Raw genomic sequence first — 58,738 nt, 5'->3', positions numbered from 1 at the left:
TGGCCTTGGCAGGATTCAGGAGTTTCATTTTCACACCTAAATACCTTTGAGAATGGAGGCTCTGAGTGGTGTTGAAAATGTGTTCTTTTTATATTTTAAGGCTCTGCTGGAAGCAAAGGGCTCAACTTTCCAAACAAGCCCTGCCAGGCATCGAGGTGCTGGCAGTGCCCTGACCCTGCTCTGGTGTGTTTGGGGCCAGTTCCTTGGGTCCTGTGCTGCTTTTAGCTGGGGCAGAGTGAATTTCCCTCTCAGTGGCTGCTCTGGGGCTGTGTTTGGGCTTGTGCTGATAAATCCCATGTGTTTTTGTTCTTGCTGAGCTCACTCAGAGCCAAGGCCTTTCCTGCCCCCATCCAGCCACGCTGGGGAGGGGCTGGGGCTGACCCAAACTGACCCCAGGGATGTTCCAGACCCAGGACATCGTGGTCAGGATGGAAATGGGGCCAAAGAAGGAACTGGGGGACATTGGGACCGAGGAGCAGAATAAACCATGACAGGAGCTCCAGCACCCCCAAACACTTGCACACCCAGGCCGTGGCAGCCTGGGCTGTATGGCAGGCTATGATTTGTTGTCACCTTTACAAACACAACAACAAAATCACTAGTCTTCCACACAGAGCCAGGCCAGGAGAGCAGCGCTTCCTCCGCAGGGACGTCCTCCCTTCTTCCAGCATCCTTCCTCCGTTCTTCCCATCCTGTAATCCTTGTTCCTGTCTCTCCTTCAGGGATGGCTGCTGCCCTTTGCAGCGTTCCTCCTGAGACCACATCAAATCTCCCTGTAATCATCTCTCCAATTTGTGCTGTTCCCGTGAGTTTCTGCTCCATTTTCTCACTGCGGAGACTCTACAGGGACATCAGGGCTCAGCAGGGGCTCCTCTTGCCTTACCCTGTGATAAACTTCTCCAGGAATGCTCTGTCAACCTGTCTGTCTCCCAGCTGCATTGGAGTCTGACTACAATAAGCAAATGCAATATGTGCTGGGGAACGCTGGAGAAAAGGACTCTGCAAAGAGAAAGATAATGATAGTGCTGAGTTTCCTGGAATCCCGCTGAGAGGCTGATTTAAGCAAGGAAAACAAACCCCTTTTGCTGTTCCCTTTCTCTGGATCTGTTGATGAGCAATCTTTGGTTCAGGTCCAGCTTTTCTTTCACTGCCCAGCTTTCTCTGTTAATCCCTGACGTGGATGAGGTGTGGAAGGTCAGTGCTGGCTCCCATGGCAGGGATCTGACTTTATTCCTTGTCCAGTAGAGCTTTACTCACCTCAGCCACTGAAATCAGGCAGGGAACAGCCTCTTCCCATCTTCACCCCACTGTGATGGGTACTTTTGTAAGCAGGTGGGGAAAGGGGGGAAAGAAATAAAACCCTTCCTCAGCAGCCTTGGCTGCTCCTTCCACGGCAGGATGAAGAGTGTGCAGCAACAGCAGAGGGTTTGGGTTTGCTGCTGCTGCCAGGGCTGTGCCCTGTGGGAGCTCATGGGGAGCAGTCCACCCTCCCTCCCTCTCCTTTTTTATGACAGATGTGCTTTCTATGGACACTTTATTCTAACTCCAGATGGGTGTTTCAGTCTGGGGATTGGTGCTGCTCCCAGATAACAGCCCTTTGTGCTGGCCTAGGTAGCAGGAGTGTTTGTGATAGCTGGGGCTGATACCAGGAGATGTCCAGGTGGTCTTATTTAACTGGGAGCATTAGTGATAGTGCCATTGTCCAGGAAATCAGATAAAACCGGGTCCAGGTGTTACCCAACACCGTGTTTGTGTAAGGACAGAGCCAACTGCTGAACGTGGGGGGATGTGTTCTTGTACAAAGCTGCTCTCACCCCAAACCTCCTGGGTAAAATTTAACCAAGAGTTGGACTTGGATAATCCTTCTGAGTCCCTTACAACTCAGGATATTCCATGATTTTAATCTGAATATCAAGTGGAACAGTAGAGAGTGTGCAGTGAAAAAATCTGGGGAGGGAGACAATATTTAGAAATAGAAATTTGGGACAATTCAGACTTCGGCCCAAAATAACTGGAAGAGAGGATGAATTGTAAAGAAGAATGAATTTGAGAGAGAAGACAATTTGGGAAGTGCTAAGCTGGACTGGAATTCCAGGTGACCAGGACACTTTTCAGTCCTTGTTCCGGGACACAGCTCCACGAGGGGATTTACCACAAATCATTGCTAGACGGGTAAAAATCAACACAGGAGATGTGTGAGCAAGAGCTCCTCTCTTGGTTTCACACCCAGACATTCCCTGTTCAGAGTGAGATGTTCAGTAGGAAACATAAATCACAGGCTGGGAGGCATGTGAGGTTTTTGTCTAGACTGCCTCTGTGGGGTCGTATTTCTCCCTGTGACATTTGTCAGGTAGGGATCTGCCATTTCTGGTTTGTCCCAGAGATTGCAGGGACTTGCGTCCTTTTACTGGTGGCAGCTGCACCTCGCCCCTCTCCCCAGCACTGGGAGGCTCCTCGGTAATTGTTTCTATGGATGGGAGCTAAACTTAGCTCGAGAACGGGGAAAAAGCCTGTGTGGAGAGAGTGGGGACTCTTGGCCTCCAGCTATCTCCAAGCAGGCTCATCACAGAGATCCCCAGCTGCCCTTCCAGGCTGTAAATTAAACAAACAGTATTTCCTCTACACCAGAGCACAGGGAGGGCACAGAGAACAATGTGGCCTTATTGCTGTTATTTCCTCTGGTTTCAATCTCTGTCCTCTGCCCCCCACCTCCTCCCCAGGCCCGTGTCTCCCACTTTACCCGATTTGTCATTTATTACCCTGCTTTAAAGAGAGGCAGGGGGAAAAATGCTCAGTGCAAATTATATTTTGAGCTGTTGTGCTTTGCCTCTTTGGCGGATAATAAATCTCTCTGGCAATGCTCCTCTGTATAGGATTTGTCATTAAATGCAATTAAACAAACCCTGCAGGTGTCCATGATCAGGCCTGCAGCAGCCCATTCACAACTGCAATGTTATTATCAGCCTGACAACAAAACACCAGATATTTCCTGAGCTCCTCTGATCGATGAGCTTGCCTGATTTGGAACTGGAGGGAGGAGAGAAGGGGGACCAGAGCGGTTCAAATGCTCTTTAGACTTATTGATGGAAAAGTCAAAAAGCTGCTCAGCAATCAGAGGGAAGGTGGAGAGAGAAGGGCCAAGGGACCGGAGGGCTAAAAGGGGAAAATGAGAGAGGAGTGTTTGGGAGTCAAAAGGCAGAAACAAGGCAAGTTATCACATGGAGCCCTTCCACCCAATTAATTGGTTAATGCACAAGAATGGAGTTTAAGAGGCAAGGAGGGTATTTTAGGGATGATTCTGTGGCAGTTGGGCTGTCAGTGTTGTCACATAGCCTCCCTGCCCAGTCAGCACAACAATTCCTCTCACCCTGGGACAGGACTTGACTGGCAGCTTATCCTGTTGTCCAGGGATGTCTGTCTGTCTGTCTCCACAAACTGCAGCCAAATCGTTGGATCAGACACCCAATTAATTTCAAATCCCACCAGGAACAGTCAATGGAATTGGACAGGGCTTGGAGCAGCCTGGGACAGTGGAAGGTGTCCCCACCTCTGGCAGCAGTGGCACTGGATGAGCTTTATGGTCCTTCCAGCCCAAACCATTTGGGATTCTGTGACTCTCTGACTGCAAGTTCTTCCCTATCCTTATTCACACCGAAGCATGTCCTGGCACAGCTTTGGGAAGCTGCAGAGGTGCTGCTGACAGGACTTGTCCAAAGCAGATTCAACAACATTCACACCAGAATTGTTGTGTGCTCTGACAATCAGGAACAGGAAAAAACCTCCTGTGGTTCCTGTGAGCCATCCCAGGCAGCCTGTGGAGTGTGAAGGTCAGGGATTCACGGGGGACTGGCTGCCATCAGGTCCAGTGAGAGAGAAAAATTTGCCAACAGAGGTGGAATTCTTCTGCCTGACTCGTTGGCTCAGCTCAGCCTCGAGGTGCTCTGGGGATGAACCCCTGTCCCCTCCTGTTCCCACCCCAGGAATCCTGGCCCAGCCCAGCTCATTCTGGGGCACAGAATTGCAGTGACAACAGACAAAGCTCACATCACTGTTCTAGTGTCACCTAAAACAATGGAGTTTTGGCTTGGACTGGGGGAGTCAAAGGTATCTATCTTTGATAGATAGATATCTTTCTATCTTGTGCGTGTGTAGAGTGTAAGGGGTGATTATTTACTCCTACAATCAAAAGGTTTTGCCAGGATCTTTGCCTGAGGTTTTAGAGCCTCATGTGTAGGGCAGATAGCCTGGGACCCTGATGTTTGCTGCCATCCGAGGTCACACTGGGATTGTGACAGAAAAGAGCAGGAACTGTCATCAAGCCATGGGCCTCACAATGAAAATTCCCCTGGAGCCTGCACCTAGATCACTCTGCAGCACTGGTCTCTGGCTCTCTGGGCCTTGTCAAAATCCATGAATAAAATTGATGAGTAAGTGCATTTTGCATGACCTCTCCTACAGACCGTAGGGACATCTAAGGTGACACTGGCTCAGAACACCTGGGAGCCACGGATGTAGGCAAACCCAGCATCTTTACTGGAGCAGGCATTGCCCCACTCCAGTCCCTTCCACCTCCCTCTGCTGCTGCCTGGATTCTGCTCTCATCTGCCAGAGCACACAAACGCCCGGGACCCTCCGGCGGCGCTGCGAGCTTTGCCAGGGGCTGAGGCTGTCACAAGGGACCTGCCCTGTCCTGGGGCAGAGGGACAAGAGCCCGCACGGCCCAGGAGCCCGAGGAGCCGCAAGGACCGTGCGGGAACCGCGGATCTCCCCCGGGAGCCCCGGGGCCGGGGAACCCCCCGGAGTTTCCCTCCGTGCCTGCGGGAGCGAACCTAAGGCAGGATGGAAATGCGCAACTGATTGGATCGACTTCAACAAACCAACACTTTTTCCTCCCCCTTCTCTCCACTTCTCTTCCTCCCCGGCTCCAGCAGCTCCTCTCTCGGCGCTGCTCATCTCCCTTTGTGCACCTCTTACCCGCACTCTCCTCTCTAAACAGGTGCAGTTGCCACTCAATAGACTTTAATTACCACTTCAAGGGCTCTCACCGGGGTCTGCGGGAGGGTGGAGATGAATTTTCCCGAGGATTATGCGTGTGGCTGAGTTCTCTTCAGTCAGATGGTGATATTGCTGCCAGCCAGGATCCTTCGAGAGATCGGTTCTTCGGCTCTCTCTGTTCGTGTTAACAAAAAGGAAAACTGCTGCTGAAGGGAAAAAAACAACCCAGCCATTACCTGGATTAATTAGCAGGACAGCAAATGGGTCTGGAGAAAAACATTACAGAAAATTTACAGCCCGGGAGTCTCAGCTGGGCTTCCAAACTATTATTCCTTGCAAAGCAGAAGTGGAGAGCTCAGCATCTCAGAAGATTTCTGTGGGAGACTGGGCTCTAAAAATACAAGTTGTTTTTAACCACTTTACCTTTTTTTTTGGTCCATGCTTTTCCCATCACGGCTCACTGGAGAGACGTGCTGTTAATGCATCCTGCTGGGACCCTGGGGACTCCTCCCAGGGAACTGTGGGTTCATCCCCGGCTTCTGCACGGTTTGCCTGTGATGGAGGAATTATCCCCAGTGTTTAACTAGTAACATAACGTTATTTTTATTATTAAGATCCTCTTCAAAAGGCACTCCTGGAGAATGCAGAGCAGCTTATGCCTGTCAGAGCTGCCTGGAATCGTTTGCCCAGGATGTGAGTGCACACTTGTGGGGATGCACACAGAAATTTGGACTTGTGCTCCCCTGTGCTGATACACGCAGAGAGGAGCTGGGGGTATAACAGGATCTTTTGGGACGAGGGAGATTTCCAAACATTTAAAAAATCATTTCTTTCACTCAACATTAACATTTCTAATTTTTTCATGAAACGAAATGTAGGAAAGAGATTTTTATAGCAAATTAAGCAACATTTTGTTCTGCTGCAATTAAGTTTGTTTTCCTAAACAAGAAATTCAGCAAACTGGGGAAACAGTGCAGCCAAATGTGCTTTTGCAGATGTGTTTTCCATGAAACATTTTGCCTAGCTTCGAAACAGCTGGGTACGTGCAACATCTGAGCTTCTCCTTGGCTGCTGTCCTGGTCTGGTCCGTGTGGGCTCTGCTCTCCCAACCCACCCGGGACAGCCGGGCCCAGCTCATCCCCCTGAGCCAGCCAGAGCTCCTGGGAGCGGCTCCAGGCTCCTCTCAGCCCTCAGGCATCATCCCAAGCAATGAGACCCTGGCTCAGGTTCCCACCCGAAGCTCTGCCTTGCCCCCCTCGTGCCCCTCCAGCCCCCTCTGCCCCAAACCCGACCCTGGGGCTGCGCTGGGAGGGAGGAAAGGAGGGAGATCTGATGGGATGGTTCATGGCTGGACTCACTCCAGGGCTCTGTGCAATACTCTGGAGAAAGAGCAGCGACCACAACACACGTCAGCCCTGAGGCACCACCTCAGCCCCTGGGAATGTTCTGGTCCTCTCTCCTCGGGCTCGGGATGGAGCTGTGCCCTGGTAAGTGAGGAGGCAGAAGACACAAGGCCTGAGATAGGAAGAGTCACAGGTTCCCACAAACATTTCTCAGGTTCTCTCCTTCTCATGTAACTCATTCTTTCAGCCTCTATGATTTGAAATCCTTCTGCCTTCATCACCTCTTCCTCCCACCCTTCTTTCCCTTGTGCATTTTGATTTCCAGGCCCATCTACCACGTTTCCCTGCCATTTCTGCAGGACTAGGAGGAACATTGATCACAGCCATCTCAAGCCCATCTCTCCTTTTTCCCAAAGAGCAGATGAAAATGTCACCCATGAGATAATCATCATGTTGCTTACATCCCTTAATTGCTCTCAAAGTACACGTCGAGGCTTCAGAGCCTCTTTGAAAGGCAGGTTCTGGCCTTTGGCACATTATTGACAGGCTGTTGATAGGCCCTTTTGTTGAGAAGCAATTTTGTCCTTTTTCCTGTACAATTTTTTGGTTTTTTTAAAGACAGCCCTTTCAAAGAGAGTAGATTTTTAAAATAGAGCTGAGCTTTGAATGAACAGGCATCAGAGTTATTCCTGAGGAGTGGTGGCACACGTGGGAGAGGAGAGCTACTGGCACACTTTGTGCAGGACTCTGTAGAGAAAATAAAAATGAGATGACAAATGGCTTCATCCTTGTTGCTTTTTAGTCCTTCCCCTCTCAGACCTGATAATTAAATGTTTATTTGCAGTGTATTACTAAAGCATTGGACATCTTGTGTGTTCTAGTGGATTGTTCATGGTAAACAGGAGAAAGTCGACACTTCAGCTGTGCAGTGACTCACTGGTATCTAATAATGAAAATTTTTAGGGGTTTTTAATACCTGCTGATAAAAGTGGACTGAGATTTCCTCATCACAACCCCCCCCCTCCTGGTCTCAAAAGCTTTGTGGGTCTGGGGCAGGGACAGAGCAGAACCAGGCACACAGACAGAGCCTCCACCAGCAGTGCAGAGCCTGTGGCAATTCCCACCTCAGCTGCTGATTCCCAGAGGGCACACAGCCTTTAACGTCACCTCTTTAATGCAAATTTATTTTAATGTGCCCCTCTGGGGCCGATGCTGTGGGTGCCTCTCAAGGTGACCCCACCTCAACCAAGCTCCACGCTCCAACACAACCCTGAGCAAAACCCCCAGGCTCTTTGCAACTGAACCCCAGCCCTGAGAGAAATGAAATCCTTTCCTTTCTGAAACAACGTCCCTTGGAATGATTTTGCCCCTAATGAGCCCTGACTGGGCTGCTGTGCTCTGGAGCCACTGGTGTGCATGTTAAAGAGGAGGTGTCTCCGTGTGGAGGTGTGGAGATGCTGCCCCTGTAATGGGATTCTGTTCAGCATCCTAAGTCCCGCATTAGGCTGTGCCTTAGGAGCCCTGGGATGTTCCACAGAGACTGCCTGCAGGTAATCATCCCTCCCAGCTCCTGGCTGTCCCTAACCAAGTGCTCAGCTTGCAGCTCCTGCAGGAACCGCTGCGGACGTGATAAAGTTTAGCCCCTAATGCATTCACCAGCAACAAGGTGGGGAAAGCGCCCATTGATTCGGGGGGAAAGGGAAATGGCAAAGGGCTGTGGTGTCCAGAGAAACCTCCACTCACTGGGATTTGGGTCCTGAACCCTGGGAGGGACTGGGACCCCTGGAATTTCAGTGTGTTCTCTGAGTGGGTTCAAATCATGAGCGATACTCAAACAACATCATTTGTCTCAAATTTATCTTTGAGTCCTCCTTGATTCAAATGATGCATCCCAGTGCTTCCCATCCCAGAAACCAATTTCATACATCACATCCACTTAAATACACATTGTACAACAGGTATAGATACACACACACATTTAAATTTGTGTGTTACATGGAATGAGTCCATTCTTTACAAATTCCAGAAAAGGAGTTCTTCCAAACCCCTTCCCTCACTGACAGACCAGCAGAAGGATATAAACCTTCTCTGCTAGAAAAATATACCAGCTCATTTATTTTTGAAAGTTGTGAACTCATTAGCTGGCACTTAATGTTCCACCCACCTGTGCAGCCCCTCGTGAGGTGACACAAAACCTGCCCAGAGCTCCAAGCCCACCTTCGTCAGCACAGGGTGAGAACTGCTGAGATAAAATGTTGTCTGAATTAGATGGGGAGGATTAGAAAGGTGATAAAAGCTAAGCCAGGAGAAAATCAGACGATAAATAGGTCTGGCAAGATAGATGGATAATCTTCCTCCCAGGCCAAACCTGACAGGATAATCACCTTTTTCTGTTCTCTGGTTCCATTTGCTCTCAGATCACCAGAGCTTCACAGATATCACCGAATTTGGTTTTCTGGTACCCTGGAAATGGGGATCACAAGATCTGTTTTTAAGGACAAGGGATCTGAGGTGTCTCATTTAGGAATGGCTTTAGGTTTCAGATTAGAATTGCAAAAATCATCTCTGAGCAGATTTAACAACCCACTGGAGCAACTGAAATCTCTTTAAACATTCCCAGCTCTTTCCCAGCTGGGAGAGGGTTTGTCTGAACTGCCCATTGCTCTCCTCACTCCTGAGAAATTCCCACTGCTCCTGATCCACACAAGGTCTGAGCCTGCAGAGCTCTGCCCTTGGCTGGAGCCTTTCCCCTCCAGATGGACACTCCTTGTCTGAGGGGAGGAGCTCAGGAAAGTTTTCCATCTCTTCGTGGCATTGATTTCTCCACGAACATTCGACTGGCAACACGGAGCAAGAGAATATTTGATTAGCCAGAATTACAGACCACAACATTAATAATTTTGTGAGCTGAACTGAAAAGGTTTGCACTTGTTCTCGCTGGGAATGGTGCAATTTTCTCCTTTCTGAGAGAAACTTTGCTCTAATGGCAGGGTGCATTGTCATCCCATGGCAGCAGGTACTGACTGTTTGCCTCTGATTTTGGGGGGCTTGAATCCATGCAATTTTCACCTGGGCTGGAATCTTGTAGGTGGACTGTTCATCATGGCTCTGGATTTTCAAAAGAAGTTAGCAATTTTGGACACCTTATATTTGTGTTTGAGACACTGAAAGGGACCGATTGCAAGAGGCAGGTGCTTAGAAGTCCCTTAAAATCAGGATTAATTGGAATATGTCATGCTGGGCACCTGAAAACACTAAAATGCTTTGGAAAATCACAGGGGAGGGAGTTGTGTTTCTGAACATGACTTGAGAAGAATGTACAGCCTTAAGTAACACAGGATAAAGAGAAGATCTTTGCATAACATTATGGAAACATCCTTTAATCCTCAGTGCAGCCAAGTGCTTGACTTTCGTTTGATTCCTGAGGGAGTTCAGTGCTGAAGTTTGTGTAAGTGCATTTGTATTCTCCTGAAGTGGGGCCTGATATTGTCTAAGCTACTGTAGGTTTATGAAAAATTCTGTGTCTTCAAATTAAAATAAATCAAAAGGCAAAGTTCTCTCCTGGAGGACACACAGGGTTTGCTGCAGGTCCATGTGTTCACCTGCAGAGCCACAGTCTGCGCCATGAAAGATCTTTTCTTTGACCTTCCCAAACCCCTGAGCCAGAGGCCCAGAGTTGAAATCTTTAAGTGCTGAACACACATGGAACAAAATTTCCACGTCCCCAGGAGCTTTGAGGTCCCTTCCAACCCAAACCATTCTGTGACTCTGTGATTTGGATGAGCACAAAACCCAAATCCTTTGCTCAGACGTCCCTGAGATCTCCCTGTGCCTGAACCCCGCAGGACTGGGCTGGGTGCAGGACCTGGGGCAGGTCCTTGTCCCCAGTGCCCGTGCAGGGCCCGGGTGTGTGTGCCCAGGGCAGTGTTTGAGAGAGGCTGAACCCGCTGCAGGTGCCCGGGGCAGAACAAATCCCTGCCAAAAGCACAACAACCTCGCCCTGTTTACCCAGGCTCAAAAGCTGTCGCAGATCTTGCGTCTGAAATCCACTCTCTTTTTTTCCTGCTGAGATTCCCAAGCACCTCCCAGTCTCCCAGCTACTACCAGATGCCACGATTGCAGTGGAGTGGCAGCGACACACAGACAAATATTTGTGCAAGGCACACAGAGCCAGGAGCCTGGAACGCTGTCTGTGTGGTGGGAGGGGGAGAGGGCAAGGAGGGTCCTGCCTTTAACAGGCTTTATTTCTACTGAATTTTAAACAACACAAGTCTGGATGTCTGTGTGGTGTTTATTTCCAGCAAAACTTCAAATATTTCCTTCCGGTGGCTGACATGAAACCCTCCTGCCAGACTGATTTCCAGTTTACCCGTTTTGAAGAATACTTAAAGGGTCAGGAATTCAACTGAATTAAGTTTAGACCTTACCCCGAGTCCTCTGTTCTTCAGAGACCTCTGGGTTGGATCCATCTATGAGATCTACAGAAAATTGCCAGTAAAAACAAAAAAGTGACAAAATACGCCCTGAACAAATGGAAATGAAACTTTGATTAAGCAAGACTGCACAATACAAAATTTAGTTAGCTTTGAGGATATGATATCATCTGTCCTACTATTTTTTATAGGAAATATGAAATCTGATTAGGCAATTTCCCAGAATGCAGAGATAAACCCATAAAAGCAGGAATAGGTATTTGGTGCAATATCATTTTCTGGCTTCTTCTGCATGGCCTTTTGGGGCAGGAGATGAAGAATATGGGGTATTTTCCCTTATTTTACAGCTGAACTTCAAGGGGAAAAGCCTGATATTGGTGCTGGCAGAGACAAGGCAGTGCCCAGACTGAACCTCAGCAGTTGTTGCGTTCAGGACAGATCAGTCACTGTGTGACAGAACTGATGGGAGATACTAAAAGATTTACAGAGAGATAACAAAGATACCTTTCCACTCCAGTCCCACAGGGAAACATCACTACCTTTACTTTGTTCAATGCCTATAAAATATTTCTAAAGGCTGTGTGGATATTCAAGGCCTGAAAGGAAATAACTTTCTTTTCAAGTGGTTCTCTCTCTCTCTCTCTTTTTTTTTTTTTTTTTTTTTTTTTTTTTTTTTACACAATGTTTAATTCTGAAATAACAAATAGGAATTTCCTTAAAATGGAGAACAGCTTATTTCCTTTTCCTCTCAGAGACCAACATCACTCAGGAAAAATAAAAGTGTATTTTAAAAATACAAGGACAGGAGATGTGGAGTGGACTGGACCAAATTACCTTGAGCCTCTGTTCAGCAAAGAGTTTAAACACACATTTAGCAGAGCTGGGGGAGAATTTCCAGTGAACAGGGATCCATTCAGGGAATATCCCAGCTTTCAAAAATGGAGATTAAAAAAACGCAGCAAATCACTTCAGCTGGCAATAGCTCTGTGAAATGCTCAATTTCCAAAGTGCTCAAACACTTGAACATTTTATATTTTTTTATTTTCTATATTAGAGCCTTGGTTTGATAACCTAAAGAGAAAAAAATGTTTTATTTTATCTTGAGCCAGAGATAAATATGTTGTTGTTTTAGTTTTGTCAAAATTAAAAACAAAACCCAACTACTTTGTTTAATTCGATCACACTCAATTTTTAATTTTTTTTTCTCTGGAGGGGAGCATTTTGGGGAAAAAAAATCCACTCTGATTTAGCCATCGAGCACTTCAACATAACACAATCTGTCAATGGACCCAAAGCGTGCCACTACTGCAAGGCAGGTTTTTAGTAGCCAGATAGAATCAGCCACAGACAAAAATTCATTTCAAATAACTGCTCATGAAGCATCACCTCCCAACAGAACCTTGGTGAAATGTCCTGTTTCTCCTACAGACTAGCGAATTTTAAGAGCAACTTTTCACATGAACTACCAGTCAGGCACATTTTCAAAACAAGAGTGTTGGGTTTTCCAGCATAAAGCCTTGATGTTGAGTAGATGGGAAGTGCAGGTTACATTTGGATTCACGCAATCATTCCGTGCTTCCCAAATGTTTTTATTCCCTGCCCTACCCGAGGCTGTGAGCGTCTTACCTGAGGCTGGCAGGGATGTTTGGAAAACGCGTCCACCCCAATGTCCCTTCCCGCCTCACCCAGCCTTGGCTCTCAGCCAGACCCCGAGTACCTCCCGAGTGCCGTGGGACGGCTCCCGGCCCCCGGGTGTCCGTGTCGGGCACCGGGAACCTGCGGGCACCGGGGACCTGGGGCAGGTGACCGGGCCGTGCCACTCCCCCGTGCCTCCCGAATCCCGCAGAGACCCCTCCGGGCCGGACTCACCGTGGCCCCGGCGAGCAGTCCAGCGCCGCCTCGGTGGCTCTGGGTGCCGGCGGTGTCCCGGGAGAGTCCCGCCGGCGGTGCGCGGTGCCGGTTCCCGGGGCCGGTTCCCGGGGCCGGGTCCCGGTCCCGCTCCAGCCCCGCCCGGGAGCCGCCGCCGGGCGCTGTCCGTGGTGCTGATCCGCGGCCCCGCCGCCGGGACGCGCTCGGGATGTCCCCGGGATCGCCTCGGCTGCCCCCGGGGCCGAGCCGCCCCTGCCCCCGAGCGCTCCCCGCAGCCGCGGCACCGGCTCCACAGGTGGCCGGGGAGCCCCGAGCCGCCTCCGCACCCGCGGGGCTCACCTGTCCCTGGCTCACCTGAGCGGCGGAGGGCTCGGGAGGCTGCCCTGCCTCTGCCTCGGGGCTTTTATGGGCCGCCGGGGGGGCGGCGGGCGGAGCGCCCGGGCGGGGACTCCGCGCCTCGGCCAACGGCAGCGGCCGCTCCGGGCAGCTGCGGCAGCATTACATCATGGGACCGCCCGCTTCAGTGTAAGAGTCTCGGCGGCGCTCGGCAGCGGGGGCACACGGCAACAGGTCCGTCCGGGGAGCGGCCAGCCCTGGGAACGGGGCTCTCCCCGGGCCGGGGAACGGCGGGGACAGCCCGCGGGGACAGCCCGCCTGGCTCCGGCCGGAGCACGGACGCTCTCCTTTGTGGCGGTCACTCGCTCCGGATTCCCCAGCACCGAACGCCAGCAGCCTGTCCTCTCCATCCCGCCGCAGTGTCCCTCGGCCCGGGTACCCTCTGGTCTTCCCACTCCAATGGGCAGCCGAGCTTCACCCCTTACCATCCTTTTTTCACAAACCCCAGCCCTCCATTTCTTCCCAGACACACCGAACTGAAAGACAGCCCAGATCTGAGTACCTGGGATCCTCTGGACCTCTCCTGTTTCCAGAGCAAGGAGGTCAGACAGCTATTCCCTCAAGTGTGCCAAGGAGCACAGCTCTGAGCACGGAGAACAGATTTATTTCCTAACCCTCACCTCCAGAAACACTCGTGTTCCTGGGTTTGATGGAGTGTCAGCAGGGATGGGTTTGAGTTGCACCTCTAAGATGGAAAATACACGGCTTGCAGATAGCAATTTTTCAAGATTGCCCTAAGCTACCCCAGATGGTCAGTCTGTTGAGTAAAGCTTTGTCTTCTGGTATGTCCTGTGCATAGGATGTGATAACAAAGAAATGATACCAAAGGAAAAATAATAATTGGTGTCAACATTAATTAAATAGAAATCAAAACAGTCCAGAGTGGAAGGCTTGGTCTGGGTAATACTTGAGATCTCTGGGTAATACTTGAGACCCACATCCAGGTCTGATTTGGGAAATTTCTGCTACAAATGGACCTCTGTGGGTAAATATGGGGCTCTTAAGACCTGTAAGTAAGAGCAGATGACATGAAGGAGCCCATTTTCGAGTGCCCTGGATGCTATTCAAATTACAGAGTGATTACAATAAAGCCAGGTGCTCTGTTTCCAACTCTTTTTGTTTGTTTGTTTCCCCCACTATCATGGATGAGGGGCCAAATCCTTCGCCTGATTTACGCCAGCCCAGACCCGGCCCAGCCACTGCGGCAGCGTTGTTTTGCCTGAGATAAAAGCTGGTTTGGGGCAGGGTGTACCTGTGTGTGACACAAATCAGTGAGCAGCCTGGCAGGCTCAAACCCTGCAGCAGGGCACGAGCCTGGCAGCACCTGGTGACCTTGCCATGGATTAGTCACAGCACAAAGAACGTAGATTGGCATTGGGTAAGAGAAGATGCTACAGCCTTGCTGGTGCCTGACCTTGGACGTGTGTCTGAGAGAAATTTTCCTTCAGGAGACAAATCTGGGAGACATTGCCCTCACTTTGTTCAGGCAAAGCAGAAATTTGGGGGAAATATGAAAAGAATGAGAGCTGAAGCCGTAAACACCTTACAGAAAATACTGAGGAGTGTGTGAGTCCTTGGATACCTAATTCCCTTAGAAGATCCCACTCAAAAGGAAACCCAGAGTAAGGGAACAGCCCCGATTCTCCCAGGCTGGCTCCAGAGCAGAGGGGCTCCAGTTCTCTGTCTCTACAAAGAACAGCCATTTCACAGCCATTCACAAGGGATGAGATGTGCACAGGCACTGCCTGTTTTCCTGAGAGCTGCAGCCTCTTCTTTTAGGGCTGTTGGGCAGGACTTTGGACTCAAGTCCTTTTCCTGCGTTCTGACTGGTGGTGCTGGGCAGCAAATTCAGTTGAGGCTTCAGAAATATGATTTTCAAAGGGATCCAAGTGATGAACAGAAGCTCTAACTGTCCAGCCCAAAGTGCCTCATGCCTGATCTACTTATTCCAAAGATTCATTTCAAATGTTGGGCTTATTTCGAGTAGAGAGCTGGGAACTCTCTGTGTCCATGGAGCTTTAATTCTCCCTGGGTTTTCCACCTTGAGAGACTTCCCTGCCTCACTCATTTGCATTCAAGATTTGTTTTGGTGGAAGACGGGATCGGACAGATTTTTTTTCATGGAGAAAGTCTGGGATGAACTTAGAATCCACAACAAGAAAGGTCACTGTTTGATTTAATTATTTTGAGTTGTTTTCCACCCCGTCCTCGGAGCAGCCCTCGCGGCTCAGTAATTAGCAGAGGAGCCGAGGGGGAGCACGCTGGACTTTGGCCCCATCTGACCTGATTCATACAACATTTCTGATTAATGCACCTGGTCACATGGCAGCTGTCAGCGACTTGTTGCTGGGCATCCAGAGGTTTCCAAGGGAACCGCTCCCTCTCCTGCCGATGCTCCTCAACAAGTGCGGGAGAGCCGCGGTTTGGTCCCGAGGGCCTGACGCAAGCCGGACACAAGACGGGAGCAAAGGTGTGCGGAGAAACGCCCGAAATAGAAAGCACTCAGGTGGAATTGGGTGCTGATCCTGGCAGAGCGGCTCGGGCAGGGCCCCACGGTGTGTGCTCGGCTCCCCGAGCCCTGAGCTGCCTTTGGCTCAGCCCACCCGGCCCACGCACCCCACACACGCCCATCCGAGCAAAACCACACTGCAGACTGAACAGGAGCTCCAGAGCAGAGAGCTCCCTGGAGTTCTGCTCAGAGGAGATCGAGGACACGTTTAGACCCCTTTCCTGACGTGTGTTTAAAAAGTCTCTCACAATCCCAGAGGCCTCGACGGGAGCCTTCCACCGCTGCACGCGCAGATCCAGCCTACCTGGATCCTTTGCAGGCTGCCACAGAGTTCCCACGTCGGCCAGTCTCCTCTGCCTCCCCCAAACCCCTTTCCCTGCACATGCAGCTGGAGTTCTGCCCACAGAAAGGCGTGGCAGCCTCCACGAGCAGCAGCTCCTCGCACCTCCCTCCACAGTCCCTCCTGTGCGCTCGGTGCTACCTGCAGGCAGCTCGCTCTGAGCACGGCACAGCCCTGGTGTCCCCCCTGCCTGTCACCCCTGCCTGTCCCCCCTGCCTGTCACCCCTGCCTGTCCCCCCTGCCTGCAATCCCTGCCTGTCCCCCCTGCCTGTCCCCCCTGCCTGCAATCCCTGCCTGCAATCCCTGCCTGTCACCCCTGCCTGTCCCCCCTGCCTGTCCCCCCTGCCTGTCACCCCTGCCTGTCACCCCTGCCTGTCACCCCTGCCTCTCATCCCTGCTTTTCACACACAGACCAGAGAACCACATGCAAGTTTAAGTTGGAAAAGATCTCTAATGTCACTGAGTCCCAGTGTTAACTCAGTACTGCTAAATCTGCCTGCAAACCTTCCAGTGCAAAGGGAAACTGAGGCACGGGCAGTCTTTGCAAAGCTCCCTGCAGTGCAGAGGGAACCCAGAACCACAGCTTTGAGCACAGCAGGAGGAGGCTGCAGGACAGAGGATCACAGAATGGTTTGGACTGCAAAGGACCTTTAGGATCACCCAGTTCCATCCCCTGCCACGGGCAGGGACACCTTCCACTGAACCATTGACATGATGGGAAGGGAAGGATTCAGAGTCTGGTTCCTCTACTTGCTAACTTAGTTATACATCAGAACGTTTCATGCAGGAGGGGCATCCGACTGAGGAGAAATGTTATTTGGACTAAGACCAAAGGATTTGCAAGAGGAGTGTCCTGGGTTTGGTTTGGGTAATGCTAATTTTCATTCTAGTAGCTGGAGGCATGATCAAAACTGCTTGTGAGACAGTGCAAGCTAAGGATGCACCAGGGAAGTACAACTCCAGGAAGGGCAGAGAAGGCTACAAATGAACAGCAGCTCGTTAGAGTCAAGGTCTGGGCAGACTCAGACACCCCGGTGTGGGGCTGAGCTCTCCCTCCACGCTCAGATTACGCCTGCGAAAGGACAAGGGGGTGTTTGTGTGGAATAACCCACTTTTAATGAGGCGTCTGCCAAAGGCACAATCAAGGAGCGGCAGAGTCGCTCACGCCTCGGGGGAGTGGGGATGTCTCTCCTGCCTTTATCTCGGCGCTGAATTGAACCCCGTGTGCCTGTGCTTGAACTGGTGACATTGAGACCATCACAAACATAATGAGGAGGAAGAGGTCGCTCCGAGGCATGTGCCTGTCCTTGGTGGGGTTTGTGCTCACAGCTCCCGCAAGAGACTCTCGCCTGCTGCAGCACTTAAAAGGAGAATAACGTCAAAAATAAAGCCCATGCAAACAGAGTAAACAAGGAGCTTGAGAACTGGATCTGTCAGGGACTAGGGCAGCTTGTAAAGAGAGGTTAAGGGAAAAATTAAATAAATAAAAACAAGCTGGAGAGCAAACAAGAGCACTGGAGGCAATATTTCCATAAGCATTAAAAGTAGAACCTATGCTCCATTTTCAGAAGTGCTTTTAACACATAGAAGTCATAATCACATGCCCTTCCAATAAAATCTGGGATTCTGCTTCCCTCAGGTATTTTGGATGCTGTTTCTCACAACACGAGGAGTCAGTGCCCCAGTGAAATTACCAGCCCAGTTTAAAACAAACAAAAAGAATTGCTTTTTCTCACAGCACATAATTAAATTTTGGAGCTCGTTTGCCACAGGATATCTTGTAGCCTGAAAATATAAATAGGTTCAAAAGGTTTTAGACAAGATTATGGAGGTTTGGTCTCTCAGTGATGATTAAACCTAATAGTTTGGATGCAACATCCAAGCAGACCCCACAGATTGCTGGAAGCTACAAAACCACAGGTAGGAGAAGCCTTATTCTTTATAGGCCCTTGTGACCTGTCCTGAGTATCTCCCTCTGGTTACATCCAGGGCCAGCACACTGGGATAAGGACTTGTCTCCTGTGGAGCAGTCAGACTGTGTTTATAGTCCTCCCTGCACTCCACTCCAACTCAAACACCCAAGCCTTGTTTTGGATGAAAATGATGAAAAATAAACCCCTTGTGAGGCACTGCAGCACGTGCTCTGCTAGAGAGCAGTCTTATTCATTAAGGGAATGGTCTTCTGTGCATTTGGGCCTGTTATCAGTAACACTCCAAAGGGAAATGGACTACTTAAACCTATTATATCACTGCTTTATTCACCGTGTGCTGCCATTTACCTCCTACATGACGCTGGGCTCTAATAGCACCAGTTCTGAGAAACCCTGCACATTAGCCACAAGCAGCTCATTAATCCACTGTTTTCATTCTTGCAAAAAAATGGGCTCCAGCCACATGAGAGCTCAGATGCCGAGTGCTCAGGCAGAACCAAAACAGCTCTGTTGTGCCAGCAGTTCTGAGCTAGCCCCAAACAGAACAGCACTTCCAGCTGATGGGGCACAAAGGGGGATCCTTGGGCCTGGAGGAACAAGGGCTGTGCAACCAGAGAATGGGAGAAAGCTGTGAGCCAGCAGCAGCTGCAGGGAGACTTGGAAAATCCAGTTCCTGGAGGCTCCAAGTCAGTTGGTGTGGTCTTCACAAGGATCAGGTCCCGGCTGTCGATGCAGCTCCATCCCAGGATATTGTCCCAGACAGAAGGAGAAATATGAAAGGCACGTCTTGAACTCCAGCACGGGGAGTCCATGAGCAGGCTGGGGACTGGCAGAATTAATTCCGAGCAGGTACAATGAGCTCTTCCTCGAGAGCCCTTGAGGAAAATGAAAGGCCCCATGTGCCAGCCCGAGGCACAGCCCGGGGAGTCCTTTGGCCGCTCGGCAAACACGCAGCGGTTGTGGCACAAAGCAGCTGCCACATCTGCTCCATCAGGGACAAGAGCCCTGTGAGGGCCCGGCCTTTCTCTCCCGAGCCTGCTCCTGTTCCCTGCTGAGGAGCTAAGCTGCTCCATCTCCTGGCTGCTGCAGGCCCTGACCCAGCTCCTCTCCATCCCAGGGCAGAGCTCGTGCGTGGGTGTCTCCAAACAGGATTACTGCTGCTGAAATCTCCGAGGCTAACAAAAGAACCCTTTAACTGGAAGGTGGACAGGAGCTCACATGAAAACAACTGCTCATCCACGTGGGAGTTATAGAACATCTGTGTTCACAAACGACGCACAAACCAGGAACAAGGGGCAATACTTTTTCATGAATGACACTTCAGGAATCTGAGCTCTGTTCTTCTGGTCACTTTTTCCTGTCTGATTTATCCTGCTAGTTCTGTCCCTGTCACGGAGCTCTCCCAAATCATCAGGGTGCACAGAATGTAGAATATCCTGAGTTGGAAGGGCTCCACATGGATCATCAAGTCCAATTCCTGAAAGTGTTGCTTTATTTGAGCTGGCTTAGTGAAAATGTAAGCGGGGAAATCAGGCTTAGAGGTGAGTAGCTGAGTTTAGTTCTGCTCTTGGGTGAGGACATGAGTGAAATAAGAGGCAAGGGGTAGAGGGGTACTGGCAGTGGCAGAATTCCTGGCTGGGCTTAGTCCTGCTCAGGAGAACTGACAGCCTCACCACGCACACTGGCCAGGGAGACTGAGGTAGATAAAATCCCCTTTGCCAAAAGGAAATGCGATTCCAGGATCCCGCGCCCTCCCTGCTCCAATGTGTCTGTGCAGAACAGCTCTCAATGAGCAGGGAGCTGAGAGGCACTTACAGAGGCATTCAGCCTCACACAAAACATTCTCCTGGGGCACGAGGGGGATGGAGCAAGGCTGGGCAGACTCCTCTCATCGAGCTCAGCTCCACTGAAATCAATACACGATTAGGCAGTGACTCCAGTGCTTAATATTCCACCTCTGGACAGTACCACGTTTGTGTTGAACAAGGAAGATTTAGGCTAGACATGGGGGAAAATTCTTTGCAGTGATAGGGATAATATATCTCACAACAACCACTTTACCCAGCTGCACAACCTCCAGAGCTCTGAGCAGTGTGGGCGACAGGCCCCAGCCCCAGGCTGCCTCTGCCCCTCTTTCCTCTCCAGCTGAAGGTGCCGCGCCAAGTGCCATGACCAACAGGCTGCAAACCCCTCTCCCCACCTCCCGCATCTCCCTGCCCCACCTGAGGCCCCGTTTTCTCTCGTGATGCTTCTAATGAAACTAAGTGGCTGCAAGCAGAAAGTTTCCACTTCCCGCCTCAGGGCTGATTAGCGCGGAGCTGCCGGCGGCAGCTCCCGGCTGGAGCCTCAGCGGACGGGAACCCTCGGGGGAGGGAGAAAGTGCTGCTCCGTGCCCTCTGCTCAGCGAGCGCCATTAGAGCGCTGAGTGCCTAACCCGGCAGCCTGGGGGAGCAGGACCTCGCTGCTCCGGCTGCTGGGGCCGAGGTCTCTGGAAAACACGGGCTGGTGCAGGGATGGATGATATCCTCCAGTCCTCGACACGGAGCTGCAGCAGCAGAACCCAGAGAAGAAGAAGTAAAGTTCTTTTATCAGGCGTGCTGCAGCAATCGTGGCTGGTGCTGCTAAAGGAGAGCTGGTCTCACCTGCTATTTTTGTGCATGTAAAATGCTGTCAGGAGACACTTCCCTGCATCGCTGGTGGATGGAGACTCTCGTGTCCTGAGGGGGGAAAAGGGGCAGCTGCCAGGCGCTGCTCCATCTCTCCACCGCTGAACAGTGACAGAGATCAGGGCTGGCCGATGCCATGTGCCCTCTCTTGCTCTCGGGTTACACTCCTGCACCTCAGTTTCTGGCTGTTCCTGGAAATCTGGGCTGGAACAGCAGGCCTGGGCTGCCCCGCGATCACCTTGGGGATGGGAGGGGAAAGTAAACAAGATTCTGCTCAGCACTGCAGAGACCAACTGCTCCAGCGTTGCCTGGCAGATGGGGCCCAAGAGGGAGACCATCTGTTTCTGAGTGAAGCCCTAAACTTCTCCCTGTAGATCCCGGGCTGAAGAGATCCAGCAGAGTTCAGTGGGCGCAGAGGCACAGGGGAGCAGCCGTGACCTGGAGGGCTCCTTCAGCCCTTGGTGGGCAACTTCCAGAGCTGAGCCAGGGCTTGGACCTTGAGTCTGGGGGCTGTTGGATTCCTGAGCGCTCCTATTCCCTACATTCACTTTTTCTCTCTCTCTCTCTCTCCACATCTCCACCCTCTTTTCCTCTTGGCAGTCCTCCTGTGTTCGTGCAGGGCTGTGGAGCAGTCTGTGCTCCCTGCTGCAGAGCTGGCTGTGTGGCTCACAGCTGTCACGGCTCTGCCCTCTGCCCACCCCACTCTCCCTGTCCCACAGACCCCACCTGGCTGTGCCAAGGCCACCTGCCCGTCCCTGGCTGCTGACACTTCCCCTGGCTCCTGCGGCACATCTCGGTGATGCCAGCAGGGGTTAAAAAGAGGAACACCGGGGAGGATGGAGAAATGCTGTTAGACCTTAGGGCAAGGGCTGGCATCTCAGAGAGAAGGGGAGGGCATCCAGGGAAAGCTGGAGAGGGAAAGAGCAATTTGCTGACAGTCAGCATGTCTGGGAAGCTGGGAGCATACTGCACCGAACCGATAATGACACCTTGAACAGCAGGGTGGTCGTTCCCACCCGGCCTCGTGCTGGGCTCCTCATCTCCTCCCCCTGCAGCCGGGGAATGTGAGGCGCCGGGATGGCACAGCTCACCCAGCCGGGCTGCAGCTGGAGACGGGAGAGCTGCCACAGCACCTTGGCTCTCCTCTTGCCCCGACTCCGTCCTCCTTCGGCTGGGGAGTGGGAAGCACTGGAGCTCTTCGCTTAATTAGAAGTAACAGCTGAAGCACTTGAGAAACAAAAGCTCCTTTCTTTCTCTGCCCCACTTTTACTTGGGAGCCAGGGGTGGGGAGCAAATTGCTTGGAAGCCAGAAAGCGCCCTGGATCTTGTCACCATGGCTGCACAGGCACAGCCTCCTGTTATCTCCAGAGGAACAAAACCCTCCTCCCACCCTCCCCTGTCTCAGCTGGAGCTGATAAAAGGAGAAGAAATAAACAAAACAAATAATAGTAATAACAAGAATAGAAAAATACCCCAGCCCAAACCAGCAAATAAATATTCAAGGAATGAACCAATCTTCTGCAGAACATATTATTTTCTGCAGTGGATTTTGGGTTGTTGGAGAGCTGGAGGACTCCAATGAGCATTTCAGGTTATAGAGGCCGTCTCAGGAATGCTGGGATTTACACAGTCACAACTCAGGAGCATCCCAGATGATGCCATTTGCTGGAGAATAACAATCTCTACCTACTTACACATAATTGTATCCCTCTGATTCATTTATATGTACGGATGTGTGCACTAATAACATGATCAGATATAACTTTTATGTCTTCTTCTTTGGAGCCCACAACGATCACACCCCTAAGCTGCCAACAAGAGCTGGACTCCTGCCTCTTCTGCCTCTGGGTCACCCCGTGTGCAGGGACAGAGCAGTGTCCAAACGTTCCTGGAGCTGTGGCAGCCTTGGGGCTGTGACCATTCCCTGGGGAGCCTGGGCACCTCTGGGGAAGAACCCGTTCCTAATATCCCACCTAACCCTCCCCTGACAGACAACGCGTTTTTGTGCTACCACAGTTAAACTGCTTTTGGTGCCTGGGCACCTCCAGTCCCCACTGCAGTGTGGGCTTTGGAAAGTAAGTCAGAATGCAAATCACAGTGGGCTGTTGCTGTTTTTGTTGTGTTCTCACAACTAAACTGCCAAAAATACACCAAATAGTATAGCTGTAAAGCAGCGAAAACTAGCAACCATATATTTGTATTTTGAGAGAAATTAGGGCTCTTATGGCTGCTCCAGACGGGCTTCCTACAGGAACTGGGTGGATAATTTCACTGGGTGCTTCATGCATCAGAGCTCTGACCATCTGCTGAAGGGAACATACCTTTTAACAACATGTCTCATTTTGGCTCCGTGCCTCCGGGGCCACCTCCCTACAACAGGCACTATTTCAGTGCTTAATTACACTCACTGTTAAAAAAGGACAACTTATTTTTAGTGCCTGTCTTTCCAGTATCAGCTGGTGGCCACCGAATATTCGGCTGCCTGTGTGTGCCTGTGGGAAGCAGTGTGTTTCAATCAGCCTGGGAATTATGTAGGCCATTGTAGCTGGAGGGAATTATGATGGCCCAGAGTAGTTCTAAGCTATCTTGTATTAAAAAAAAAAAAAAAAAATTATTCATGTGTGAACAAACAAATGAAGGGGAATAGGAACAACTGATACTTCAGCTTAACCTAGTTTCCTCCTTTTGGCACTGGCTGGCACATTCAGTGCTTTGGCTCACCTACTTTTTTACAACTAGTAGTGGAAATGATTACACTTGCAATTTAAGCATGCAAATTATGACTTTGTAATACAATTAACATTTTTCTTAAGTACTGTTTTTTGTTTACAGCTTTTTCTTGCAACGGAAAAATAATATCAACTGTCCTTCCAAAAAAGACTGAATTAAATGGCTGATTATGTCTTTCCACTTTTCCACACTCACAATTTCCCCCACTGGTTTTTGGCCCAACTGTAGCGAAGTGGCACCTGTAAAAGTCCAATCTGGAGCACAAAAGATCATTCATTTATTCCTGGGAGACTTGAAAGGGTGGACTCTTATTTTTAAACTTACCTGCCCTTCCTTTGCATATGGATTTACCTGGATAAATTCATTTCGACCATGACAACAGCTTGCTGGAAAGATCAGGCTCTTGCTGATAGCTCTGAGCACACTGCTCTCTTGTCCTCACATGGCCAGAAAAACATGAACATCTGCATTGCCACTGTAAAAACAGCAATAAGGATATTAATGAAACTGGGAGGAGAACTGGGACCAGGCTCCAGTGCTCACACCCTCGTGGAAAACCCTCCCCAGGACCCTTCTCTGAAGGCAGACACGGATGGCTTTGAGAACCTGAGTTGAGACTATTTTGAGGGAGTTGCTGATATTTCCCCAAACACACCCCTCCCTAAAGAGGCCAGTGTAGGATTTCACAGCACACCAGGCGTTCAGGACGGGCATGGACTTTTGGGGAACTCATGAGGAAAAAGAAATTGGGCAACACTAGGAATTGCTCAGGTCATGGAATCACGGAATACCCTGAGTTGGAAGGGTCCAAGGATCATCAGTCCAACTCCAGGCCCTGCACAGAACATCCCAAGAATTGGGAAGGTCCCCCTGAGCCTCCTTTTCTCCAGGCTGAGCCCCCTCAGCTCCTTCAGCTGCTCCTGGTGCTCCAGACCCTTCCCCAGCTCTGCTCCCTTCCCTGGACACACTCCAGCCCCTCAATATCCTTCTTGTCCTGAGGGGTCCAAAACTTGTCACCCCTCTGTCTCATAAGCAGTTATGGTTAAAGACCAGTTCCCCAGGGGCACGTGGCTGTGGTGTGGCAGAGCTCGTTTCTGCCCAGGCAGTGTGTGACCTCTCTGTCCCCTGCTGACCACGCTGCCCCTTTTATGCCCCAGCATCACGTGCCGGTTGAGTGTCTGCTCCTCCACTGTCCCCACACACACACCCCGATGTCCCAGCACCCACCAACTCCCAGCATCTGTGCCACTTGCTTGGCCTCTTTTCCTTTATGCCGCTCCCCTCCACCGTCGTGTGACAGCCATTGTGTGGTCCCCGCCGCACAAAAGGCAGCCTGACCTAATTTAAATCAGTGCTATTGAAGCCGCGCTTGTTTTATCTCCCAGCACAAGGGCTGCGCTCCCCGTTTCAGAGGCAGAAGAAATGAATGGCTAATTGGGGGGGGTATTGTGCACGGCGGCGTTGTCTCCCGGCCCTGATTGTCAGCTCTCCTGCTCACGGTGCTTCCAGCTCCCCTCTCGGAACGGGCTTTGGGAGTGGAGGGAGGAAAAGGGCTGAATGGGACTGTGCAGCCAGCGCAGCGTGTCAGGGAAACAAAGCCGAGCATGGCCGCTGGTGAGAGCTGGGGGAGGGCTCCTCGCTCAGAAAGGGCAGATGCGGGTGATCATACAAGAGACTCTCCAGCCTTCACGTCCAAACGAGCCCCCGGGTTCTTATTTCCCTGCCACGGTCCTTTCTCCTGCTCGGGGGAGCGTCCGCGGGGAGCGGGCGAGGCACGGGGGGCTCCCACAGCCGGCAGCGCCACACGGGTGGGAGCGGAGCGACAGGGACAGCTCAGGGGCTGGAATCTTTGTCCTGCGGGCAAAGTTTGAGCCGCCCCTGACAATGGATCTTTGTCAGAAAAGCCAGAACATCCCCGGGAGCCATTCCCAAGCAGGAACCAGCGGGGAGAGGGGGCTTTGTCTGCGCCCCCAAAGCCAGCGCTGCCAGGAGCATCCAGAGCCCGGCACTCGGCGTGTCCCGGCGCGGCCAGAACCAGGCAGCCCCGCGGGATGCGGGTGGGTTTGGGAGTTCACACCGACAGCACGACGTCTTCCTTGGAATTCGTGCCTCTGCCTCCCGCAGGTACCTTCCAAAGCCTCCTCCCTGGGCTGGCTGTTCTGCGGCTCCTCTCTCCACCCCTCGCCAGGCTGATAGAGGGCTGCAGAAGAAAACAAAACCCAAAGCGTTTGAATCTTTCCCTGGATGGTCTTGGGTCGCTCACAGATCCACTTCCCCTGCTCGAGGGAGGGGACCTTGCCCCCAGCTATTGATCAGCGCTGCCCCGGCACACTCAGCTGATGCTCGGTGCAAAGGTTGTAACCAGTCCTCTCTGCAGCTCTGCCAGCTGCAGCCAAAAACGATTTCATTCCAGGATGTTGAACAACAACATGAAGCACACAAATCCCGAGACATCGGGTTTGTCAGGGACTGGGATGTAACATTATAATCCTTATCATAAATCAGATCAGAATAAAGCAAGCCCCGAAGTTAAAGGATATATGGCAACCTCTCCTCTACCCCTTTTGGCCTCAAATAAAAGATCAGCTACAAAATTGTAAAATGAAACTGTAAAATTAAAATTTTATTAAGAGCAAATGTTATTAGAAGTGAGGTTCTTTTTGCTTTCATTTGGGTTTATGATTCATTCCTCCCTTCTAAGCTTCTCTCTGCAGCCAGCAGAGCATAAAATACACTTCAACAAAGAAAACAAAACAGGAAAACATAATTCTCATGTTACCACCTGATTCCAAGGGCTGAGGTTTTACCAAAAAGAGAAGGATTGCCATTAAGTAAGTTGTTGATATTGCAGTAGGGTAAGAGGAACAAACTTAGAACGATGTGGGATTGACTGAGAGTGTGGGAGCCCTGGAATGGGATTCCCAGGCTGAGATGGGGCACAGGATGCTCCATCCCGTCCCTGGATCCCCGGCAGTGTCCAAGGCCACGTTGGACAGGGTTTGGAGCATCCTGGGACAGTGGAAGATGTCCATGCCCATGGCAGGGGGTGGAATGAGATGAGATTTTAAGTCCTTCCAGTTCAAACCAGTCCGGCATTGTGTAAATCTGTGATAGTCAGCAGCTCTGTCCTTGGGGCCCGTTCCCCCTCCAGCCCCTGTCCCTTGGCCCAGGCGGCTTCTGTCCCTCCCGGCGGCTCTCCCGAGAGCTCCGCTCCCTGTCACCACTATTCTACCGACATCTGCTGGCAGCTGCCTTAGGGAAAAGAGACATTTCTCCAGCAGCCCTGCGCCCCCTCAGCGGGAACCTCCCTGTGGGGCCGTGTCGGTCTGAGGGGACCCCGAAACAGCGCCCAGGACACGCACCTCAGCCGCCTCCTGAGGCCAGCGGGTCCCTGGGAACCCAAATAAGTCATTGATGATAATCTCTGGGAATCCTGCGCGGCGCTTCTGGGGGTTTGCGGGGGTTTATTCGGAGGTCGCCGTGAGGGAGATCCGCGCCCCCTCAGCCGCCATGGCGGGAACATGGCCCAGCACCCGGCCACTGCCACCATGGCGGGTTTCCGTAGTGTAGCGGTTATCACGTTCGCCTCACACGCGAAAGGTCCCCGGTTCGATCCCGGGCGGAAACACCTGTTTTTCTTTCCCCTTGTGGTGGCTTATTTAAATCTTTGTTTTGGAAGGTAGGTTTTTGTTTTGTTTTGTTTTTGGAGGGGCTGAAGTATTTGGGTTGTTTTTTTTTTTTATTATTCGGCGTTATTTATTTATTTATTTCCCGCCGTGTCCTGACAGCTCGGGACCTCCACCGCGGGTTGCGGCACCATCCCTGAGCAGCGGCCGCCTCCCGCCGGGGCTCAAGGGGGCAAAGCGCAGCCGGGCGGGCGCTCCGCGTGCGGTGCATCTCAATTGGGTTCGGTGAGAAACGGGGAAGAAATACATGGTAACGAAAAAAAAAAAAAAAAAAACGAAGCTGCGTTGGCCGGGAATCGAACCCGGGTCAACTGCTTGGAAGGCAGCTATGCTAACCACTATACCACCAACGCCCGCTGACACAGCTGATCCCCGCTTCCCTCAGCAACATCACCCAGCGGGACCCAACCATTCCGCCAGAGCGGGGATAAACCACAATGAACGATGAGAATGGCTCCACAGCCGCCCCAAACGGCAATAAATGCTGAATTAAGGGCCCATTTCTGAGGGCGAGGAAGAATCTTCCCTCCGTGGTATTGTTTTTTTACCCTGCATCGGCCTCAATTGTCTCTGTGCCCACCCTCCCCATGAAGACATTGCAGCGGACTGCCCAGGGAGGCGGCACACTCACCGTCCCTGGAGGTGTTTAAGGACAGACTTAGCTCGATGGTGTGCATGACAAGGTGACTGTCGGTCACAGGCTGGACTCGATGACCTCAGAGCTCTTTTCCAACACCTAACCTATCCTGTGTGATTTTGTAACAGCTCCGTACTCCCGCGGCCATCTCCCCCCGCGGCCGGAGGCAGTGGTTCCTCCCGCGCGGCCCGGGCGCGCTCCCGCCGCGCGCGCGCTCCCGCCACTTCCGCCGCCGGGTGAGAGGTCACGCCGTGGCCGCCGCCGCCCCCGCGCCCCCGTTTCCGGGGCTGCCCCGCGCCCGGGACATGGAGCGGCACTGACGGAGCCGCCGCCGCCCCCTCCCTCCCCCGCCCTCCCTCCGGCGCAGGAGCCGCCCCCGCCCGGCCCGGGGAGGTCGCCGCGCCCCGCGGTGAGTGAGGAGGGGGGAATGGCGGCCCGGGGGCTCCGGGCGCGCTCCGGCCGGGCTGGGTGGGGCCCGCGCCTCTGAGGGCCGGCTGAGGCGGGCGGGGGCCGCATCCCCGCGGCGCTGGGCCGGGGGTGCCCTCGGGGCGGCGTTCGCCCCTTCCGTGGGCTGTTTCCCCCCTCGGGATGGGGGCGGCCGCTCCTCGCCCCGGGGGACGTTTGCTCGCCCCCAGGCCTGGCCCTCAGGGAATCGTTTGCAGGTCACTCCTGCCGTATGCTGCCCATGGAAGGGGTGATGGGGGACCCCTGCCCTCGGACGGGGGTCCCGGGTGCCGCCAGCAGCCCCGGCGGGTGAGGGAATCCCCGCTCCCCTCCCGTGGGAAGGAGCCGTCGGCAGCGGTGGGGGAGACGGGGGCAGAGGATGCTCCATCCCCGGGATTCCCCTCTCCTGCTGTCCCGAACGCCGGCCTTCCCTCTGCACCAAGGGCAGAGCTCCCGGCGGGAGCTGCCGAGGGACACGGGCTGCTGGCAGCCTTTGCCAGAGCTCGCCTCTCTCTGGATAAATCCCCACCGGTTTATCCAGCCCTCAGTTGCTTTAATATTTGGACATCTTAAAGCTCCCGGCCACGACGGGGACACATTGTAAGGGCTCCTGTAGGTGACTCTGTTCCTGTGTTCCATTGGCTCTTCCCGAATGATTCACGCTGGTTCCTGATCTCTTTGTCTATTTTGCTCAGCTTCTTTTCTTTTTTTTTTTTTCTTTTTTTTTTTCTTTTTTTTTTTTTTTTTTTCTTTTTTTTTTTTTTTTTTTTTTTCTTTTTTTTCCGGGTTCAAGATTTTACTGTTACTTCCCTGTGTGAAATGCCTGATCTGTGCTGGGTGTAATGAGAGTTGAGCTGTTCCTCAGGATCATTAAAATCACAGAGCAGCCGAGCCTGGCAGGACCTGGGGAAGCCTCTGGTCCAACCCCCTGCTCGAGGCAGGGTCAGCTGGGAGATCAGACCAGGTTACTCAGCATTCCTGGGCATCACTCCCGCTGCCCTTCATGCCTGCATCAAAAACTGCCCTTAAATTGCTGAATGCAGCTCCTTCCCTCCTCTCTGCTCTCCTCTGCAGCTGAGGAGTTTCTCTGTGGTGCTTTGTCTCTCCTGGTCCCCTGTGGGTGCGTTTTTGGTGGAGAAAGGGCTGTTTAGGGAGGGCAGGAGCCTCAACAAAAGGCAGTGGTGGGTCCTGAGTGTGTCTGTGATTCAGAGCTAAAGGCTTTTGTAGTTGGGGAGAGAGGAGGGCAGTGAAACACCTTCCTGTGCTCCTGGGCAGCAGATCGGTGTGGGGAGCCAGGGTTCCTCGTGGCAGCAGGCTGAGGCACAGGGAAGCAGTATTCAGGCTTGGAAGATAAATGTGATTTTTATATCCCAGGTGGGGCTGTGACCCTCTGGCTGGCTCCTTGTGGTGTGCCCTTTGTTTGACTCTTCCCTCTTAAGTGTATGGACCAGAGCTCTGTTTTATCAGTTTTTAGCACTTGATACTTGCAAGAATTTCAGGATTTTGGGAAGGGGATGACAGAAAGGTTCCGTATTCAAGGTTCTTGGATTTTAAGAAGAATTTTCTGGGAAAGAGTGAGGCACACCCCAGAGTTCACTAAGCCTCGTTGTTCAGATGAAGTCTCTCAGATTTATCAGGACTGTTCAAATCCAGGCTGTGCTGACAGAACAGATTTGGACCAAGGAATGAAACCCAAGGATTTATTTGTGCCCCCCTGTTCAGCTGGAAATGTGACCTCTGGAAGGTGCTCTTACCCAGCAGTTGTATGAAATCTCCTTTCTCCCCTCTTCCTCCCCAGTTTCCTGTCCTGCCCAGCTCTCTGAGTAGTTAATGCAGAAGATAAAGAGGGTTCGTCTGGAAAACGAGACTGCAGGAAGTTGGAGAAGGTACGTCCAGGTGCCCGTGGAGGCTCTGTGTGCTGTGCAGCAGTCACCTCTGCGCTGAGGGGGTTCTGAGGAGCCCCATCTGGACAGTCCTGCCCAGGAGCTCTGTGGCAGGATCTGTGAGTCAGGAAGTGACTCAGGACAATAACTTGTTTCACCCACTTCCAATATTGAGCTCTCCGGTTTTTTCCGGGTTCTGATTCCCCACCTGTGCTTGTTGTCCCCTCCAGACTAACACCTCTCCCCAGAGGAGGGCTGGGGGCTCACCCACCTCACCTGGCAGGGCACAAGTGGCATTAAAGGACCCCCAAGGGGCAGCTCCACGTTTTTGGGAGTGGAGAGAGACACAACTGTTCCTGCAACAGCTCTGAGTCACCTCAGTCCCTGCCTGAGCGTGGGGTGAAGGGACAGGGCAAGGTGGAAATCTTCAGTGTGCTATTGCTGCCTGTCTTAAGATGGTTAATAACTGGTGTCTTGATCCAGCTCACGTTTGAGTAATGTAATCCCCAAATCTACTCCGAGATAAGTTACTCCTGGCTCTTGTTGACTTACATACACGGCGTTGCCAAGTTCTGACTACGCCTTGTTCCAGAGGTGGCTGTAGTGACAGAGGCAGAAATCTGAGTTTCCTTTTACTCTGCAGCAAGCAAGGACCTGAGTTTTAGGGGTTTTTTTTCCCTTCTAGCAGGAGGTGTCCCTGCCTGTGGCAGGGTTTGGAGTTAGATGATCTTTAAGGTCGCTTCCAGTTCAAACCATTCTGTGATTTTGTGAGAGTCCACCAGGCTCCAGCAGTGCCAGTGGTCATTCCCTGTGCTCTCACCTCAGTTTATGTGGTGGCTGCTTTGCTTATCCCACTTCCCCACTCCGTTCTCGTGTCCAAATCACCAGGGTGAGAACAGTGCCAGGCTGAGAGCTGTGCTGTTCATGTGATAAAATCATGGCAGTATAGTTTGGAAGGGGCTCCAGGCTCCGGTTCAGCTGGGGACAGGTACCAGTATCACATCTGTAGACTGGTTTTAAAGGTTAAACTTTTGCCTGTCAGGAGCCAGACTGGCTGAGTGAGATGGATTCATCAGCTGGGGGAGAGTAACCCAAGGGCCAGGCTTTGTGAGCTAAAGCCAGAGTATTTGACTGCCTGAGTTGTCCTGCAGTGGGATGGGGTTGGGAGAATTGCACTCAGTTTATGGATTTCCATGGTCTTCCTGTCTTGTGTTTCTGACAGGCAGCTGTGATTTTAGCTGCTGCAGTGGAGAGCCTGGGTACAGGCAGAGGCCACAGACACAGTCTTAGAACATCCCATCGTGTTCTCTTTGGTGGTTTCACTTGGGCTTCCTGCCTGCCTTTGATTGGAAAATACTCCTCTTTATCCATTTTCAAGCTGTGGATTTACTGCTGGGCAGTAGGTACCAGGAGTACCTACAGAATTATTTTGGGAGCTTGTTCTTGTGTTACTTTTGGCACATTTTGTACAATTTAGGGACTTGGGAGTCTGAGGAGATGTTACATTCTCAGCCCTTGCACAAGGCTGATTCTGTCTCCTTGGAGCAAAATTCTCCAGGCTCATTTTGTCCAGAAAACTGAAGTTCTTCTGAAATTCTCTGTAACATTCTTTCAGGTACCTCCAAAACCCCTCAAATGTCCTCTTGGAGGGACATCCTGCTCCTCAAATGGGGTGTGAGAAACAGGTTTCCCTAGTCCTCAGCTCATTCCTGCTTTGCAGTGGATGACATCACTGACCTTGGGCAAGTCTGTGGGTCCACCTCACCTCAAATTAACATTTGTGTTAATGTGGAGGCGGTTCTTGTCCTCTCCTTCCACACCTGCTCCCTTGGAAGTCTCTAAGGAATGTGTGCCACGTTTCTCAGGATACAACCAGGGGCTGGCCCTGCTGCCTTCTCTCTCTTAGCAAAGCAATTGCACTTTTTCTTCCTGTTTTCCCATCTCTCTTTAGTCCTGGCCTAGTATCTCCTCAGGTAAGTGGATTGCTGTGCTTGGGTTTGAAGCTCTCTCCCCAGGTGGTGGGCAGGTTTTCCTTTGGGATAGGAAGGGGATTCCACCTCTCTGGTCTCACAGGGCAGGAGTTTATGTGCCTTTATGATAGGTCATAGCCTTGATGACATATCCACCCGAATTCCTGGAGTGGTTTTCCTTTGAGTCAAGCTGCTTGTTGTCTGCACAAGGATCTGCTGCTTCCTTTAACAGTTTATTCCTAGAGCCAGCCCTGGGAGAGGGAGGCCAATATCTGCACTTCCAGGATTCCATACGGGATGGGAGATGCACTTTTCCTTTCAACGTGTTTAAAACGTAACCCTTGAGTGCAGAGAATCCCAGCGTCTGTAGTTTAAGGAGCAGCTGTTTGATTTTAGGGCTTAATTCTCTCCCTCCACTCCTCCCTCAGTTTTTTGCCCAGCCCTGAAGGGGAAGCGAGGATGACTGCGGTGGACACGCTCTCAGACAGCTCCGAAGTGGTCGAGATGGAGGATGTGCCTTCCCAATTCCAGGTGCAAAAGCATTCTTGGGATGGGCTGCGTGACATTATTCACAGCAGCAGGAAGTACTCGGGCATGATAGTGAACAAAGCTCCCCATGATTTCCAGTTTGTCCGGAAAACGGAGGAGTCCAGCCCGCACTCCCACCGCCTCTATTACCTGGGTAAGCACCTGGGGGGAACGTGGGGCTCTTCCAACTCAGCAGCCAGGGAGGGGATGGGAGGGAGCTGCTTTGGTGGGATAGGGGAACTGAGAGTGGGTAACGTGGCTGCAGCCTTTTAGGATCTTCTGCAAAGCTTGGGACTGAGCAGGGACTTCCCAGTCCCAGACAAGCCTCAAACACAAGGATCAGCTGTGACAGGGGGAAGTGGTGGCCAGCCAGCACTTCTGTGTCCTCCCTCACGCTCAGGACTGTCTTGTGCCTCTGCAGCTTGGGAAAAATGGGATTTACTTGCTTCCTTAACCAGACTGACTTTCCAAGAAATTTGCTGTCAGTAATGACTCATGTTGCAATGTTAATATGTTGCAACATATTAATGGCAGGGTGGTGGTGTCTCCTGCTTTATTAAGTGTCAGGGAAGTAGGATGCTTTCAAGAGCAGGGAAGAGAATTGAGGTGGGAATGAGCTGTTCCTGGCATTTGCAAGGAGATATCCCTTTCCTTCTGAAGACTGAAAGCAGAATTCCGTGTTGTACGAGTCCCTTGTTACAGATGGAGCCACAATGTAATTAGTGACAGAGCTGTTGGATTTTAGTGACTGGATAATTTTGTGGCTGGTAACATGGGAAGCTTTATAGACTGTAAAGAGTTTGCTGTGCTTTGGGGCATGAGCTGATCATTACTGGGCCAGAACAGAAATTGCCGGGTGTGCAGCTCTGTGCAGTGACTGCTGCCCTGGAGTGACCCTGCAGATCTTCCTTCTTTGTCCAGGTTTTGGCTGTAGGTCACTGTAGGAGGCTGGATTTGAGGGACTGATTTGTTTTGTCATGAAGCAGCTCCCGTGTGCCAGTGACTTGATTTGTGTAGTCCTCATAAATTCTTGGGACACAAGTGCTGCTCTGAAGGACAGGATCCAGAGCTGGCATATTTTTCTTGTCAAGTCTGAGCAGTGAGGCTTGATTTAAAGTTGAATGTATTTCCAGTTCACTTTGATACTGGTTTTGATCTAGATGATTAAAGAGCTAAGTGGCTAATTTTAAATTTTTTAATGTTCTGTTGTATGAAATGGCAACCAAACCAGCTACTGGGTGGTTGGTGTTCTGCCAGGGTGTGACTGTTCCAGGAGCCAGAACCAGGAATGAGGATACACAAGTGCCTTTTCAGTGTTTCCTTCCTTAAGGAATTGTACAGGGCTCAGAGGAGATTAATCCCTCAGTTAAGATCAGCATCAGCCAGGTAATCCCAGGGTACCTCTTCTCAGATGTCCCTAATAAAGGGTAGAGGCTGATTTAAATGCTGATTCTTTTGCCATGATGATGGACACTCCCAGGGATGGGGCAGCCACAGCTTCTCTGAGCAGCCTGTGAGTTCACAAGTATTTGACTCAGAGTGCTGCCACTGCCCCAGCATTAAAGAACATTTTAAAGTGTTTAAATGGAGACTCCTGATGAACTTTGCTGTAGGGTTGAATTGGAAGCAAAGTAAACTGTCTTTTGGGGAGGGAGGCAATATTTTCCTTGTAAATGCCAATTGATTGTAGTCAGGCTGAGGTCACTGGAGAAAGTTCTAACATAAGGGGAAGGGAAGTCCAGGTCACAGTTGCCTGAGTGTCAGATGTGTGTGTCCAGAGTCATTTGTTCCTCTCTGCAGTTTTTCCTGTGTGGCCATCTTCAATCATTCCTGGGCCATCCCCACAGAGTTTTCTGTTGTATCGTGGCAGATGCTGCTTATGTTAAACACCACATGCTCAGCACTTTGGTGTTCCTGGATCTCTGAGGATTAGATCCTCACATATTGCTCTGCTTCCCAAGCACTTATTAATATTTCAGTTTTAATTTGAAGTAACTACTGCTGGGTCAGCCAGCTCAGAAATCTCTCTGTTCTGCCCAGAACATGTGCAGAGTAGGCAGTATCAGGGCACATATCCCTCTGTGAATTTCTGATCCAGGGAGTCTCTGCAGCATAAGTAGAGGGCAAGTTCATGGTCTTTGTTTTTGTGGAAACTGTCAAAATCACGTGTCAGGATATTTGATGGTTGTTTTGGAAGTTGGATGAAGGCCAAGAGCTCATTTGATAACCACAGGCAAAGGCTTATGTAAAATGACAAGGTCTTTTGACTCTGTAGGATACTGTTTCACATCTGAATGGGCTCTGTGGAGCTTCCAAGCTCTTCCTTCCCCTGCAAGCTGCTGCCTTGGCCTGGAGCAGGTCCCTGTAGCAAATTTCTGTATGGAGAGTAGTGTTGAGTCACTCATTGAGGGAGTGGTGCTCTTAGAGTGGATCTGGGGCACAGAGCGGAAAATTGGACCTAATACATTCTGGAGAGGTGGGGTATTCAATCTTGCTTTGAAAATTCCCAACAAATGAATATCTAAGTGGTTTAGATGTTATTCTGGGATTGATCTGGGAGCTGCTTGGGAAGGAATGTGGGTAAAGGTCTCTGGGCAGCCCCAGCCTCTCTGTTTCCAGACTTTTGCTGAATTTGCTCGTGGGCCTCTTTGTCCTGGCTAGCTCATCTTAAGTAGGATGATGCTTTTGTCCTCCTAACAGGAATGCCATATGGTAGCAGAGAAAATTCCCTCCTTTACTCAGAGATTCCCAAAAAGGTACGGAAGGAGGCCTTGCTGCTCTTGTCCTGGAAACAGATGCTGGATCACTTTCAGGTAAGCCAGAGTGGGAAGAGCCTGGGGAAACTGGGTGCTGCAGTGGGGCTGCTGTGGTAGGGACATCTGTGTGGTGTCCATTATCCTTCCTGCTTTTGAAAAGTTGGGAAAGCTGACTTTAAATTGCTGCTTCTGCCTCACACTGTTGAGAGTGCACCAGAAAGGGAGGGAATTTTCCCCTCCCTGGTTTCAGTATCCTCATGTCCTTTGTCACTGACAGCACTGGAGTGTGCTGCTCTTTTCTCCCCTGCTTAAAAAGCTCCTGCTGGAACAGAATTTATCTGTCTTGACCCCATTTGGGCCGCGAGTTCTCTCCAGGGTAATTCAAGATCCCGGAAGAACTTTTGTTTGCAGTGTCTGACATGGAAACTGTTTGTGAAGGCTGCAGATAACGTCATTAAGTTAATTGGTTACATCTGATTTGCATAAGCAGAGCAAGCACAGCTGTTCTCGGTTCATGCTGAAGTGCCAACTGCAGAACTGAGAGATTCACAGCTCAGCCCTCCTGCAGGGGGGAATTTGGGGCTGTGGTGGGTTTAGGCCTCCTGGAGTACAGGATTTGGGGACCTGTACCCTGACCCTGCTGCCTGTGTGAGCTGGGCTGTTGTGACAGGTTCAGGGCTGTGAACATTCCTCTCCTTGCAAATCCTTCCAGATGTTCCTTTCCTTCAATTCTAGGCAACCCCTCACCATGGGATGTATTCCAGAGAGGAGGAGCTCTTGAGGGAACGCAAGAGACTGGGTGTCTTTGGGATAACATCTTACGATTTCCACAGTGAGAGTGGCCTGTTCCTCTTCCAGGCCAGCAACAGCCTCTTCCATTGTCGAGATGGGGGCAAGAATGGCTTCATGGTGAGTCTGCCAGGGATTTCATGGCTGTCACCCCAAAGGGGCTTGATGGTTTGGATTGGAGATGGCTGCACGTGGAATCCCAGGCTGGACTGGGGTGGCAGGGACCTTAAAGCTCATCCCAGTGTCACTCCCAGTCTGGCTCCAGAGGACCTGCAGCCCTTGGAGCATCTCTGTGGCTCCTCTGGGCCTGCTCTAGCAGGTCCCTATCTCCATCCATGTGGTTATGGTGGTTGTTCCTGTGTCCTGTCAGGGCCACGTTTGCCATCATCCCCTGGGCTGTGCTGAATCCAATTTGGGCTTTTTCTCTGGTGTGGCACCCAGCTCTGTGTGGGTCTCTTGCTGTAGGTGTCTCCAATGAAGCCTCTGGAGATCAAGACTCAGTGCACGGGCCCACGGATGGATCCCAAAATCTGCCCTGCTGACCCAGCCTTCTTCTCCTTCATCAACAACAACGACCTGTGGGTGGCAAACATCGAGACGGGCGAGGAGAGGCGGCTGACCTACTGCCACAAAGGTGATGGGGCTTCCTCCTGCCCCCAGGGGGAATTCCTGCTGAGGAGCCTGGCCTGCAGTACCCACACTCCTGCCTTACTTCTTACAAGTGCCATTTGTCTTTTGGGTCAGCGTTTTCCAAGGAGATGTAGATGCAGAATGCAAATGCTGTCTCGTCTTTGTTCCTCTCCAGGCTTGTCCAATGTCCTGGATGACCCCAAGTCTGCTGGAGTGGCCACTTTTGTCATTCAGGAGGAGTTTGATCGGTTCACGGGCTATTGGTGGTGTCCCACAGCTTCCACAGAAGGTCAGTCACTGTTCTGCTCATCAAATCCTGGCGCTGTGGCTGCTGCCTCCTGCCAAAAACGAGGCCCTGAGCATGATTTTGGGTTTGTGTTGTTCCTGGGGACTCACCTGAAGGAACAAAGCACTGAGGGGGTGATAACTGTGGAGTGTTCGCAGGTGGTCACTGAGAGCTGGGGCTGTACAGGTGTTCCCTCTGCACCAGTGCTCCAGGCCAGCCAGAAACAGCAGGAAATCCTCTTTGCAAACGTTCCTGCTCTCTGTCCCAGGTTCAGAGGATTTGAAAACACTGCGGATCTTGTATGAGGAAGTGGATGAGTCAGAGGTGGAGATAATTCACGTTCCTTCACCTGCTTTGGAGGAGAGAAAAACAGATTCCTATCGGTACCCCAGGACAGGTGAGTGAAACACGTGGCTGAGCTCTGGACTCCTGCTGGAATCAGCAGTGGAATTGGGGCTGTAAACTTTGCATCATTAATCTGGGCACTTACTGGGATGTAGAAACTGGCTGTGAATGTTGAGACCTAATTGACTCTCCGATCCCAAAATCTGCTGCAGCAAAGGCTGAACTTTAAATCCCAGCCCTAAATGAAAGGATTGCTGAGGAAGTGGAATATATCTGATGGCTCATTGTGGAATACATTCTGCATCCCATCTTTCCTCTCCCTCCTGGGAGCGTGCACAGCCAGCTAGGGAAGGCAAAGCAAACTGTTCCCATTCCCAGAATGACTCTGGTGTTTGCTCACATACATATTTGATATTTGTAAATTCACACAGAGCTATTTCAGTAGGACCAGGAGCAGTTCTCCTTTAGAAGCTGTATTTTTGTGTAACCACAGAATGTTCAACTTGATCATCTTGGTGTTTTTTTCACTTCTCCTCTGCAGGCAGCAAAAACCCCAAGATTACATTGAAACTGGCAGAATTTAAAACAGACAGCAAGGGTAAGGTAAGTGATAACTCAGAAGGGGACATTGCACAGGAAGGTTTTTGAAGCTTCCTAGAATTAAAACAAGGTCACAAAGAAATCCTAAATAGTGCTAGTCTGAGACTTTTATTCTCTTGTAATCCCTGGTTCTCTAAAGTGTTTACCCAAGAAACAGACTTGAAAATGCTGAGAAGGATCATTATGGGGGAGATTTAGCTGGGAATGTGAAGGAGAGGGGGAAGTGGGGCTTGCCTGGTGCACCATGGCAGAGACAGGAGGGCTGGAGCCAGGTCTAACCCGGGGCTTCAGTCCCTGCCTGTGTCCTTTCCTGTGGCTGAATGCCAAAATCCTTTTGCTTTGAAGCCTGTTTTCCCCTTCTCTTCCTGCTCTTTGTAGCAAGGCTTGCTTCTCCTGGCCTGACCCTTGCTGATGCCACTAGCTAAACTTCCTTGTTCTGCCATCTCCCTGAGCTTCTCCGGGAGAAGGTGACGAGCTCTGGAGCTCTGATTTGATGTTGGGCCTTGGTTTTGCTGCAGATTGTGTGTGCTCAGGACAAAGAGCTGGTGCAGCCCTTTGCTGCCTTGTTTCCCACTGTGGAGTACATTGCCCGTGCTGGATGGACCCGGGATGGCAAATAGTAAGTCCATTTTCCTCCCAAAATAACTGTCCCAAGGGCTCCTCTGGTTGCAGACCCTTGGCATGCTTCTGCTGTGTTCATGACCTGGTTTTAAAGCCCTGAGTGCCAGAAATGGCACGTGAATATTTGGCTTCAGTGCTGTAACATCCTAAAAGTAGGAATGAAGCAGAGCAGAGTGTTGGGCTTGTCACAACCAGAGTTAAATGACATTGATGCATTAAGTCATTAAGTCATTCCTGGGGAATTCTTTGGAGCTGAAGGTGTTTAACACAGATACAATGTGTTTCCTGCTGAAGATGGGGGTGTTCTGTGGGCAGTTTTATCTTTCTTTGTTGGCACAGTTTGTCACTGAAGCCTGGATCACAGGACAGGGGCAGGTCAGTGGTGCCACGTCCTTCATGCAGCGTGTCCAAAGGGAAGGATTGCTCTGGCACTGGTATTGCTCCAAATGGGATACACAGTCTTGCCTGAAGAGTTACAGAATTCACCCCAATCTGATTGAAATTTTAAAGTTCTTAATTTTTCCCCCCTCCCAAGCCGGCTTGCCTGTTAACTGGTGTGTGTGCAGATTATGTTAAGGTGACTTGGCTGTCTTTGAAGGTGGCATTCTGTAACTCATCATTAATTTTCTGCTCTGGAAAGGAAATTTAGAGAGCTTTCCAGCAGGTAATCCCAGAGGTGATTGTGATGTTCTGCACCAGAGCTTATCTAAATGTGCTGAATATCTCAGTTCCTGAAATCCTGCGGCGCTGGGGGAGAGCTGGCTCCTTTCAAACCTGTCTTTGATGATGGAACCCCCCTGGATGCACTCGCAGGCCCTGGGGTGGCTGTGCTTTGCCATCTGTCGTGCTGAGAGCCTGCAGTGCAGCACCACTCCCAGGGAACTCTCCTTGGAGGGGAGCAGGGCTGGCACTGAAGCAGCTCCTTCCCCTGGCACTGGTGTTGGGTCTGTGCCTCTGCCTGCCAGAGCACCAGGAGGAGGCTGCAGACGGAGCTCCTGGAGGGTGATCTCCTGAGCTGGAGCACAGACAGCATTTCCTGATGGAGGGGTGTCCAAGGAGGAGTTCCATCCTGGAGACAGGCCTCTGTTAGCAGTGCTCCCTTGGAGCGGGCGCTGCCAAATCTGTCAGACATCTCGTCGGAGCGATACCCCTGTGAAATACCAGAGCTGTCTGGCAGTACGTGTGTGTTGGCACAGCTTCCAGGGGATTAGAAAGCAGCAGTGATGAGAAAAGCTTTGCATTCAGATGCCCAAATCCTTTCTGGCAGCGGGGGGGAGAAAGGGATGCGTGTTCTGAGTGTTGGGAAGGGACCTCTATTCTGTGGTACTGACATTCACCTCCGACTTCTTTCCCCAGTGCCTGGGCTATGTTCCTAGACAGACCTCAGCAGCGGCTCCAGCTAGTCCTCCTGCCTCCAGCACTCTTTATTCCAGTCCCAGAAAATGAGGAGCAGCGTGCTGAATTTGCCAAAACTGTGCCAGAAAATGTCCAGCCATTTGTGATCTATGAAGAAACCACTGATGTGTGGATAAATGTAAGAGGCTCGGGGCTGGGAGGAGAACACAGGCTGCCCCTTCCTCCCCTCAGTTAACCATTCTCCTGTTGATTGGGTGTCCAGTTAAGTCCTTGCTCCAGCAGCTTTGCTACTCAGTAGTCCCAAATTTGGAGTTGAACCAGGGGTTTGATAAGGCAAGTCACTCACAGGTTTCTCATCTTGTGTGGCAGGTTCATGACATCTTCTATCCTTTCATCCAGCCGGAGGGGGAGGAGGAAGAGCTCTGCTTTATCCGAGCCAACGAGTGCAAAACGGGCTTCTGTCACCTGTACAGGGTGACAGCAATCCTGAAGCCAGGCAGCCACGACTGGGGGCAGCCCTGTGTCCACAGTGAGGGTAAGGGCTGCAGCCCTGGGAGCTCCCCCTGCTGTTGGCCTGTCTTGTCTTTGGGGAGGGCAGGGGTTTATTCTCATGGTCTGTCTTGCAGATGATTTCAAATGTCCCATCAAGGAGGAGATTGCCCTGACTGCTGGGGAGTGGGAGGTGCTGGCCAGGCACGGATCCAAGGTAGGGGTTATTTTTATTCTCTTGCAGTGTCTCAGCTCTGCATTGTCTGCCCCCAGTCCTGGCCTGAGTCCTCCCTTACACTTGGGACCTGCTAGAAGTGCTTAAGCTTCATTTTGGTGCTGTTTTTATTGCTGCCTCTGCTTTCCCCAGAAGTGCTGTAGGCCAGTGCACATGGAGCTGATTGCCTTCTTAATCAGACTTCAGATTGCTCCTTAGGTAAATCCCAGGAGTGGGTCAGGCCATAAAAAAGGACACAAGTCTGAGGTTTAAGAGCAACAAAGAACCATTTTGTGGAGAATCTGGGGACTGCTGCCTTTGCTAAGGCATTTTAACTCCAATGAGTTCTTGCAACGTGGAAATGTGTCCTGGCACTGGGAGTGAACTCTTGGTCTCCAGCTGATCCCTCAGCAGAGCCTTTAGGAAGAAGGCAGCTGGGGAATATAAAGCAATTTAGAATATGGAGAAGCTGTATCTGTTGTCGCTTGCAGAACAGCCAGAAATGAATTTTTATTAATCTTGTAGAAACCTAGTTTCATTTTTGCTTCAGGAATTAACTTCGAGTCTGATCTTTAACACTCCCAGGTGATTTCTGTCAAAATAAAGACTTTGTCTGTTCATTTCCAATTAATCTGGATTTTCACTTCTCGCTTTTTAAAAGACCAACAGCTCCAAGCTTTTGGTTTCTGCTGCTTTTCCTCAATCTGCAATTAACCTGCTGTCCCTCCCCATGTGGATTCTCACTGTACATGCTGTTGATTTTGGCCACAGCTCTTCCCTGCATGTGTTATGGCTAAAATTGTGTTAGCAGCAATTATTTTGATGCATTTGTTGCTCCACAGGGCTCTGCCTGGTTTTCCTGGCCAATGTTTTTCCCCTTGCTGTTCACAGGGGTCTTCAAACTGTGGGTTAGCCAGAAATAGCATTTGGAAACTGTAAGGTGGAAAAACAGTTCAGTTACTGTTGTTGGATCAATGCAGGATTTAAAAGCTGTCGCCTCTGTTCCTGCCTGACTGGGTGGTTTTTAGAAACAGCTTTATCTAGACAGTAAAAAACCTATTTTAATGTGTCTCAAAGTTTTCATGCTGAGAGCTGTTAGACTGGTCCTCCCACAAATGGGAATTCATTGCCATGATGGCTGGAAAAAAGATACCTGGGCCTTTATAATCCAGCCATGCTGGCTGTGGCCAGGTGAGTCAGGCTCTTCTCCCAGGTAACAAGGGACAGGAGCAGAGGAAACAGCCCCACGTTGCTCCAGGGGGATTTAGGTTGGAGATGGGGGAAGGTGATGGGACAGGCTGTCCAGGGCAGTGAGGAGGCACCACCATCCCTGGGAGTGTTCAGAAGGGTGTTAGGGTGAGCACGGTGCTGCTGGGTTAATGGTTGATCTTGGAGGGGTTTTCCCATTTTTCTGAATGATTCCATAGTTCTGTAAGATGCCATATAAGCACAGAATGTTCCTTGTTAAGAGGATGGCTTCCTCTTAATGTGCAGGGAACAAAGCCCAGCTTTTTATGCCCGTTAATAAGCAAATGCTTTGAGCCTTTAACAAAAAGGCTGAGGGGCTGCTCTCTGTCCCTGCATTGTGCTGTCTGCAGTTCCCCAAGTGCTGTGTGTTCTCTGGCCCCTCAGCCCCCTGCCCTGAGCAGCCCTGCCATGGTCTCTGTGTGTTCTGGGCTGGCAGAGGAGCAGAGCCTGTCCCTGCCTGTCCCTGAGCCCTCTCTCCTGGCACAGATCTGGGTCAATGAGGCCACCAAGCTGGTGTATTTCCAAGGCACGAAGGACACCCCTCTGGAGCACCACCTCTACGTGGTCAGCTACGAGTGTCCCGGGGAGATCGTGCGCCTCACCAGCCCAGGCTTCTCCCACAGCTGCTCCATGAGCCAGGTTTGCTGTTCCTCGGGTCCCCCTCTCCTGACTGACAGGGATCCTGACTGGGAATGGCAGTGGCTCGTGGCCAGTCACGGGTCCTGAGACGTGAGCAGTGCAGGACCTCATCCCCCACCTCCCCTGTGTTCCCTGGCAGAACTTTGACATGTTCATCAGCCACTACAGCAGTGTGAGCACTCCTCCCTGCGTGCACATCTACAAGCTCAGCGGCCCCGACGACGACCCGCTCCACAAGCAGCCCAAGTTTTGGGCCAGCATGATGGAGGCAGCCAGTAAGTCCTGGAGAACGTCCCCATGAGAACTCTGCCAGCAGCAGCCAAGAGTGATGGGGAGGGAAGTGGTCTGAGCACCTTCACTCTGAGGGAAGATGAGTTGTGGCATCTTGTCTGGGGGAGATATTTCTCATGGTCACCTCACTCAGGAAATGCTCTGTGGGCTTTTGAGGTGTTTCACACATTGAACAAAAGTCATGCTCAGGGCTGTACAGAGTTGACACACCCACAAGGATGTGGTTTTACTGTGGAATCACTGAATGCTTTAGGTGGGAATGGACATGAAAGTTCATCTTGCCCTCATGCCCTGACATGGACAGGGACATCTTCCCTAGTCCAGGTTGCACCAAGCCCTGTCCTTGAACACTTCAAGATATTCTTTAATTGTGATTTGTCTGAAGAGGGACGGGGCAAGTTCCTGGGATGCTGGATAATGGAGTGGCTGCTCCATTGTGCTCTGTAGGTTTTAAAGATTTAGGTACAGCTCACAGCAGTACCTGAACCTACTGCAAACACTTTGTCCCATCCCTGTTCCTACCCTCTCCCACCCTGCAGTTGTGGCACTGTGCCTTGCTGGAGAGGTTTTCCTGTGGAATCCCTTCCCTGTGCAGGCAGCTGGAGGCTGTTCCCCAGGGACAGGCTTTGCTAAGCCTCGGTGTGGTTTGGTGCTGAAGGAGCCCTGCCCAGGGTCAGGTTTGGCTCAGGGGGGTGGCAGCAGAGGCTGCTCAGTCCCTCAGCACTGTGTGTGACCCTCCTGCTGCAGGCTGTCCCCCAGACTACGTCCCCCCGGAGATCTTCCACTTCCGCACGCAGTCGGACGTGGAGCTCTACGGAATGGTCTACAAACCCCACGACGTGCAGCCTGGCAAGAAGCATCCCACGGTGCTCTTTGTGTATGGAGGCCCTCAGGTAATCACCCAGGGGAGCTGCTGGGCTCAGGGCTGGGGCTGCTGCCCAGGGCACAGCTCTGTCCGTCAACGCTTGCACTTTGGGTGGCAGTGAACACTGTCATGGAATCATGGAATGGTTTGGGTTGGAGTGACCTTAAACCCATCCACTGCCACCCCTGCAATGGGCAGGGACACATTCCACTGGCCTGGAACACATCCAGGGATGGGGCAGCCACAGCTTCTCGGGGCTTCAGCACTGTTAGAGCAAAACACTTCCTCCTAATATCTAATCTAAACCTACTCTTTTTATCCCTGTGTTTGACCTCTGCTTCAAACCTCAGCTGACTTTTGCAGCATGTGGTTTGATTTCCATGGCTCTGATAGCTCCATGAGTGGCTGCTGTCCAGCTCAGATCCTCCAGTGACACAGGAAGGCAGCTCTGAAACTCTTCCTCCTTTTGCAGGTGCAGCTGGTGAACAACTCCTTCAAAGGCATCAAGTACCTGAGGCTGAACACACTGGCATCCCTGGGCTATGCTGTGGTGGTGATTGATGGAAGGGGATCCTGCCAGCGAGGCCTCAAATTTGAAGGGGCCCTGAAAAACCAAATGGTAACGTCCTCCTTGTGCTGGGGAATCTCTGATCATCTGTCCTTCCTGAGGGTGGTGGCTGCTCGTTTCCTGTGTGAGTCTTCCTGCCTCGAGTTTGTAAATTTACCAAGTCCACTGACGTGATCCTCCTTGTTGCCTTTTAGGGCCAGGTGGAGATAGAGGACCAGGTGGAAGGTTTACATTATGTAGCAGAAAAATACGGGTTCATCGACTTGAGCCGGGTTGCCATCCACGGCTGGTCCTATGGGGGCTTTCTGTCCCTCATGGGGCTCATCTGTAAACCCAACGTCTTCAAGGTGAGCCTGCACGTGGGGGTGGCACCTTTGGGACACTTGGCTCTCTCAGCTTCTCTCCCTCTTGGCAGCTGGAATTGGCATTTTGGCTTGTTTGTGGTGGACAGGTGGAAATGTCCCCTCTGTCCTCCTGCCTGGAGCTCCTGACTCCAGTCCTGTGTCCTGCTGCAGCTCATCCCTGGCTGGGGCCGCAGGAGGATGGCTCTGGGATGGCCTTGGTCTGCCATACAGGGACACTAAAGGCCTGCTGTGCAGCAATTTGCCCCACTGTGAGCACAGGAGGAACAGCGGGAGGAGGAATCTGGGTTGTGTGTGGGATTGCTGGAGGAGAATCCTGAACTGAGTGACAGAACAGCCCAGAGCCTCTCCAGGAAAGCAGGGAAGCCCCGTGCTGTGCAGCAGGTGATAATGGAGGCTGTGTGGTGCCACCTCTCTGTTTGACAGATTGCTATAGCAGGTGCCCCTGTCACCGTGTGGATGGCCTACGACACCGGCTACACCGAGCGCTACATGGACGTCCCCGAGAACAACCAGCAGGGCTACGAGGCTGGCTCGGTGGCCCTGCACGTGGAAAAGCTTCCCAACGAGTGAGTGCCTGCCCCACACCTGCTCCTGGGCCTGCTCTGTGCCCCTCTGCTCAGTCCCAAAGGAATGGAGGGGTTCTGATCTGCTTTAGCTCGGCAGCAGCTGGGCCATCCACCCCCAGCCCCCTGCCGGGGAGGGCCTGAGGCCCATGGCCATGGCCTGGCACTGCTTTTGCTTGGGTTTGGCTTGTCCAGCTGGCAGCTCTTTGCTCAAACCCTCTGCAGAGCTTTTATCTGGTGCCTCATTGTGTTTTCCATCTGGTTTCTCATCCTGTTTCTCTCCTTATCTCTCTCCCCGTGTCCAGGCCAAATCGTTTGCTGATCCTCCATGGCTTTTTGGATGAAAATGTGCACTTTTTTCACACCAACTTCCTGGTATCGCAGCTAATCCGGGCTGGAAAACCTTACCAGCTGCAGGTAGGAGGGACAGGAGTGGGGAGTCCCATAAATCTGGAGAAAGTTCCTTGCTGTGTGTTCTGGGGACGGGAGGAGATGGAGGCAAATGTCCCACATCCTGTTGTGCTGCTGGTGACAGTGAGCACCTCTCTGGACTGGAGAGGAGGCCGGGAGGTGGCACTGTGGCTGTTCCATGGCTGGCAGATGTGGCATGTGCAGGCAGAGCTGCTGCCCTGGAGCCTGGAACTTTCCTCCTCCAGCAGCTGTGGTGTCCCACCTGTCAGGGGTGTCAGTGAGGGAGGGGCTGCTCCAGACCCTCCCTGGCACTTCTTTACCCCCCTGGGGACAGGATGGAGGGGTCAGGGCTGAGGGGAGGGAGTTCTGTCCCTGCTGAGTGACCGATGCCCCACGTGTGCCCCTGCACAGATCTACCCCAACGAGAGACACAGTATTCGGTGCCCTGAGTCAGGAGAGCACTACGAAATCACGCTGCTGCACTTTCTACAAGAATACCTCTGAGAGCACGAGCCTCTGCAAACTGGACACTGACAGCTCACCTGCCCCGTGCCCTCCTGCTCCCCGGCAGCGTCCCACCCAGAGCACAAGGGGCTGAGTGCCCACGTCGGGCTGGGGATACCCCCAGGCCAGGGGGAAAAGCTGGAGGGCACCATCCCTTTGGACAGTGCCACCTTCTCTCACTTTCCACGCTGGAGGTCTGCCCCTGCTCGTCCTCCTCCTCTCCTCCAGCCTGGCTGTTCAATGCTTTTTTTGCTGCTACTCCCTCTCTCCTGGGAATCAATGGACAGTGGTCTGTGTCCCGAGGCTGAGGTTTGTGTCCATCTCTCTCTCCCCAATCCTTTTCCCCTTCCACTGCACCTGTGCAGTTCCCAAACTCTCACCTGCAAGAACTCAGTGCCTGTGTTGGAAACGGAAGAGCCGAATCAGAAGCTGCCTTAAGCCAGGAGTGTGAGGGAAGAGAGAACTACCTACTGCTCCCCTGGGGATCTGCTCTGTGTCCTGGCCCTGCTGCCACACTGGAGCCCTGGGAGGTGAAGAGAGGTCTACAGAAGCATGCAACACTAGTCTTTTTTTTATATATATATGTCTATTTTCCAGTTTAAATTTACAGAGCAGATGGAGGAAGTGGCCGGGGCCGCTAACGGCGTCCTCTGATCCTTCCTCTCATGGCCGCTCTCACAGAGTTGTGCCAACAGGTAGCACTGGCAGCTGGCTACAGCCAGGGCCTCTCTCCAGAGCTCACAGCAGCATTTGGGTTTTTGCAACACAAGATGGATGATATTTATGCAAATCCTCCCTCCCTCTGTTCTCTGTGCCGCCTCCCGACCCCCCTGTCCCCCCCTGAGCTTTCCAATGTGCACTGAAATTGGCTGTGCTTCAGTTCTCTGCGGGTCAGTGACTGGTCCCCTCGCCCGTCTACTCAGCAATGCTCTCTCCTGGTTTTTATTTACCTGGGCAACAGGAACTGCAGTTCTGGGGAGGGGGATTGAGCAATCACACCTCAGGGGAGCGCATCCCCCCCTCAAGCCAAGGGTTCTGCCAGGGGCAAAACGAAAACACAAACAAAACCCACCCAAACGAACCACGTTGACTTGCCCTGGAGTATTATAAGTGCGTATTATGAAAAGAAAATATTTTATGGATTCTTATTCTTTATAATTATGAGTGTAAGATGTAGCGACTCATTAAAATATTGGAAAGAGACGTTGTGGCTGCTTTGGGGGGCGGGAGGAAGCAGCAGCTGCTGCCACAGCCAGAGCAGCTCTGCTGAAAGCCAAGTGCTCTGTTCTTTCTGTGCTGAGCAGTGGAGAGAATATTAAATCCCTGATCTTCCTCGGGGGAAGCATGATCCAAGCAGTCGAGGGTTGGGAATCCTGGACTGTGTTCTTGGCTCGGTGTGACCTTGAGCGAGTCAGCACCAGCCTGGGCTGGGCACCTCCCTCCCATGGGATTGGGGGCTGCAGCTGCTCTGGGACACCCGGAGCTGCTTCTGCGGGGCTGGGCCTGCCTCTGCTCGCCCTCCCAGCTCAAAGCTTCCCCAACCTGGCCTTGCTTTGCCTTCCCCCGTGGGAGCCGCTGTTAATTAACCCGCTGTTAATGCCCTGAGGGTGCTGCTGGAGGCTTGTTCTAAATGCAAAGCCTCTTCCAGATGGAGCGTTTGGGTTCCTGGGGAGGGCTGGGAGCAGATTTTCCCTCCTGTTCTTGTCTGTGTGCCCAGATAATTGTCCCAATTATTGCAGGTGTGGTTTTGCTGCTACAAAGCACCTCAGGTGCGAGTTTTGAGGTCAGAGGGGCAAAAGGAGGGGCTGGGGTGGAAGAAGTTGCACCTCTCTGAGATGTGTCTATAAAAGAACCCTGCAGCCTCTGTCCCTGCTGCCCTCACAGCTGGGTGGGTGCTGCTGGATGGTAAGAAGCTTTATTTTTGCAGAGTTTGTTTCTGTGCTTCCCCTAATTTAATTTTTAGGCTTAATTTAAGCTGCTTTTTCCTGTCCCCAAAAAAGCCGAGTGTTTCTTAAAATGTCTTAAAACACTCTCGTCTAGAAGAGTTTGCAGATCCGTCGGCTCCTCTTGCTGCAGGACTGTTTGGCACCCTAAAAAGGGGGTGGTCGTCTTCTTTGGGGGATTGAGAATCGCGAGGGGAATTACCTGGGAAAGCTGCCGGGAGCCGGAGCTGTTCCGCCGGGAAGAGGCTGTGTTGGGGATTGGAATACAGATGCTGCGGGAGGCGCCCACGCCGCTGTCCTGCGGGAAAGGTGATGGAGCAGGGAGCAGGGCGGCTCTGCCTGGAGGGTTTGCAGCTGGAGGCTGAAGCGGAGTTCATTTCCTGAGTACTGAGGGCTAATGACAGAGGAGGCAGCAGGTGCTGGGAAAAGCAGCAAAAAAAAAAAGACTCTTCCTCAAGAATTTGGGACTTGAGGGTGGCTTGGGAGGCATTTCTCTCCCCAAACCCACCCTGTGGGGCTTTATTTTTAGGTGGATGGTGCGGAGGGAGAACAGATGTTCTTGAGGACTTATTTTCCAAACAAATCACTCCTCAAGCTACAAAATTAGTGCAGAAAAGTCACTCCTTGCCCTGAAACATGCTGGAACGGAAACCCTGCCGGCATCTCCATTCCCGGGGTGGGCGGATGGAGGTGCGGGCACGTCCCTGGAGCCTCGGGGGGCATTTGATCCCAGCCCCGGAATAACTGCGGCGCTCAGAAACCGGGTTCCCCCGGGGAGCAGTGGGCTGCCCGAGGAAGGCACAGGGCTGGCCGAAAGCAACGGTGTAAACTGATCCCGGAGAATCCTCACGGAGGGATTTTGGGGAAATCGCACGCAGCCCAGCTCCGCGCTGGGACACGGAGAAGGCTTCAGCCATGGCCTCTGCACAGAAACCTCCCGTCCCTGGTTCCCCCTCTCGGAGGTGGAGCACATTTCTGTGCCTCCCTTTCTCCCCTAATTCAGGATTTTCCTGCTCTCAGCCCTTTTGTCCCTGAGGTCCCTGCAGGCCCTGGGCCCCATGGACGCTTGTCCCAATGGCACCTTATCCTCGTGGCCCCTTTATCCCCTGACCACAGGGCCTCTTGTCCCCGAGGTTCCCTGTGCCCTTGTGCTGTTGTCCCTGCTCCTTGACGTCCCCACGTCCCCTGTCCCCGCGCTGTCCCCTCAGGCCCGGGCTCCTGCCCACACCCAAGATGGCCGCCGTGCCGCCGCCGCGCTGGCCCCTGCCGGCCGCCATAGCCCGCGCTTCCTCTCCAAGATGGCGGCGCCCTGCGGGAGGAGCGGCCGGCGCTCATGGGCCGCGCTAGTGCCCGCAGCCCTGCTGTGCCTGGCGGCCCGGGCGGCCGCGGAACCGGGCACGGCCCCGGCCGCGGTGCCGGGCACGGCCGAGTTCGACGTGCGGCCCGGCGGGGTGGTTCACTCCTTCTCCCGGAGCCTGGTGAGCGGCCGGGAGGGAGGGAGCGGGAGCGGAGAGGGTACGCGCCCCTCGCTGATTGGCTGCGCGCCACGCCACTCATCAATCCTGCTGTGGGGATTGGCTGGGCGCGAGGGAGGGCGGGGCGAGTGCGCTGGCCGGGGGTCCCCAGGGAGAGAGGGATCCCCAAAAGGGGTTACAAAGGCGCGGGGGTCCCCGGGAGAGCGGGGTCTGCACGGGAAAGGGGACCCCAAAAAGGGGCTCTAAAGGCAGGGGATCCCAGGGAGAATAGGGGTACTCGAGGAGGGGGGGAGCCTCCACAGAGAAGGGGGTCCTGGAGGGGACGGTCCCCAGGTGGGGTTCTCCAGCAGAAGGGGGTCCCCAAGGAGAGCAGCTCCCCAGCGTGGGACAGTCCCAGGGATGGGGACCTGCCCTGGGTAATGCCCCCCAGGAGAAGAGGGGCTCCAAAGGTACCCCACGGGCAAGGAGAGGGGTCTCAAAGAACGAATGATCCTCACGGGACGGGGCTCAGCAAGAGAAGGGCCCCAGTGCAGAAAGGGCTGGGGGTCCCGGGAACCTCAGAACGGGAATCCTCACCCCAGCGCTCGGGGCAGGAGGAAATGGTGCCAGGGGAGGCTTGGGCTCGATATTGGGCAAAATTCTTCACGGGAAGGGAGGTCCGGCACTGGCACGGTGTCGCTGGTGGAGCCCTGGAGGGGTCCAAAGCCGTGTGGTTGTGGCACTTGGGGACGGGGTCACTGGTGGCCCGGGCACTGTTCGGGCACTGTTGGTCTTGGAGAGCTTTTCCAACCTCAGCAATTCCTGGGTTCTGTGGAAGAAAAGCTCGTGCTGAAGTGAACCTGCTCCTGTCGCTCTCTGCAGGGGGATTTCGGCTGCACCTTCACCTACTCGGCCCAGGGCGGCACAAACGAGGTGAGCTGGGAGAGCCCCACGTCCTGCTGGGACCTGCCCCTTGCTCTCCTCCCCAAGGGAAAAGAGGCTCGGAATTGCCCGGTGTGGGAGCTCGGTGGGGACACAATGGAGGAGGGAGCAGAAGGGGCCTCCGGCCAATGCCGGGGGGCGCTGGGTTATTCTGGAGCTCCTGCTGCGGCTGGAGGGGAGGGATTGACCTCGGGGGTTTTCCCCACGTTGATCCTGGACCTTCCCTGTGCAGCAATGGCAGATGAACGTCGGGACGAGCGAGGACGATGCGCTCTTCTCCTGCACCATCTGGAGGTGTGTGTGCTGGGCAGAGCCCCGCGGGGCTGGGCAGGGGCAGGGCCCGGTGTCCCCGGGGGATTTGGGCTCTCCAGGGAGGGTTTTCCTCTCCCAGCGATGCTGGGGCTCTGGGGGCTTTTCGTGCAGCTGCTGGTTTATGGATCCTGTGCTCCCCTCTCCCCTGCTCGGCACAAAAGCTCCAGAGGTGGCTGTGGGAGGGGGAGTGAGCCAGGAATCCTTCACTCCTCTGCGCCCCTGACAAAGGCTCTGCTTTCTTCTTTCAGGCCTCAAGGGAAGTCTTATCTCTTCTTTACCCAGTTTAAAGCTGAAGTGAAAGGAGCCAAGATAGAGTATGCCATGGCTTATGTAAGTCCCAGCTGATCCCAGGGAAGCAGGAGTGTGGGAGGCTGCTATAAAACATGAATTAGACATGGAAAACATTTATTAGACATCTGTGCCATAAAATGTGCTCCACCGTGTCCCTAATTAGAGACTGGTGGCAGGCAGGAGAGGGGCTGCGGGTGGGCAGCCTGCTCCTTTGTGTTCTGCCCTCTCAGCCACAGGGATTTGCTGGGAGGGGGCTCCAAAGGCACCAGGGCACAAAGGGAGTCTTGGATTGCCTCGATAAATCGCATGTGACAAAGCCAATCAAACCTCTGCTGGTGTTTTTGTCTGGCTCATTCTTCCATTTCCCAGTTTCCAGGGGTGAGGCTTTCACTCACCCCAAGGACACGAGCCTGTGGTTTAATAGGAGATGGTAGAACAGCCAGAGATTTTCCTTCAGATTTCCTTTTATGCTTTAATTCTCTCCCTGCACATAAATCACGAGCCTGTTCACTTTCAGTGTGCCCTTGTTTGCTTGGTTTGATGCTCTCACGTGTTGGGTTGCCTCAGCCTCTCACACCTCCTTCCTTCCTTCCTGTTCAGTCTCAGGCTGCTGTGGGTGCCCAGAGCGACATCCCCTTAAAACAGGAAGAGTTTGAAATCACTGACACCACAGGTTTGTGCCTGGGGGAGCTGTGGGACAGGGGCTGGGCTGGGGGACAGGGCAGGGACTGGTTTAGATCAAACACTGGTGACAGTGCCGTGGAGCCGGGGGTGCAGTGACCCCGGGATTTTGGGGTCCCATCCCAGTTAAACTCCGAGGGGGAGGAAGAGTTTTGAGGGTGGGTTTTGAGGAGGGGTTTTGAGGGTGGGTTTTGAGGAGGGGTTTTGAGGGTGGGTTTTAAGGGTGGGTTTTGAGGAGGGGTTTTGAGGGTGACTTTTGAGGAAAGGTTTTGAGGAAGGGTTTTGAGGGTGGGTTTTAAGGAGGGTTTCTCCCCCAGCCTGGCATGTGCAGGAGCAGGAGGAGCAGTGCCCCAGACCCTGGAAAGGCCCAGCAGGGCTGTTCTGTGCCTGCTTTTCCATCTGCTGACCCTGGGCTGTTCTCTCTCTCTCTCTGCAGTGTCTCACAGGGAAGGCAAGTTCCGTTTCGAGCTGTCCAAACTCGTGATTGTAGCAAAAAGCCCCCGTGACGAGCTGTGACCCCCAGGGCAGCCTGGGCAGGGCCTTGGCCAGGGCAGGGTGGCAGGGAAGGCATTTCCTGGGTACCTGCAGGGTTTTTCTTTTGGCTGGCCGAACCTTTCCTGTTTTCCATACCGAAACGTGCTGGGGACCGACAGGAGTGAGGCTTGGAGGTGTGAGGACAGATTTGTGGTGCCCTGTGTCACTGTAACACCGTGCTCTGCGGCTGGAAACCCCCCGGGAGCCTCCTGATGCTGCCTGGCTGAGCAGGGCACAGCTCCCTGCACTGGGGCTCCTTATCTGCCTGCCTGGGAAGAGCAGAGCAGGGAGATAAGGGGCTGGATTTAAGCAGGGCTTGCTCAAGGGAAGTCTTAACTCTCTAGGCTCTGGAGGGGAGATGGGGTTTCTCTCCCCACCAGCGTGACAGGAGGAAATAATTCATTTAGGGGGCGGGGAGGGAGGTGGCCAAAGCTCTGATTCCATGGCCAGAGTGTGGCTGGGGTGGATCCAGGGCTGGGTGGGATGGTTTGGGTGGGGGAAGGCAGAGCAGCTTATTCTGGCACAACCAGGAATCAATCCAGGTAACACTTCCACCCCTCACCACAACCAGGGGACTATTTTATACCTACAGAAAAGTGATTCTTTTCTTATCCAGAGTAATAACAGGGAATGTGCAATTCCTTTCCTGTGTAAATGCAGCACAAATAAAGAAATAAAGCATCGTGCTCTGGCCTGAAGGTGCTTTGCTCTGTCCCTCCTTCCCTCTCCAGCTGGGTGGACCTTTGTTGCTGCTTGGCCAGGAGGAGCTGAGGCATCCCACGGGAATTTGGGGGCTGCAGAGGTTTGGGGGTCTTGCAGCTGGCACAGAGACACTTTGGGAACAGTGAAGAATTCCTGGAATTCCTGGCTGGGCATCCCTCAGCCACACCTGCCTGGGATTCCCAGCTCTGGCTGCTGTGCAGCACACTCCTGACAGGAGCCCAGGGGGGACAGGAGTCCTTCTCCAAGGCCCCTTGGCCCCTGAGGGAGCAGCTCCTCGAGGGCTCCTGGTGTTCTGACACCCTCCTGTGAACGGGCTTGGCCCCAGCCCAGTCTGTGCCACATAATTTACCTGTGACAAAGGCCCGGGGAAGGACAGGGACAGGGCCTTTGTGCCTTCCATTTCTGAGTTATCAGAGCACTGGAGGAAAGGAGCAGGAGCCCCTCTCTGCCCACGAGCACCTGGAGCATCCAGGGAACTGGGGCACAAGAAGGTCACAGAGATGAGGCCAGTGGGGACTCTGGGGTGTCCTGGCTGCTGAGAGGGCAGTTCTCAGTGCTCAGAGCCGAGCTCAGTGTGCTGGGGGAGCAGCTCCCTGGAGCTGACACTGCCCCTGACTGTGGAGTCAGCCCCTGCTCCCTGCCAGGGCTCTGCTTTTGGCCCTCTGGAGCAGGGGGGGACGTGGGGCTGCAGGGGAGCACCTGTGGGGTCTGCTGGGAGGGGGGTCTCACAAAATCATCGAATGTTGGGTGTGGAGGGCCTTAAAGCACATCCAGTCCCACCCCTGCCATGGGCTGGGACATCTTCCACTGCCCCAGGCTGCTCCAACCTGGCCTTGGGCACTGCCAGGGATCCAGGGGCAGCCCCAGCTGCTCTGGGCACCCTGTGCCAGTGTTTTCCCACCCTCCCAGGCAGGAATTCCTGCCCAATATCCCACTTACCCCTGCCCTCTGGCAGTGGGAAGCCATTTCCCCTTGTCCATGCAAAGCCAGGAGCTGCTGGGCCACTGAGCAGGGCCAATGGCAGGGGACAGGGAGCACAAACCCCAGGCCACAGAGAGCCACCAGCACCTGGGGGCAAACCCAGCTGTCCCCAGGGCTCATTTTGTCACTGTCACCACCGCTGGAACAACCTCACAGAGCTCCCAGGCCACACAGGTGAGTTTATTTCAATAACTCATCAGGGCTACAGAGTTTGCTAAAAACGAACATCACTCAGTCAAGGGCGTGGAAAAGGGCTGAAATCCCAGGGGAGCTTTGGAGAACCACCAAGGGCAGCGCTGGAGCTGCCAGGTGGCACCACCACTGGTGGGGAGTTGGGTGTTGGGTGGTTCCCGGGGAGGAGCAGCTCCCCCCAGCCCTCCCCAGGTGAGGAGGGATCCTCCTGGTCACAGGGGCTTGTCTTTGAGGATACCAAAGCACAAATCTGGACCATGATTTGGTCCCACCACGCTGTGGAGCTGATGGAACAAAACCACGGAGTTCCACAACCCCCCAGTGATGGAGTCTCGGAATTGTCCACCCCAACAACATCCCAGCTGCTCAGAGACACCTCAGAGGTGCTTCACACCGCGAGTCTTTGGTTGGGTTCCCCCAGAGGGTCACAGCAGAGTTCAAGGCAGAGTCCAAACCCTCGGACCCTGAGCTAAAGGCACTTGGTGGGCAAATGAAATCAAACCGTACAGCAGGAGCCCAAACCCCCGGGATCTCCTGGCGAGGGCTGAGCCCAGCGCAGGGAGGGGTCTGCAGACCCTGGGCAAGGGGGACACAAACTCGGGAGGCTCGGTCCCTTGGAGAAACGAGGAGAACACAAACGAGCACTGCAGAGGAGGAAGAGGGCCCGGCCAGCCCGGCGAAGGGCGCAGCAGACGTCACATCTTGGGCACAGTCCGGGCACAGTCCAGGCTGCCGGGAGCCCCCCGGGGACACCTCAGATGCTGTCCTCCTCCAGCATCTTGTTGAGGCCCTCGCAGATGCGCCGCAGGTGGGTGCGGTAGGGCTCGGCCGGGCCGTACAGCGCCGACAGGAACTCGTAGTCCGCAAAGTGGTTGAAGACGTGGTTGATGCGCGAGTGGGACTTGGCCGTCAGGTGCCCGTTGACGGCCTGGTGCAGCAGGTCCCGGCACTCGGTCAGCACGGCCGACATGACCCTGCGGTCGAAGGTGAAGTCTATCTGGTGGAAGCTGACGGCCGTCATGGCCAGGGTGTGAACCTTCTTGCGGAACCGCTCCATCACCAGCAGCTCCTCGGGGCTGAACTGCCCGTTGCGGTACAGGACCCCCAGCTTCATCACGATCTTGATGAGGTTCTTGATGATCTTCTGGGCCTCTTTGCGGTTGTGGGTGTACTCCTTGGTGGCCCGGTACAGCTCGTCCAGGATCTCGCTGCTGGTGTCGTCGATGAAGGCGTTGGCGATGGTCTTGGTGGCCATTTTGCTCAGGAGCTTCTTCTGGGCCTGCAGGGCCAAGTTCTTGGTGCTGAAGGTGTCCATCTCTGAGGGAGAGAGGCACACAGGGGTCAGTCCCTGCTCTGCATCCATCCCCGTCTCACCTGGGCTACTGGAGTGTCCCTGTCCATGGGGCTGGATGAGCTTTAAGGTCCCCTCCCACCCAAACCACTCCCTGAGTCTGATTCCTCACCTCCCCACACGGGGTTTGGCAGGAGAAAGAGCATCTCCAGGCAATGGTGAGACTGAGGGAGCTCCTGGGTGCCAGGGCAGGTGGGAGCTGAGCTCAGCCCCCAGGTTTGGGATCGGTTCCAGGCTGTTCCCACCCCGGACTCTGTGGAGAGGTCGCAGCGAGTCCCTACCTGAGCACCGCCCGTGCTCCATCCCTGTGTCCCTCCTGTGGCCGACACCTCCGTCCTCCCGGGGCAGGAAGGACTCTTGCCCCATCGTTTTAACATTTTTCCTTCCTTAAACCCTGACTCACTTCCTGCAGGGTGAGCCGGGGACAGCCCAGGTGGCAGCTGAGTCACCCCCCGATGCCGTGTGCCACATCCCCCGGGCTGCTGGCCCCGGCCCAGCCGGTTTGCAGCACCCACAGCGGCGTGAGAGCCCTTTTCCCTGGCTCTGCTCACCCTGCAACACCCACACAAGCTCAGACTCGTTCTGCTCCTGCCCCGGCCTCCTCCGGAGCCGGCGCTGCACGGAGGTGAATAATTCACCCAGACAGGATCCTCACCTGGAGCCCAGCTCCCACAGCCCGGCGGGACCAAATCCATCACCTGGGGCACAGCACGGCTTTCAGCTCTGCTGTGAGCCACTCAAACAGCACCGGCCCTGGAGATGCATCCTGGCCTGGGAAACCGCAGAGCCACAAATCACAGCCAGGGGAGAGCAGCAGGGAAAGAGCCGGGATGGATGGGCAGAGCTGGGAGCTGCTCCTGCAAGAGGCTGCTCACGGCACGGGCAGGTGGCAGAGCAGGAGGGGACGGGAGCAGCCTGTAAATACATCCCCAGGCAGGGCAGAGGAGATATTTCAGCTGAAGGATGCTGCTGGTGTGAGGACGGATGGCGATAAATTGCTCATGGATAGGGAGCAGGTTTAAATTGGATGTCAGGAAGGAATTCTTCCCTGGGAGGGAGCTGAGGCCCTGGCACAGGGCGCCCAGAGCAGCTGTGGCTGCCCCTGGCAGTGCCCAAGGCCAGGCTGGACAGGGCTTGGAGCACCTGGGACAGGGGGAGGTGTCCCTGCCATGGCAGGGGTGGGAGGAGATGAGCTTTTGGTCTTTCTCCAACCCAAACCATTGCACAACTCTGGGATTCTGTCACAGAACCGAGTCTGTCCCCACCACAGGCAGCTCTGTCACTCCCCCTGCCAAGCTGAAATCCCTCTGGGGATGCCCAGTGCTGCTCCCACCACTCCGGAGCACACACCAGGCTCTCGGAGCAAACCCCAGCTCCTCAGGGATCGCTGCCGTGGCCAAGGCTCCAGCTCCCGCAGCCAGTGCTGCCAGGAGGATGGTGCTGAGCCCCTGAGCACCTCCCAGCCATCAGCTCCCAACCCCGGGGCAGCCAAGGCTCCGTGGGGATGAGAATTCCGGGAGCAGCAACGGAGCCGCCTCCTGCAGGGTTTTTACAGCCCTCAGGACACAACACACGGAGGTTTGGGAGTGTTTCCTACGACTGGCAAACATTGATTCTTGTCAGCCTGAGCCTCGAGCTGAGGCTCTGGCACTTAATAAACAAAAATGAAAGGCAGAGCCCGGTGACAGCAGCTCCCGGGTCGGGCTGATGGAATTCCAGCGGCTGCAGCCGTGAGGAGCCCCGAGGGAGGACGGGCAGGAGCGGCAGAGGCAGCCCCAGCCCCAGCTCCAGCCCCTCTGCCCGGGCTGGGAGGACACTCACTTCACCCCGCCCGGGAGGAGCGGGGCTTTGCCGTGGTGTCCACAGCCCGGACCAACCCTCCGCAGGGCTGTGGGCTGTCCTGGGAACGGTGCCTGGATAAATTCGGGATTCCCGCACCCGAGCTCTCCCGCGGGTGACAGCAGACACGCAGCGGGTACAAACCCCGCCTCCAGAGCCACGAGAAATAGGAAGTGCCGAGTCCTGCGAGGTGCCCACGGCTCCCAGATGCCAGCTGGGATCATGGATCACCCTCCTGCACCACGGAGCCCCCGGCTGCCCACAGCCCGCCCTGCCCCGGGACACAGCATCGCTCCGGGGGGAAACTGAGGCACGAAGCATTACCTGGGGGGAGGTGGGTCTAGGGACCCCAAAAGTGGTATATGCAGGATGAGGATCCCAAAAATACAACAGCCCCTCTCCAGTGCCTGGGGGATGGTTTTCTAGGTCTGCTCCCTGCCAAGCCCAAGGAAGCCCAGGCTCACCTCCCGCTGGCCCGGGCCGGGTCCCCCGGCACCTCCTGCCCGGCCCCGGCCCGGCAGGACCCGCTGACTCAGCAGCTGCAGGACATTTCACCGGAACGAGCCTTTTCCTGCGGCAAGGGCCCCACGACCCCATTGTTCGCGAGGGGCTTGCTCTCGGCGCACGGAGGAGTCGAGCCTTGCCACGAGCAGCCAAGTGGAGCCTGAAATAACCCGCTTCACTTCCTTCCCTGTCGCTCGAGTTTCCAGCCCCGCTCAGGGCTTGGGCTCCCCCCCACCCCCCTCTTCTTTTTCATGAAAACGCCCTAAAAAACAGCTGCCGCTGCTTCTTCTTTTTCTTCCGAAATGGAGCGGCCGAGCGCTGCTGTCACCGAGTCCCCCCCTGCCCCGGAAGATGCGGCGGGGCTGTGGTCCCCACGGCGGCTTTGGGGACAGGTACGGCCCTTGCTTGGAGGGTTTCCACCCGTTTCGGAGGTTTCTGGGGGAGCCTCGCAGCCCTGAGCAGTGGTGTGAGGCTTGGGGTGTCCTGGGAGAGGTCCCAGAGGGTGTCACAGGAGAGACAAGGTCCCCTGGGGACAGACACGTGCCGTGCCCGTCTCTGGTTTGGTGTTCACCCCACTGGGTTCGCACCTCACCCGACACCCAGCTGCGGCCTGACTTCCCCAAAAAAAACCCTCTCTCCACACCACAAGCATCAATGAAAGCTCCTGCCTGGGAGGAGAAGGCAAGACCCTGTCACCGGGTGGTCACCCTGTGGTGGCACCACAGCACGGCTGGAAGTGAGCACGGCCCAGAGCTCCTTCATGAAGAGGGGCCGAACGCAGCAGCGACATCATCCCAATGATCCTTTTCTGCTGCCCCGAAGATCCCTCTCGCTGCCTGCCCCTTTCACCCGGCTCCCACCAGCGGCTCCGTGGGCTCGGAACCCCGATCCCCCAGTTCCAATGGCAGCGGCTGAATATTTCATGCGGGAAAGGAAAAGCACTTCAATAATTCATGGAGCAGCGCGGAGGGGGAGGCTCCACCAATAGCTCCCAGCTCAGAGCAGAGGCACCTCTGCCTCCTCTCTCCTCCTCCTCTCCCTCCTACTCTCCCTCCTCCACCTTCCCGCTGCGGCCACAGAAACTTGGATTG

General features: G+C 53.4%; 3 protein-coding genes, 1 long non-coding RNA gene and 2 other non-coding genes across 6 annotated transcripts; 3 read left to right on the top strand and 3 right to left on the bottom strand.

The window, feature by feature from the left end:
* Positions 1–6,358: 6,358 nt before the first annotated feature.
* On the bottom strand, positions 6,359–12,713 carry LOC136371999 (uncharacterized). The gene is made up of 3 exons (XR_010745430.1): positions 12,641–12,713; positions 8,503–8,577; positions 6,359–6,479 (listed from the first exon to the last, which is right to left on the bottom strand). It is a non-coding gene; the product is annotated as an uncharacterized lncRNA (long non-coding RNA).
* Positions 12,714–26,767: 14,054 nt separating this feature from the next.
* On the top strand, positions 26,768–26,840 carry TRNAV-CAC (transfer RNA valine (anticodon CAC)). Its single transcript has one exon. It is a non-coding gene; the product is annotated as a tRNA-Val (tRNA).
* Positions 26,841–27,179: 339 nt separating this feature from the next.
* On the bottom strand, positions 27,180–27,251 carry TRNAG-UCC (transfer RNA glycine (anticodon UCC)). Its single transcript has one exon. It is a non-coding gene; the product is annotated as a tRNA-Gly (tRNA).
* Positions 27,252–27,774: 523 nt separating this feature from the next.
* On the top strand, positions 27,775–47,103 carry DPP9 (dipeptidyl peptidase 9). Its single transcript, XM_066336409.1, has 21 exons — positions 27,775–27,944; positions 29,778–29,865; positions 32,261–32,514; positions 35,061–35,173; positions 35,852–36,025; positions 36,371–36,539; positions 36,711–36,824; positions 37,090–37,218; positions 37,708–37,769; positions 38,285–38,385; positions 39,744–39,921; positions 40,113–40,278; positions 40,370–40,449; positions 42,181–42,333; positions 42,473–42,608; positions 43,372–43,517; positions 43,962–44,108; positions 44,252–44,404; positions 44,846–44,988; positions 45,291–45,402; positions 45,808–47,103. Exons 2-21 carry the CDS (start codon positions 29,810–29,812, stop codon positions 45,898–45,900), a joined length of 2,679 nt encoding a protein of 892 aa, XP_066192506.1. The 5' UTR covers positions 27,775–27,944; positions 29,778–29,809; the 3' UTR covers positions 45,901–47,103.
* A 2,021-nt stretch (positions 47,104–49,124) lies between these two features.
* On the top strand, positions 49,125–52,755 carry MYDGF (myeloid derived growth factor). The gene is made up of 6 exons (XM_066336417.1): positions 49,125–49,321; positions 50,180–50,230; positions 50,472–50,533; positions 50,800–50,881; positions 51,443–51,515; positions 51,960–52,755. The coding sequence occupies exons 1-6, from the start codon at positions 49,142–49,144 to the stop codon at positions 52,037–52,039; spliced, it is 528 nt and encodes a 175-aa protein (XP_066192514.1). The 5' UTR covers positions 49,125–49,141; the 3' UTR covers positions 52,040–52,755.
* A 1,165-nt stretch (positions 52,756–53,920) lies between these two features.
* Positions 53,921–56,095, bottom strand: TNFAIP8L1 (TNF alpha induced protein 8 like 1). The gene is made up of 2 exons (XM_066336416.1): positions 55,960–56,095; positions 53,921–55,270 (listed from the first exon to the last, which is right to left on the bottom strand). Exons 1-2 carry the CDS (start codon positions 55,997–55,999, stop codon positions 54,708–54,710), a joined length of 603 nt encoding a protein of 200 aa, XP_066192513.1. The 5' UTR covers positions 56,000–56,095; the 3' UTR covers positions 53,921–54,707.
* Between the last annotated feature and the right edge of the window lie 2,643 nt (positions 56,096–58,738).

The sequence above is a fragment of the Sylvia atricapilla genome, chromosome 26, assembly GCF_009819655.1.
Source record: "Sylvia atricapilla isolate bSylAtr1 chromosome 26, bSylAtr1.pri, whole genome shotgun sequence".
Taxonomy (NCBI): domain Eukaryota; kingdom Metazoa; phylum Chordata; class Aves; order Passeriformes; family Sylviidae; genus Sylvia; species Sylvia atricapilla.
The sequence above is the reverse complement of the archived record's forward strand: the minus strand, read 5'-3'. Positions and strand labels throughout refer to the sequence as shown.

Bases quoted from the DNA above. Each gene is read 5' to 3' on its own strand.
- DPP9 (XM_066336409.1), top strand. From the start codon at position 29,810: ATGCAGAAGATAAAGAGGGTTCGTCTGGAAAACGAGACTGCAGGAAGT. The intron at 36,825-37,089 runs GTCAGTCACTGT...TCTCTGTCCCAG, and splicing joins TCCCACAGCTTCCACAGAAG to GTTCAGAGGATTTGAAAACA. The intron at 42,334-42,472 runs GTTTGCTGTTCC...GTTCCCTGGCAG, and splicing joins ACAGCTGCTCCATGAGCCAG to AACTTTGACATGTTCATCAG.
- MYDGF (XM_066336417.1), top strand. From the start codon at position 49,142: ATGGCGGCGCCCTGCGGGAGGAGCGGCCGGCGCTCATGGGCCGCGCTA. The intron at 50,534-50,799 runs GTGTGTGTGCTG...TTCTTCTTTCAG, and splicing joins TTCTCCTGCACCATCTGGAG to GCCTCAAGGGAAGTCTTATC. The intron at 50,882-51,442 runs GTAAGTCCCAGC...CTTCCTGTTCAG, and splicing joins TAGAGTATGCCATGGCTTAT to TCTCAGGCTGCTGTGGGTGC.
- TNFAIP8L1 (XM_066336416.1), bottom strand. From the start codon at position 55,999: ATGGATTTGGTCCCGCCGGGCTGTGGGAGCTGGGCTCCAG. The intron at 55,271-55,959 runs GTGAGGATCCTG...TCTCTCCCTCAG, and splicing joins CTGTGGGAGCTGGGCTCCAG to AGATGGACACCTTCAGCACC.